This window comes from Tursiops truncatus, chromosome 6, assembly GCF_011762595.2.
Source record: "Tursiops truncatus isolate mTurTru1 chromosome 6, mTurTru1.mat.Y, whole genome shotgun sequence".
Classification (NCBI taxonomy): Eukaryota; Metazoa; Chordata; class Mammalia; order Artiodactyla; family Delphinidae; genus Tursiops; species Tursiops truncatus.
This window is the reverse complement of record NC_047039.1, coordinates 85,660,029-85,732,117: the sequence shown is the minus strand read 5'-3', so window position 1 is coordinate 85,732,117 and position 72,089 is coordinate 85,660,029.

The following is a 72,089-nucleotide window of genomic DNA, read 5'->3' as shown; positions in this document are numbered from 1 at the left end:
ACTGAATTAAGATAAACATAAAAATCAGAAACAAATTAGTCACAGAAAGCAAACCCCAAGTCTACAGTTGCTCCCAAAGTCCACTGCCACAGTTCTGGATGATTTGTTGCCTCTCAGGTGTTCCACAGAGGCAGGGAACATCAAGTTGATTGTGGGGATTTAGTCCACTGCTCCTGAGGCTGCACGGAGAAATTTCCCTTTCTCTTCTTTGTATGCCCAGCTCTTGGGGTGATGTTGCAACAGTCTGGGGTGCACTGTGTGTTCTCCTGGGGAAGTTATCCCTGGATCACAGGACCCTGGCAGTGGCTGGCTTCACAGGTTCCTGGGGTCGGGGGTTGGGCAGTGTGTGTGGATAGTGACCTGTGCTTGCACACAGGATTCTTGGGGGCTGCAGCAGCAGTGTTAGTGTTTCATGCCCATCTCTGGGGTCTGAGCTGATAGCCGCAGCTCGCACCCATCTCTGAAGCTCATTTAGGCGGTGCTCTGAAACCCCCTTCCTCTTGCACCCTGAAACAGTGGTCTCTTCCCTCTTAGGCAGGTCCGACTTTTTCCTGGACTCCCTCCCAGCTAGCTGTGTTGCACTAGCCCCCTTCAGGCTGTGTTCACACAACCTCAGTCCTCTCCCTGGGGTTTGAACTCCAAAGCCCGAGCCTTAGCTCCCAGCCCCCACCTGCCCCGGCAGGTGAGCAGAGAAGCCTCTCAGCCTGGTGAGTACTGGTTGGCACTGATCCTCTGTGCAGAATCTCTCCACTTTGCCCCCTCTACATCCCTGTTGCTACACTGTCCTCTGTGGCTCCGAAGCTTCTCCCCCACCACTCCCATCTCCACCAGTGAAGGGGCTTCCTAGTGTGTGGAAACTTTTCTTCCTTCACAGCTCCCTCCCAGAGGTGCAGGTCCCATCCCTATTCTTTTGTCTCGTTTTTTTTCTTTTGCCCTGCCCAGGTACGTGGGTATTTTCATGCCTTTTGGGAAGGCTGAGGTCTTCTGCCAGCATTCAGTCAGTGTCCTGTAGGAGTTGTCCCACATGTAAATATATTTTTGATGTATTTGTGGGGAGGAAGGTGATCTCCATGTCTTTACTCCTCTGCCATCTTGAAGTTCATTTTTATATTTCCAAATGGATTCACTCTTCCCCCACAATAAGAAACTTTTGTTTCTAACAACATCAATATAGTCACTCGTTTGTGCTCTCTCTATATAGTATATATATAGAGAGAGATAAGACAAAATATATAAGAAAAATGCAAATGTAGCAGAGGTAGATTATACATCTTTATATATATATATAGTTATTTTATATATCATTTCACATATATATATAAATTGCTATACCAATACCACTATCAACAGAAAATCTCCTAAGTATCAAGATATCCTTACATTTTTAAACTTTATTATATGTCTATATTAGATTAACATGGCTCAAAACTAAAAGTTTTATGCAAATATAGATTCAAAAATGTCATTTCCCCTTCTTTATCCCTTTTGCCCAGTTCTCACCTACCAGTTCTATTAGCTTCTGGTTTTCCTTCCTATATGTACTTTTTTAAAAAAAGTATGAATATATTACCTTTTTTCTTCCAAAAAGTTAACATGCTACTTATGCTTATGTTGCAATTTTTTCTCCTCACTTAACAATATATTATCAGTTCATAGGAGTTTAACTCTTATGTTTTTACACCTGCTTAATATTTGCATTGTAGATGTGCTGAAGTTTATTTAACCTATTTCCTAGGTATAGGCATTTAAATTGTTCCAGTATTGTGAAATTACAAATTACCCATCTGATTTTTAAAAGTCCATTGGTATTGGGAAGTATGGCTATTTGGGGTAGAGGTACAATGTTGATGCATAGATATTTTAAAAACATGATTAAATAACATAAAACAACTGAGATAGGTATCCCATTACCTTTTAACATTGTGTTTTTCAATTCTTCTTATTTTACTAATTTTTTCTGTACATTTTGAGTCAATAAACATGGTTTTGTGATTATTCTACTCTGCTTTTTAACTTCAATTATTTAAAATTAAGGAGAGTTTTTATAGTTAAATGCTTCCCACCTAGAATTTTTCCTGAATACTATTTTTATAAAATCTACCTTTGCTACATATGTGTTTTTCTGATATATTTTGTCTCATCTTTCTATTGAAACTCACTAATTTTTTTTAAGTGAAACACTTAGTGATAACATGTATTTGGATTTTGTGGTTTAATCTAATCTTATAAACTATATCTTTTAAAAGGTGAATTTAACCCAACTCAGTTTATTCATATAGCATATATGTATACTTATTTCTACCCCCAAAATAGATCTGGTTCTATTTTCATAAGAGCATCTGCAATTATCACTTCAATATATCATGTGTTTTCACTGCTTAGTCCCAGGTATTTACACCATGAATTTTCTTTTCTGTGGTTTTTGATTTTCTGTTTCTCTCGTTAGGTTAATATGTACTGTTAAATATTTTTATTTTATACTGGCACATACGATATTTTCAGGATTCTTGAATTATGAGAATGTATTTTTGTTCACTATCATATATCATAGACATTTATGTTAGGTATAAAATGTGTCATGTGAACATTTTTTCCTTAAAAATGCTACCATTAGGGCTTCATGGTCTTTCTGAGTTTGTTATTACAGTGAAAACTCTGAAATTAGCACAGTTTTGTTTCCTGGTTAAAAGACTCTGTTTTATTAAATTTGCTTGTTTTTCTGCTTGAAGTCTGGAAAAAAAATTTTTTCTGCTTTTGAGATAAGAAAAACAAAGCTAGAGTATATTTAGTCACAAACCTATTTATTCTGATTTTTCAGAAGGTTGTGACCTTCTTTTTCTTTTTGTATAGTACAGATAATTGTTCTATTTAGATTTATATTTGTATTTCCATTGTATTTTTTCTGATCATGCTTATCAGATCATACACTGAATTTCTGTTCTCTATTATTCCTTCTTTAGACTAATAGTTTTATGTTTTATATTTTTCTTCTGCATTTTAGAGGTGCTTGTCTTTCACCAGTTTCGTTCTAAAAAGCTTTAACATGTTTGCATATTGCACTTGATTGCTTATAAATCGTATTTTAATTGTTGATTTACTTTTTTTGGCTTATGACTTTTTCAACTTATCAATTTCTCTTTTGATTAAATATCCTATATTATTTTAATTTCCTGTGTTTATGTATTATGATTCTTCTGTCCCAAAACAGTATGTTTTTGCAGGATAATGAAAATTTCAAACACTTTATCTTTCTGTGGAAGTATCCCATTCAAGAGTATGGGATTTCTTTGTTCTAGCTGCTTCCTCCTTCACACGCCCAATGTTGTTGTGTTGTTTTACATATCCCTGAGTGGAGCAAAGTCTGTATGAAATTGCTGTCTTCTGTAAAGTGTCTGTGTTCTCTTAAGGTCTACTGTCTTTGCTCTGAACAATTACACAATCCTGTTGTAAGATATACAGATATAGGGTAGGTTGAGACATGTTTGAGTAGTACCATTCCCAGTTTCTAATAGACACCTATAAACTGTGATTTCTCATTCTCTTTTCCTGTATTTTGCATATTCTGAGAAGAGTACTTTAAAAACTATTATTTGTATTTGAATTCTTAGCTGATTCCTTGGTTTATTTTTATACCTGCATACAGTAAATTATTCAGATTATACCTTTCAAAACACACAAAACAGCTGACAGTCCATGCTCCTCCATTATGCCCTTTGGTCTTTAAAGCTATTGCAAGATGTTAGCATTTAAATTATTGTAAGTTGTTAGAATTTGATCTTTTAGTGATTTAGCAGACAATGATGGAGTTTTTCTTTTTGGATTATGTTTTCCATTGTCCTGAAAAGCAATTTAGTTGTTAATTGGGAGAGACTGCTTTGGAATTGGCTAAACAGATTCCATTTCCATTAAGAAGTATAGAGAGCCATTTGAAATTTGCCTTTGAAATATGGCACTAAGGCCTTGTGTGCCAAGTCACAGAGTTAAAGTGTCCATGGAAAGGTCAGCTAAGTCATCCCTCAGCCTGAGCTATTCGAAGTACCATTAAAATAGACTCTTCTCATTCAGAGCATCGGATTCTACTCTTACCCTTAAAAATAATTCTTTCCAAGATCTTATAACTGTTATAGGAGAGACTGTGTCTCTGCTTTATAATCTAATTAGAGCCCTTTTACTCTTGTATCTAGGAAGATGAGATCTGCTCCTCGTCTATTGTTAAGGACCATTTCATATACTCAAGTCTCTTAGTAAATCCAAAAATCATCCGTTCTTCCTCTAGGATGAAGGAGCACATTTCATTTGCTTTATCTCATAGGGGCCGTTGCCCAAACTTTTCATCAAATCTAATTGTTTTCATCTGAAATAACTCTATTTTATACTTCACTGTCATGACCCAAATGATGCCCAGAATGTTTTTAATACAGTTAGAATTCTATGTGTATTCCTAACAGAAGTTCCCCTAATCTCTTCTTATCACCCTTGTTTGTTGCACAAGGGATGAATCAATTAGCTAGGATGATTCTCATTTCTCAGAAACATAAGGTAGCTGCATGTTTCTGCTGACTGTTTGAATATGTTGTGTTTTAATTTCCTGAATATAAATTTAGAATCACTAACTTATTGTCAACAACTCTCATTTGAAATTAATGAGAAAATGTCATTTGTATTTTTCAGTTTGCATCACTCACACCAATTAAAATATATTGAACATCAGATTGCTTGGTATATTTTAAACTCAAGACAAATAATAGTTTTTCAAAAATGTTTTGTATTGTGATGTGCTGGGGAGACCAATATGCTTACAAGCCATTAGAATAGGAATCATTCAGATTATTTCAATTCCATGTTTTAACTTGTTATTTGGAGCAGTTTTGAGATTTTGTTCAGCTTTATTGAGGTATAATTGACATATAAAATGGTAAAGTATTTAAAATGTACATTGTGATGATTTGATATACATTATGAGAAGACTCTTCCCATCTAGTTAATTAACAAATCTATCACTTCACGTATTTATATTTTATGTGTGTATGAGAACATTTATATTCTACCCTCTTAGGAAATTTCAATTATATAATAGTGTTATCAACAGTAGTCACCATCTTATAGAATATATCCTCAGACTTTATTCATTTTATAGTTGAAAATTTGTACCCTTTTACCAATATCTCCCTAATTTCTCTACCCTCAAACTATTGGCAACCACTTTTCTACTCTCTGTTTCTATGAGTTTGACTTTTTTTTAGATTTCACATATAAGTGATAACCACACAGTGTTAGTCTGCATCTGTCTGGCTTATTTCACTTAGCATAATGCCCTCAAGGCCCATTCGTGTTGTCACAAATGGTAAGATTTCCTTCTTTCTCTTGTCTGAACAATATTCCATTTTATGTATATACCACATTTTCTTTATTCATCTCTGGATGGACATTTAGATTTTTGTCACCTTTTCGCTATTGTGAATAATGCTGCAATGAACAAGGGTATGAAGATATCTCTTCAATATCTTATTTTCATTTCCTTTGGATATATACCCAGAAGTGGGATTGCTGGATCGTATGGTAGTTCTATTTGAAATTTTTTGAGGAAACTCCGTACTGTTTTCCATAGGGGCTGCACCAATTTACATTCCCACCAACTTTGCACAATGGTTTCCTTTTCTCCACATCTTTGTCAGCACTTGTTTTCTCTTATTTTTGATAATAGCCATTCTAACAAGTATGAGGTGATATCTCACTGTGGTTTTGATTTGCATTTCCCTGATAATTCGTGATGTTATACACCTTTTTATATACCTGCTCTACTAAAAGCCTTATATAATTTAGTAGGTTTCATTTATCCCCCTTTACAGATGAAAATTCTGAGGTCTTCAGGAGGTGAAAAAGCTTACTGGAGGTCACAGACTTAATAAAAATCAGCTAGGATTTGAACTAACTCAGTTTGACCCCAGAGTACCCACTTTTAACAATCACCTTCTACCAAAATTTTTTTCAAATGATAATTATGTCTCTTGATATTGTGGAACATTAAGCTATGACTTAATGCAAACCATTTCCAGTATGACACATATGTTCAAGGGTCAGCTCCCTTTGCATACTATTCTCCTGGCAAGAGTTAGTATTTTTACATTTTTATTTTAAAATATTGACGTTCCCAATATTATTTATGGATCTGATTTTATAAAACTGCAGATTATTGGGCAGACTCATCAAAACAATGATTATTAACTGGAAGATGATGAAATTTTTCAGTACTATGGATAATTGTTGTAGATTATTATTTTTTATTTATTATGACAAGCACTAAACACTGAAAATGTGGATGGCAACCACATTTGTTACCCAAATATTGCTATTGTAACAACAAAGATTAAATATGGGAAACTGCAGATGAAAAGATTTTATTGATGCTAAATTGACTTCTAGATGAAAAGGAAGCTACTCTTAGGGTAAAACTTTTTTTAATACCAGATAATTTAACTTAAACCAAGTATAAGGCAGTAAAACATATTGAATTAATCGAATTCAATGTCATGAATCTTTTATATGAAGCCACTTTTCGGCTAAAGTTAAAACTTTAAAGCAATCTCTTTGCCGTTCTTAATATCAATAGATTCCTTATTTCTCAAAAATGCTGTGAAGTCATTTCTTCAAAATCTGACTTTTTTTTTACTTGCTTTGTTGCAGACTCTAAAAAATGGATGGTTAAAATTTTCATTGATTCTGTATGACTTTCAGATTTGCATATTATAAATTGCAATAAATACATTTAAATGCAGTACACTGTAAGTGTAATCACTTACTCCCTATCAGTATACACTTCAGTCTTGTTAGATTAACTTAATTTTGTTTACCAGATTACTTTTTTTAATAACAGCTATCAAATTTTTTTTTTTTTTTTTTGCAGTATGCGGGCCTCTCACTGATGTGGCGTCTCCCGTTGCGGAGCACAGGCTCCGGATGCGCAGGCTCAGCGGCCATGGCTCACGGGCCCACCCGCTCCGCAGCATGTGGGATCCTCCCGGACCGGGGCACGAACCTGTGTCCCCTGCATCGGTAGGCGGACTCTCAACCACTGCGCCACCAGGGAAGCCCAACAGCTATCAAATTTTATTCAGGTATCAGGTTTATTGTTGGTTTGCTTTTCTTAAGTGATACTGCTCTGAAGATGAAATGATACTTTCCTAGGAATGAGAAGTATGTTTTCTTTTATTCCAAGGTGACTTAGAAGATGAAAATACAGGTAATATTAATAGACTTACAATAACATATGAGCACTTTTTATAGTCACTACTGTGTAGAATTAGTCCTCCTTTCCTTGGCCCATAAAGCAAGTGTATTTGTTTTTGTTCTTAATTGAACAAAGGAATTACCATCATTTAAAAAAAGAAAGCTATGGAGCTCTTTCTTTTAGTCTATTTAATCATCTGTATATTGAAGTTCTGGGCTAAATGAAATTCTGAAAACTCTACAATCTTTTATATTCTATGAAAAGTGATACCTCTGAGGCTTATGCTGAGATTGGCTTGAGGCTAGTGTACTATAGAGAGTATATAGGAGGACTCATTGTCAATTCCCAGGAGTAGATTTATTCAGAAGTTCTTCACTGACCACGTTGAATTCTGGCATAACAGGAAATGTCAACGGATTTCACCATGACCATAGGACTTATCTACCTTTTTTTCCTCCACTGATATTGCCCAATAATTTTCCTTCCATCCACAACCCGCCTCCTCTCCAAATATGTAGATATCTGCCCTCTCTCATCAAATTGTTTGCTCTACTCCATTATAACTTTCCTTTACATTTCTATATAAGTAAATGTAATCCAGTAAGGACACTTTGCTGTAGAAAAAGTTTCTGGGAAAGTATACGTGCTTTAGATTATTGATCATTATGCTATGCTACTTTAATCCCTGTCCAGCTGTGATAAATTATCCCTTTGGCTCATGTATACATGTTTATTTTCTATGACACAGTCCATTGCCCTTTTAAATACAGCATAAGGGTACCATACTCACACAGGAGAGTTAAAAAAGAAGCCAGTAAATTCCCCTTTTTCCTTAAGCCGTTTTGAATTTGCTTTTTGTCATTGCAATAGGAAAAAGCCCTGAAAAATATAAAAGTCATCTGTGCGTTTAACAGACGTTAAGTTGTCCACAAAATAATAAGGAATACCAAAAAAGATTCTTCAACTTCAAGTTTGAGGATGTTAAATTATGAATAGCAAAGCTCCTGGACAAATTCTTGTCTGTTTTGTCTTTTTTAGCCACTACTGATTTTTCCACTGACACTGGGGCTTTAGGGGACTTGGTAGGAAAAAAATCGGGATATTGGTGCTTATTGCCTTCTTTAATAACATCCTACTAGAAAAAGCTAAATTTTTTTCAAGCTGCACATGTAAAAGATGAGAAGAAAGAAAATACAGTTTTGTTAAGAAGTTCTGTCTCCTTAGAGTCAGCAGTCCAAATGGTTGAGAATCAAATAATTCTGTACTTTGTGCAGTTGGAAAAGTCTCCAAATTAATTGCCCTATATTATCTGTCCTCAAATTAACGTTGGAAGATGAAAAGATAGGGACCTGTAGACAACAGGGGGAATAAAGTATTAGGACCTACCTGAAGCCAGAGAACAGAGTAAAAGCCAGATGCCCTAGGCTCTGTCTAAATGCTTTTCTTCATGTACTAACAAAGGTAATATTTATATCTCTGTAAGACAGTGTGGGATTATAATAATATTAGCTGGGTCTCATGACTATAGACTATCATTTCTGAGGTAAATGCCAGATAGAAGTGGTTTAACTGAGGGCTGAGGGATAAGCAAAATTCTCAGAAATACTGCTGAAGCAGAAAGCCTTAAGGCAGGGTCCAGATTTGGAAACCATAACTAAACTACCTCGGTAGGTTTATTTATTAGATCTTAGATTCAAGAAAATTCATATTTCCCCATATCCATGTTTTAAGAGCTATTTCCAGAAAAATTCCTAGCAGACAAAGACCTGGGTTGGTGAGGAGAGAAAAGGAAAAAAAACCCAAAAAAATTGATACAATTTCCAGGTCCTTGCAACCGTGTCAGATTAAAATTGAGGGCACAGCCCCCAGAAAGAGAGTCTTCTCTGTGCCCAGTGAAGACAAGGGATAAGGGGCATAACCCCTGAAGACAGAACTTGAGTCAAGCAAAGAGGCTAACTGAACTCATGCACATTAGCTGAACCAGACTTGACCAAGGAAAATGCATATCACCCAGAGATCCTATACTCAAAACTAGAAACAGGGAGTGAGCTCTCTCCTTTTATAGAAGGGGTAAATCTTAGCTGTATGGGATAGATACACTGTTAGGGAAAAGCATATTTAAAAAGTATGCATAGAAGGAAAGCCTAATTCTAGGCAATTTTTTTATCTTTCCTTCTTCTTAAGTTACCTCACCACACTTCCTCCTTCTTTTGGTAACATAACACTTTTCTTCTGTCCTTTTCCATCTGATGAAACTGTCAGTCACACAAACTCAATCCTCCACTACAAGTGTTACTGACCAGGGCTCTTGGCCTTCCCCTGAGCAATAGAAATTTACTAGAGGCTAGACAAGAAATTCAGGCGAGGCTTTACTGGGGTCTCTGCTGCAGCAGGGGGGAGTGAGAACAAACAACAGGTTCCCTTGCTTGCTTGCTCCCTGAGGCGGGGGGCAAGCTTGTTCATTATATGGGGCAAGGGTAGAGATGTGTCCAGGGGTCAGACCAGAGGGGTAGATTAGGTGTTTTGCCCATCCCTTAGGTGGTGTTGTGTGCAGGGGGCATGGGCAGTACCCTGCTTTTGCTCCAGGCTCTTCAAAAGTGGCAGTTGGGCTTTTTGGTCTCTTCGTATCTTTATACAGTTTCTTTGTATTTTGCTGCTTAAGGAGAGGTTTGCCCAGGTGCGAGCATTGCAGCACTGCAGCAAAGGGTCCCAGGTCCCAGCCTGTCTCACAAGGGGAGGCTGATAAGGGGTTGACATGATGAAATCAGGATCAATTAAAAGTCTGAGATGCACCAAGCATCATGTAACATGTTCCTGATAAGGACCATCTTTGCTACCACATGAAAAGAGAGGAAGAGCTCTGATTATAGCTTTGGATCGTTTCAAGTTTTTTGGGTTTTTTTTCCTAAGCATCATTTCCTCCTGTTGTAGTACTATGTCCCCAAATGTTGTTTGGAAAATCACTCTTCTACATTCTCAGCCACATGATTTGGGTGGGATTAACTCTAAATCCAGCTCCAAGGGTTGCCCTAATTGACTTAATTCAATCAGTACAACCCACCCCTTGGCCCCAGGGATTGGTTTAGAAATTGACAACTAACCGAGTCAGTACCAAGTCCTTCCAGGAAGAAACAGTGCTTTCACAGGCCCTCTCTCTCTCTCTTTTTAAGGCTACATCGTATTCCATTGTATGTATAGCATACCTTTTGTTTGTTTCTTTTTTATCTTCCGCTTTTATTGAGATATAATTGACATACAGCAGTATGTAAGTTTAAGATGTACAACATAACGATTTGACTTACATACATCATGAAATTATTATCACAATAAGTTTTGTTAACATCCATAATCACATAAAGTTACAAAATTAAAGAAATAGAAAAAATATTTTAAAAAGATTTTATTTTCTTGTGATGAGAATTCTTAGGATTTGTTCTCCTAACAACTTTTATATAAAACATACAGCAGTGTTAATTATATTTATCATGTTGTATATTACATCCCTACTACTTATTTATATTATAACTAGAAGTGTGTAGCTTTCGACTGCCTTCATCCAATTTCCCTTCCCACCTTCCCCTGTCTCTGGTAACCATACTTCTGATCTCTTTATGAGTTTGTCTGTTTGTTTTTGAAGTATAATTGACCTACAACACTATGTTAGTTCATGTTACACAGCATAGTAATTCAATATTTCTATGCATTTCAAAATGATCACCACATTAAGTCTAGTTACAATCTGTCTCAAAGAAAGATACTGTGGAGTTATTGGCTATATTCCCCACATGGTACATTTCATACCATTGACTCATTTATTTTGCAGCTGGAAGTTTGTACCTCTTAAATTCCCTCACCTGTTTCTTTCTTCCCCCCACATCCCTCCCATCTGGCAAGGACCTGTTCTCTGTATCTATAACCCTGTTTCTGCTTTGCTATGTTTGTTCGGTTGTTTTCTTTTTTAGATTCCACATATAACTGAAATTATACAGTATTTGTCTTTCTCAGTCTGACTTCTTTCACTTAGCATAATACACTCTAGGTCCATCAATGTTGTAGCAAATGGCAATATTTCATTTTTTTGTGGCTGAGTAAAATTCCATTTTTTTGGTGTGTGTCTATATATATACCACATCTTCTTTATCTATTCATATACTGATGTGCACTTAAGTTGCTTCCATATCCTGGCTATTGTCAGTAATGCTGCAATGAAGATAGAGGTTAATATACCTTTATTAATTAGTGTTTTTGTTTTCCTCAGATAAATACCCAGGAGTGGAATTGCTGGATCATATGGTAGTTCTATTTTTAATTTTTGGAGAAATCTCCATACTGTTTTCCAGAGTGGCTGAACTAATTTACATTCCCCACAACAGTGCACGAGGGTTCCATTTTCTCCACATCCTCACCAACACTTTTTATTTCTTCTTTTTTTTTTAACATCTTCATTGGAGTATAATTGCTTTACAATGGTGTGTTAGTTTCTGCTTTATAACAAAGTGAATCAGCTACACATATACATATATCCCCGTATCTCTTCCCTCTTACATCTCCCTCCCTCGACCCTCCCTATCCCACCCCTCTAGGTGGTCACAAAGCATCCAGCTGATCTGCCTGTGCTATGCAGCTGCTTCCCACTAGCTATCTATTTTACATTTGGTAGTGTATATATGTCAGTGTCCATGCCACTCTCTCACTTTGTCCCAGCTTACACTTACCCCTCCCCATATCCTCAAGTCCATTCTCTAGGAGGTCTGCATCTTTATTCCTGTCCGGCCCTAGGTTCTTCATAACCATTTTTTTTTGTACATTCCATATATATGTGTTAGCATACAGTATTTGTTTTTCTCTTTCTGACTTACTTCAATCTGTACAGACTCTAGGTCCACCCACCTCACTACAATTAACTCAATTTCGTTTCTTTTTATGGCTGAGTAATATTCCATTGTATATATGTGCCACATCTTCTTTATCCATTCATCTGTCGATGGACACTTAGGTTGCTTCCATGTCCTAGCTATTGTAAATAGAGCTGCAAAGAACATTGTGGTACATGACTCTTTTTGAATTATGGTTTTCTTAGGGTATATGCCCAGAAGTGGGATTGCTGGGTCATATGGTAGTTCTATTATTAGTATTTTAAGGAACCTCCATACTTATCTCCATAGTGGCTGTATCAATTTACATTTCCACCAACAGTGCAAGAGGGTTCCCTTTTCTCCACACGCTCTCTAGCAGTTACTTTTTGTAGAGTTTTTGATGATGGCCATTCTGACTGGTGTGAAGTGATACCTCAGTGTAGTTTTGATTTGCATTTCTATAATGATTAGTGATGTTGAGCATTCTTTCTTGTGTTTGTTGGCAATCTGTATATCTTCTTTGGAGAAATGTCTATTTAGGTATTCTGCCCATTTTGGGATTGGGTTGTTTCTTTTTTTAATATTGAGCTGCATGAACTGCTTGTATATTTTGGAGATTAATCCTTTGTCAGCTGCTTCATTTGCAAATATTTTCTCCCATTCTCAGGGTTGTCTTTTGGTCTTGTTTATGGTTTCCTTTGCTGTGCAAAAGCTTTTAAGTTCATTAGGTCCCATTTGTTTATTTTTGTTTTTATCTCCATTTCTCTAGGAGGTGGGTCAAAAAGGACCTTGCTGTGATTTATGTCATAGAATGATCTGCCTATGTTTTCCTCTAAGAGTTTTATAGTGTCTGGCCTTACATTTAGGTCTTTAATCCATTTTGAGTTTATTTTTGTGTATGGTGTTAGGGAGTGTTCTAATTTAATTCTTTTCCATGTAGCTGTCCAGTTTTCCCAGTTCCACTTACTGAAGAGGCTGTCTTTTCTCCACTATATATTGTTACCTCCTTTATCAAAAATAAGGTGACCATATGTCCGTGGGTTTATCTCTTGTCTTTCTTTACAGTTCCACTGATCTATATTTCTGTTTTTGTGCCAGTAACATACTGTCTTGATTACTGTAGCTTTGTAATATAGTCTGAAGTCAGGGAGCCTGATTTCTCCAGCTCTGATTTTCTTTCTCAAGATTGCTTTGGCTCTTTGGGGTCTTTTGTGTTTCCATACAAATTGTGAATTTTTTTTGTTTTAGTTCTGTGGAAAATGCCATTGGTAGTTTGATAGGGATTGCATTGAATCTGTAGATTGCTTTGGGTGGTATAGTCATTTTCACAATATTGATTCTTCAATTTCAAGAACATGATATATCTCTCCATCTGTTGGTATCATCTTTAATTTCTTTCATCATTGTCTTATAGTTTTCTGCATACAGGTCTTTTGTCTCCTTAGGTAGGTTTATTACTAGGTAATTTATTCTTTTCGTTGCAATGGTAAGTAAATGGGAGTGTTTCCTTAATTTCTCTTTCAGATTTTTTCATTATTAGTGTATAGGAATGCAAGAGATTTCCGTGCATTAATTTTGTGTCCTGCTACTTTACAAAATTCATTGTTTAGGTCTAGTAGTTTTCTGGTAGCATCTTTAGGATTCTCTTGGTATAGTATTATGTCATCTGCAAACAGTGACAGTTTTACTTCTTCTTTTCCGATTTGGATTCCTTTTATTTCTTTTCCTTCTCTGATTGCTGTGGCTAAAACTTCCAAAACTATGTTGAATAATAGTGGTGAGAGTGGACAACCTTGTCTTGTTCCTGATCTTAGAGGAAATGGTTTCAGTTTTTCACCATTGAGAACGATGTTGGCTGTGGGTTTGTCATATATGGCGTTTATCATGTTCAGGTAAGCTCCCTCTATGCCTACTTTCTGGAGGGTTTTTTCATAAATGGGTGTTGAATTTTATCAAAAGCTTTTTCTCCATGTATTGAGATGATCATATGGTTTTTCTCCTTCAATTTGTTAATATGGTGTATCACTTTGATTTGCGTATATTGAAAAATCCTTGCATTTTGGGGATAAACCCCACTTGACTAAGGTGTATGATCCTTTTAATGTGCTGTTGTATACTGTTTGCTAGTATTTTGTTGAGGATTTTTGCATCTATGTTCATCAGTGATGTTAGCCTGTAGTTTTCTTTCTTTGTGACATCTTTGTCTGGTTTTGGTATCAGGATGATGGTGGCCTCATAGAATGAGTTTGGGAGTGTTCCTCTTTCTACTATATTTTTGAAGAGTTTGAGAAGGATAGGTGTTAGCCCTTCTCTAAATGTTTGATAGAGTCCACCTCTGGATCCATCTCGCCCTGGGCTTTTGTTTGTTGGAAGATTTTTTTTTTTTTTTTTTTGCGGTACACAGGCCTCTCACTGTTGTGGCCTCGCCCGTTGTGGAGCACAGGCTCCGGACGCGCAGGCTCAGTGGCCATGGCTCACAGGCCTAGCCACTCCGCGGCATGTAGGATCTTCCCGGACCGGGGCCCGAACCCATGTCCCCTGCATCAGCAGGCGGACTCTCAACCACTGCGCCACCAGAGAAGCCCTGTTGGAAGATTTTTAATCACAGTTACAATTTCAGTTGCTTGTGATTGGTCTGTTTATATTTTCTATAAACAGAAAATATTTAGTGCTTCAGTGTGCTTTAGTGCTTCAGTGTGTCCTGATAATTCCCTCAAAACTATTTGATACTATTTTTGACTTTGTTCATTTGTCTGAAAGGTGGATCTGTAGCTCTGATCAGTCTCAAAGGAGTCCATGAGCCAGCCCCTTACAGGATAGGAAATATTGGGGTAAAAAGATAAGCATTCAGGCTTCCCTGGTGGCGCAGTGGTTGAGAGTCTGCCTGCCGATGCAGGGGACACGGGTTCATGTCCCGGTCCGGGAAGATCCCACATGCCGTAGAGTGGCTGGGCCCATGAGCCATGGCCGCTGAGCCTGCGCGTCCGGAGCCTGTGCTCCGCAACGGGAGAGGCCACAACAGCGAGAGGCCAGCATACCGAAAAAAAAAAAAAAGACAAGCATTCTGAGAATGTTACACTTTTAGTCTTTTAAATGATCAGATTTTTATCAGATTTTATAGGTACTCAAATGGAAAGAATTTCTCCCGGGTCTAATAAGTATTAAATACATTTATTATCTAATTGTTATTTGCATTTATTTGGGGGGAAAATAATTCTTTCTAGTGTTTCCTAGGGTCTGTTGACAATGTAGGTCATGTTACAGCCAAACATATTCCAGTTGACCTCTGTTTACTGGTTGCAGAAGGAATGACTTATTGCCTAGGCTAAGAGACTCAACTGATAGCATTGTTGGGGCAATTATTAATTAATAGGAGACGCAAAAGATAATTGCTTCTAGAAATCACTATACTATGCTTAAATGACTTAGGACTTAATGGAGAAAAAGCTATGAAAATAAGGAGATAATTTAGATAGCTATGTTAATTGAAACATTTTTCTAGATTTCAAACTAGATATATAACTAACAATTCTTTCTATTTCTAATGTCAGTTCCCATTTATAAAGCTATTGTTTTTTTCTGAATTTAGGGCATGTAACACATGACTTTAGGCTAAAACCCATTAAGTGAATTTGAATTATATAATGTATTGTGCTTGTGAATAACTTGAGATAGCTTAAAACATATGATAGGTTTTTTTAAAAATAAATTTTAAAATTTTATTTATTTATTTTTGGCTGCGTTGGGTGTTTGTTGCTGTAAGCAGGCTTTCTCTAGTTACAGCGAGCAGGGGCTACTCTTCATTGCAGTGTGTGGGCTTCTCATTGCGGTGGCTTCTCTTGTTGCAGAGCATGGGCTCTAGGTGCAAGGGCTTCAGTAGTTGTGGCGCACGGGCTCAGTTGTTGTGGCTCACGGGCTCTAGAGCACAGGCTCAGTAGTTGTGGCACACGGGCTTAGTTGCTCCTCAGCATGTGGGATCTTCCTGGACCAGGGATCGAACCTGTGTCCCCTGCATTGGCGGTGGATTCTCAACCACTGCACCACAAGGGAAGCCCACATATGATAGTTTTATTCTAGAAATATAACTAGAGTAAATTAATCATAATCAACTTAGTCTTATAAATCACATAACATGAAAAGTAAATAATTCATCATAGTTATACACCATTAATTTCTGGGAAAAAAGACACAGAGTTAAAATAGAAAAATAATTATTATTCAGATTAAGGGGGGCCGTAAGTGTTAGGATAAGGTGAATGTTATTTTCTTATCATTGTAACTCTATCAAAAGTTTTGAGCAAAGAATGGACACTTTTTTATAAAATGGACTTTGGGAAGGTTTCTGTAGCTGTTTTATCTTGAATTTACTTGAATGGGGTTCGGGTATGACAACAGAAAGGCCAGATTAGTAAAAAGCTATTGCAGCAATAAGAGAGAAGATTAGTCTTGACTTAGGGGTATATCAGTGGAAATGGAAAGAAGAGGACACACATGAAAGACGTTGAGGCAAGGATATCAGTCAGTTTCATTAATATTTCTCTTTACTGCAGACTTTAATAATCAGCTAGAAGATACTTTCAATATGGCTTCTCAATGATCCCCATACATTTAAGATTTTAATCAGGCAGTTACTGTCTGGTAATAAAATGATATTTAATGTTATAATGATGGGCCTTTCAAAGAGCTCTCATCAGTGATTGAGTTGATGCTCAGTAATGAGTTGATCTGTATTAATACACTGTGCTTAGTTTAATGAACTTAAATTTAATTTTTGCCAGAGCTGAGAGCCTTAAATCAAAGCCATGGCATTGTGTCCTCACTAGAAAAGTTTTAAAATTTTCCATAAATGTACGTGGCAGAATTATTCTTCAGTGGGCACTTGGAGAATATTTCTGAGCTCTTCTAAATGCTATACTTTCCTTGTTTAAGCACTATTTAAATTATCAGTTGTTCATCAAATACTTCACAAGACTTTACAGTTAGAGCAGATAAAACATATTGTCTCCAAATCTCTAGGTTAATGAAGGATGACTTACTAAACAGAATATTAAAAAACTGAGATTAAAAATGTTTTCTCCATGTTATTTAAATACAACAGTAATTTTTTCTGATAAAATTCAATGGAAAAGGAAATTAGATAACTCAGACAGTTAAGAGATATTTGGATTACACTCCTTCCCAGCTCTATCTATCTATCCATCTATTTATCGCTGGACAGGTATTTATATATTTGTTTGCAAGTTAATAATTTCAACAAGATACTGATTTTTATCCATTAAGTCATTCCTGACAGATGCCTCTCGAGCAACTAATAACAAGTAGGAGAGAGAATTATTTTAAGATTCCCACTATTTATATGTATTTTCTTTATATAATAGGACATAACAAAAACTACAGTAACATTCATGAAACTGTTCATAAGAGAAGGGAACAAGTTACCTGCCATTCAAATTGTTTTCATTTGACCATGTTCTCTTATTATCCAAACGAACATACAAGTTTTAGTTATAAATTTACTGTGAGTATAAATTTATAATATTCTTTCTCTTAGTATTTCTCTTTTAGTATTTTCTTTGTTGCAATATTACCTCAATATGTGTACATTTTACTAGATGTTCAATATTCCATTTTAAGTATTTTCTTATTATACTTCATTCTACCCTCTTAGCATGTATAATAGTGAAAAAATGGCAATTGGATATCCTGTAGTAAACATACTTATGCAGAGAGATTAATTTTTTCCTTTGGAGTATTTTAAAATACTCTTTCAGAATCCTTTTATTATAAAACAGTGGCATGATACTTAACATACCTGTCTAATCTGTTTGGTAGCATAGAGAATTTGGGGCCAAATCTTTTCCCCATATAGCCAAAGCTCAAGATATATATTTTATAAGTTATTTTCTGAGTAATTTCAGAAATACTAGATTTTTCAAAGAAAAGAATGTCCCACTCAGACTTCTTAACAATTTTTAAGAGAACTGCTGTATCTTGATGTATGACTTCATGTTAACCAATCTTTTGGGTTAAATATTCTAGACCTATAGAGACCATTTCTACTGACCAAAGACTTAAACATAAACTATTTGTCCAAGAAAATGAAGCTTTTAATAAGGAACCTAAAATAAAACTGTGTTCTCATTTCTTTTGGCACTTGAGGGGAAACTGAAGAACAGCTCAGAGATTTAACTATAAAAAATAGCTTCTGTGAAAAAGCAGCCACTACTTTTCATGAAGATAATGTGACATTTTAAAAGCAGCCCAATATATAGGCTACAGAAGAAAGGGTCCCCATGGAAAAACTATAATTGTCTTGTAAACTAAATATTTCCTAAATGTAATTCATTTCTCTTCCTACTAATAAAAGTAGGAACTGCTTTAAAGTATAGGTCCATTTCATAAATTACAACAATATTAAAGAAGGCCTTTGTAGTCCACTGAACCAAGGATTATTTGGGGTTAAAGGAATTATAACTTTGTCAACAGAACTTACAGAGATGTGCAATCTACTGAAATATTTTGCTTTATTTGATTAGGCAGCTTCTCAAGATCACTCATACCCCAAAGAAGATGCTAGGCTCCAATAAATGATTTTACCTTTCTACCATTGTAAATTTACTGAATAATGGTCAGTATTTTTCTTCACCTTATGGCTGAGAAATCTATCCGCATTCCAGGTATCTGCATACACTTTTCAAGTTAGATTTCTGTTTTCAAAGCTATTACACATGAACCTTTAACAACCATTAAGACTACAGTTAGTGTTACCTCCCACGCTGCTGGCTAAGATTCAGCAGCTCACATTAGCCTTGGTAGCTTGGCCTGAGTGTCAAAGCTATTCCCTGTTTAACTACAGAACTAAAACTTTACTGTAAAAGCTCATCTAAGGGGCTTCCCTGGTTAAGAATCCACCTGCCAATGCAGGGGACACGGGTTTGATCCCTGGCCTGGGAAGATCCCACATGCTGTGGAGCCTGCGAGCCAAAACGACTGAGCCCACGTGCCACAACTACTGAAGCCCAGGTGCCTAGAGCCCATGCTCTGCAACAAGAGAAGCCACGACAATGTGTTCAGCGCACCGCAATGAAGAGTAGCCCCCACTCACTGCAACTAGAGAAAGCCCACGCACAGCAATGAAGACCCAAAGCAGCCAAAAATAAATTAAAAAAACAAACAAATAAAAAAAAATCATTTAAGGGAGCTAATCAAGCTCGGATACATATCAGTAATGAGCTTAAAACTCAGTGCTTCCTGAAATAAGTGGGAAATTTATACTGGTACACATCTGACATCATGTAGGACCTCTTTGACTTTAAATTGGGCAGGAGAGCCATCATTTCCACATTTCCCAGTCAGGAGCCAGCCTCCTACTAAAAACTGAGTAGGTAGGCTATCATCCAGGTAGACACTGTTATTCACATCTGAAAAACTAACCCTGGACCTTCTTGCACTGCTAAGGAAGAAGTTAACTACATAAATCACAAATTTATTCCTCTGAAAATACCCTAACTATATAACTGTATAACTACAACCCATGGTGTGATGGGTAAGAATGAGTGAAAAGATGCTTCTAGGCTTGAATTTTTACTTTGAATTTTGAAGGAATCCTTGAGATACACAGACATGTTCTTATTTCTGCATCAACAAGTCTACCAGCTCAGACTCTTAAACTATGGATTTTCTAGGTCAGTTCCTCATAAAAAAAGGGGAATGGAATCAGGTCTAATAGCAATGATAACAAAATAGAATCACCATCCTATAGTTTGGAAACCAAACTCTTTCATTTCTTAAACTGAATTTTTTTCTCATCTTTTTTCTCCCTCTTTCCCTTCTAAAATTATTTTTCACAAAGTTTAAATGCCAGGGCCCTGTATGCCTCTCCCATTGCGGAGCACAGGCCCCGGGCGCGCAGGCCCAGCAGCCATGGCTCACGGGCCCAGCCGCTCCGCAGCACGCGGGATCCTCCTGGACCGGGGCACGAACCCGTGTGCCCTGCATCGGCAGGCAGACTCCCAACCACTGCGCCACCAGGGAAGCCCAGCCCTGTATTCTTAATACCTGAATACAAACTCCACTTTCACTACCCTTTAGCTCTTTGACTTTGGTCAGTTGTATAAGCCCTATCTTAACGATAGCCGTAATAAGTATACTCACTTCACAGGACTGCTGTGAGAATTAAATGAGTTAATGTACACAAATAACTTAAAATAGTTTATATACTTGGGCATATAACAGTATCATACAACAAGCCCAATAAATGTGGCTGTTATTATTAAATACTTAGCATTTTTTCAGTAAAGTTCCATTTGTAGCTTTCCTTTTACTTAGCACTAGAAAGCATATTAAAATTTAACTCGTGGAAGATTTCTAAAATGGAAGAATTTCTAGTCCCTGGAATGCTGGTTATGGAGGTATTCTGGAAGAAATATTATAAAGAAAGGGTCTTCCCTGTTAAAGTACAAATCCTTTGAAGGGTTGAGTTGAGCAAAATCCAGAAATAACATTTTTACAGCTAAAGAAGAAGTAACTAGTTAAATTACTAAATTCTTCCTCCCAGAATACCCTAACTGTATAGGTATTACATTAAACCTACTAGCAGAATTTCTGTACTTCAGGAGGGACATTAACTGTGTTCATTTTCAGATTGCTTTTTGACAGGACATTTTAACTGAACGGTGACATGTCACAGAGATTTTTATCTTGTGTTCCTGGTCCTTTGTTGAACCACTGTCCTCTCAAAAGTAAATCACCAAATTTTTCTCAGTGTGAAAAATATTGGAGAGGATAAGAGGATAACGAATTATGTGCATACCTGAACATGTGTGTGTGTGTGTGATGGAAATATCAGGCACTGAGCAGAACAGCATATAATTTGCTAGTAGTAAAAGGTGTGGAGGTGCTGAAACTGTAAGCCTGTTGCAGAAACCATGTTTTTTTTTTTTTTTTAGAGCAGGCAAGAACACTGTCTTTTGAATATATATATATATATATATATATATATATATATATAAAGACTTCACCTTCCAATGCAGGGGGTGAGAGTTAATTCCCTGGTCGGGGAGCTAAGATCCCACATGCCTCATGGTCAAAAACCCAAAACATAAAACAGAAGCAGTATTGTAACTATATATATATATATATATATATATATATATATATATAGGCAGTTAACAGTTCCATTCAAATGCAGCATGGTGCTAAAAGGCCACAGAGAGAGTACTAAGTAAACGCAGATGCTTTTAAAGACAGTCCAAAACACATTTTACTGTAGTTGTTATCACCTGGCAATTTTGCTGACTTGTTTAATGTTGCTTTCAGTCTTTTTAAAAAAATTCCTTCAAGTACACAGGGGAATGTTCCAGTGTTCAAAGAGTGCTGCAACACAAAAGGGTCAAAAATTCCTGCTATAGCAGGAATACACATACACACACACACGTACACACATTAAACTTTAAGTCAGAAGACTTTTCTTCCAACTGTAAATAACCAATTTTGCATCGCCTGTCATGGTACTGGATCTCCCTAAGCTGAGGCATGACAATCAGTAAGATAAGTCTGATAATACCTCCCAGACAGCAAGATCTTTGTGGAATAAAATAAATGAGACACTGCATGTAAAAGAGCTTTGTAGATAATAAACACATTTAAAAAGAAGAGATTTCCCAGAGATCTTAAAAGAGAACTCTTTGGGAGTGGGGCATAAAACAGACAGTTATATAGTTATAGAAGAATAAGGAGAGATGTACAGACTGTAGGGCTTGAATTGTAAAGGGCAGGTAGCAGCAGGAGCCTACTCAACTGGCGTGTTCTGAGCTAACAGGGACCAGTCTTGGAAACCAAGTAGAAGGAGTTATATGTGTCTCAGTTTTGTCAAAAGCTGACTGCCAACTGCTCCATCGCATGGGCTATTGCAACTTCAGGGGAAATGTTGTATTTGCTTTAAGTTCCATGGCTCCACGTCCCCTCTGGAGAAGTATAAGCAATTACATCAAAAGCCAGATGCTTGGCCAACCTCCTACTTATAACAAAATTTCTTTTTTTTTCCAAAATTTCTTAAAACTTAATTAATTGGAATACTTGACCAGAATAGGTAACAGATGGATTATTTACTTGAATGTTTGGAGAATTTATGGTATAGATCAACTCCAGCTATTTTTTTATCAATGTTTATTCTATTCCTAAGGGTATCCACAGAGTATATGCAAAAATCCTGAGGCAAAAAGTTATGTTGTTTCATTTTAGCTTCCAGGATGGAAATATTAGCACTTTTATAATCTTTAGAATACATGAGAGTAGAAATCTGTAACCCACAGAAGAAAAATAATAAAAAGCACTGATTAGAAGCTTTTAATTTTTGTTTCCAGTCCCTTTCACTTTGTTATTCTTGACCACCCCCACTAGAGATGGAAAAAAGGTTGTAATATTTAGAATTGTGACATTTTTGTGAATGATATTGTGCAGTTAAGTATTCTTTATCACAAAATAATCTTTATATCTCAAAATATATTATTAAATTATTTCAGTAGAGTCTTTCAGGCTGATATAAAAGAACACTAGGCAGTAAGTCAAATCCACAAGAAGAAATATAGAGCACCAGTAAAGGCAACTACGGGGATAAATATTAAAACATTATAAATATATTTATTTATAAAATTTCTCTGACTTGATTTAAAAGAAAACTGCATAAACAAATGTTCATAAAACTGCTCATGGGTTTATAAAATATAAAGCTGTAATTGATATGACAATAATAGCACAAAGTAGGGAGAATGAAGCTATGTTGGAGCAAAGTTTCTGTACTGAAAAAAATGATATCGGGACTTCCCTGGCCGTCCAGTGGTTAAGACTTCACCTTCCAATGCAGGGGGTGCAAGTTAATTCCCTGGTCGGGGAGCTAAGATCCCACATGCCTCGTGGTCAAAAACCCAAAACATAAAACAGAAGCAGTATTGTAACAAATTCAATAAAGACTTTAAAAATATTCCACGTGAAAAAAAAAATTAACCTGAACTAGATTGTCTGAAGTTAAGATGTTAATTGCAATCCCCAGGGCAACCAGTATGAAAATAACTCAAAAATATATAAAAGAAAAAATAAGAGAATTAAAATGGTGCACAGAAAATACGTTTTTAGCAAAAGGAAGGAATTGAGAATAGAGAAAGAAAGATAGAAAATAGGAAAATCGCAGGCAAATCCTACCTTATCAGTAACTATGTTCTATATAAATGGATCAGACATTCAGAAATTCCAATAAAAGGCAGAGATTGGCAGAATGAATTATTTTCTTAAAAGTAATACCAATATGTTCTATATAGGAACTACATTTTAAATTCAATGACAAAAGAGTTTGAAATAAAAGGATCAGAAAAGATAAACCAGGGAAACAGTGAACAAAGGAGAGCTGGAGTGGCTGTACTAATATGAGACCCAAAAAAAGACAAAAATTGTTACTAGAGACATTTCCTCAGGATATCCATTCAATGGGGAGAAATCATTGTCAAATCTGAAGTTAAACTGGAGACATGACAGATGCTTATGCAGCATCTCTCTCATTTCCAGGCTCAGATTCAGTCAGTCCAGAGTCCACCACAGCAGTAATTCCCAAACTCACCCTCACTCAATGCCCAACCTTCTCTGTCTTCATCCCCCACTGGAAACTTGTTCTAGGATCTGTTCCCCATTCTGAGGTGGGGATTGGTAGGGGAGATATGGCCCATCAGTGGCCAAATATTTTGTATCTTCCTTTAAATTAAGTTCTGTTGCAGTAGCTGGAGTGTGACCTGAGTATTTCCTGTTGATATATTAAGATTCCTTATTCAAAGCTATAAATAGCATGTGTTCCATCCCTTCCCAGTTTTTCTAATAAGAGCCTTTTCCGTTCTCCCTTTTCTTGGCCTCTGCTTGTCAGGAAGAGGAAAAGGAGTAAATAATACTCTTTACCCTCCCTACGCCCATGCTAGGTCTATGGAGTACAAAAGCCAGCTAACCAAGGTTACTCTACATATAGTCACATAGCTGTACCACTCACACTAGGTCTTTGTGCCCTCTTTGGGGTTAGGAGTGGAAAGGAAGTTTGTGAACACACTTCTGTTGAGTCAGGTGAGTAAAGAAGAGCCATATTATCCTCACTACCTGCTCCATGCTGACTCACCACAGATCTGGATGTACTCTGTCCCCTACTATTCTAGAGTATATGAGGATAGATAAAGGGCAACCTGCTGGACCTCTGTAAAACTCCTTTAAGGCTACACTGAGAGCAGAGAAACAGTAAGTCTCCACAGCCTCCAGCAGGATGGTAAAATGCTCTTGGGGACTGCTGTTCCTCACAAGTGGATTGTTGTCTCCCCTCTTGAGAATGTAGAGTCCAGCCACTCCCAAATTCCACTTCCAAATTTTTTGAAATATGAAGTTTCTTGTATCTTAACCATTCTGGGAGCCGTGTGGGGAATTTTCAGCTATCTTAGGCCTCTGTAATCCTGGTATCTCCTTTTCTCCCTGCACCCGTAAACACATCTGTATAAAGTCAAAGGTGAGGGAGCAGGGGAAAGTCTGGTTTATCCAGTCCTTTTCACAGTAGGAAAACCCTCTGAATAGTTGAAGGTATTTTTGTTATGTTTTTCCTTAAAGTGAATATATAATTTAAGAAAGAGGAATATTTAAGCAATTGGACCTCTGAGAAGGTACACTGCAGAAATCTAGAATTAAGTATGTGTGCAATGCCACTGTCACCCTTCTTCCTCACTCCTTGTCACTTTTGAGAATCCAAAAGAGAAAGATGTCTTTTAGTGACGGAGAAAGATGTCCCCTTCCAGGATATCCCAAAGTTACGCGATATTCTGAACAGGTAAAAGACACAGATAAAAGACGGCACATGGCTGTTCGAAGAAATAATTATATGAGGGAATGGTAAAAATCCGTGATCATGATAAAAAGAGGCCATCCTCTTCAGATGATGACTAGTATCATGATTATTAGATAAATCTAAGTGTATGCAGATTTCCTTAGAGTTTTTCAAGATTTTTAATCCACTTCCAAGCTCATTTAGATGGCAGTCCCCATTTCCCTGCTGTCTGTCAGCTGGGGCTACTCTGTGCTCTATCACACAACCCCCTCCATCCATCTTCAAACCAGCAATGGCACTTTGAGTCCTGTTCACACTTTGAGTCCTGTTCAGACTTTGAATCTTTCTGACTTCCTGTTTTGCTACCAGTTGAGACAAATTCTGTTTTTAAATGACTGTTGTGGTTAGATTGAGCCCACCTACATCATTTCCCTTCTCGTTATCACAAAGTCAATTGATTAGTAATCTAAATTGTACCTGTAAAAATCCTTTTTTTCCATGGAATTTAACATAATTATGAGTATGATACCTCATAATAATCACAGTCCTGGGAACTATGGTAGGAAATCATTTTATCTTCAGCAAAATTTCTATACACATTCACATCTATTTACCATATTAATAAGAGTCTGCATCATGGCATTATTCAATGAAAACAACCAATTTATGCACCATATTGTAACCATAAAACCTTGATTAATTAGATAACAGTAAATACAATGATGAATGCTAAGATTTGAAAAGAACATCAATGAATTTGACTTCCATAAATACATGTATGATCCCTGAACTCATTTATTTGTGCATTTTATTGGCTTTATTAGTGAGTTCAAAATTACTAAAACAGTTATATCCATGTTGCAAAGCACTTAGCAGATAAGAGTTTTGTATTGAGGGAAATGAATTATTCAGAGTGAGGAGTAATAGGAAGCATGTAACTTTGCATATAAATGTATAAAGTATTTACTAATAAGGAAGGAAAGAGATCCAGGAGTGTAAAGCCATCTTTCCTTTCCTTTTTTTTTTTTCTTCAAAGAAAGGGACTACAGTGTTTAGAAAGGGAATTAAGAATTTGTGTTTTTGTTTAATTTGTTTTTATTTTTGAATGACTTTTCTATTGTTTATATAGTTGTGTGTTTGCTTGTACTTAGCATGATATCATTATATGAACCCCTAGTAAATTAAAGGGCCTCAAGATTAATTGGAGATCTTTAAGCATGCCTCTCTTAACTATTCTGGACAAATACCTTTCACCACATTGGCCAACTGCCCTCTCATTTAAAACAAAGCAAAACAAAGCCCTAAAACTGCAATAATCTATTTGAAGAACTATGAACAAAAAGAAAACCAAAGGATTTCATGGTTACTATATAAAAGTATCAGTAATCTGTAATATTTTGAAAAATTGTTGCTAAATGTGGCTCACAATGGACAGGATTTAAGGGAATAACTGAAGATGGACTCATTATCCACTCAGAAAGTGACATTTAATAATTATAAATTGAGTGAAGGTCTCTGATATTAACAAAAATAAAAGTAGGGAGTTGGATGGAGAGAGATGGGTTGTTGGTCTGTTGTTTATTAATAGTTTGGGTGATTGGTGTATTAGTTATTTGCTGCATAACAAATTGGCACAGATCTCAAAGGCTTAAAACAAAAAATTTTTCTATTACTGACCTGCGGTTACTGAGTTGGCCAAAAAGTGCCTTTGGTCTTTAAGTAAAAATAAAAGACACATTTTTCATTTTCACCAAGAACTTTATTGAATAACGTATTCACCCTTTTGTTCCACTACCTTCTGCCATTTTTCAGGCAACTTCGTAATTCCTTCTTCCCAAAACTTTGTATCTTTTTGAGCAAAGAACTATCCCAGGTACCTTTTATAGTCTTCCAGGGAATTGAAATTTTTTCCATTAAGAGAATTTTGTAAAGACCTAAATAAATGGAAATCCGAAGGTGCAGTGTCTGATGCATACAGCGGATGAATCAGAACTTCCCAGCCAAGCTGTAACAGCTTTTGCCTGGTCATCAAAGAAACATGCTGTCTTGCTTTACCCTGATGGAAGATTATACATTCTCTGTTGACTAATTCTGGACGCTTTTTGTCGAGTACTGCTTTCAGTTGGTCTAACTGGGAGCAGGACTTGTTGGAATCAATTGTTTGGTTTTCCAGAAGGAGCTCATGATAGAGGGTTCCCTTCCAATCCCACCATATACACATCACCTTCTTTGGGTGAAGACCAGCCTTTGGTGTGGTTGGTGGTGGTTCATTTCACTTGCCCCACAATCTCTTCCATTCCACATTACTGTACAGTATCCACTTTTCATTGCCCATCACAATTTGTTTTAAAAACATTTTCGGACTTCCCTGGTGGTGCAGTGGTTATGAATCTGCCTGCCAATGCAGGGGACACAGGTTCAAGCCCTGGTCTGGGAAGATCCCACATGCCACGGAGCCACAACTACTGAGCCTGCGCGTCTGGATCCTGTGCTCCGCAAAGGGAGAGGCCATGGCGGTGAGAACCCCGTGCACCGCGACGAAGAGTGGCCCCCGCTCGCCGCAACTGGAGAAAGCCCTCGCACAGAAAGGAAGACCCAACACAGCCAAAAATAAATAAATAAATTAATTAAAAAAACCCCGGAAAGCAAACAGAACGTTTTCATTCCATTTCAGTAGAGAATCACATGTGGAAATACGGTCAAGAATGTTTTTTTCGCTTAACTTATGTGGAACCCAAACATCAAAGCGATTAACATAACCAAGCTGGTGCAAATGATTTTCAGCGCTTGATTAGGATATTTTGAGTATGTCGGCTATCACCTGCGTGGTATAATGTTGATTGTTCTCAATGAATGTCTTGATTTGATCGCTATCAACTTCAACTGGTCTACCCGACCGTGGAGCATCATCCAGCAAGAAATCTGCAGCATGAAACTTCGCAAACCACTTTTGACACGTTCAATCAGTCACAGCACCTCCCCCATACACTACAGAAATCTTTTTTTGCATTTCGGTTGCATTTTTACCTTTCTTAAAATAATAAAGCATAATATGCCAAAAATGTTGCTTTTTTCCTTCCATCTTCTATATTAAGATGGCTACACAAAAATTCACCAATTTTGATGTCTTTTTTTAAATGCATGCTGATATGACAGCTGTCACATACAGTCTAACAAAATTGTTTCAAATGAAGTTAAAGACAACTAAGTGCTACGAGAGCCATCTTACGGAAAAAAACCGAACGAACCTTTTGGCCAACCCAGTACTTTCCAGAGGCATTGCCACATTCTCTAGAAGCAAACCTTGATGCTACAGGTTTTCCTCCTTTGAGGTTATGGAGGATGAATTTCTGACTTACTTAAAAAGTTTTCCCCCCAAAAAAGCCTGACCCAGTGGGAAAAGCAGCCAGAGGAATCTAGTTTCATTGTTCCAAACTTGAGGACCTTGTCTCCTGACAGAAGTGAATCAAAGGGTTTAGGGGAGGGAAATGAATCTGTCAGATGACTGATCATTGAATATGACAGTTTTCCAAGGACATCTCTCAGGGTTTCCAAAGCTCCTGTCCCTGCTGGGACTACACTGACTCTCAGAACCTGTGTTGTGATTGTTGATGGTTATGTGATGATGCACTTTTGCCTTTGCTTTCATCTGGGTTGGAGGGAGCCATGTCGACCCAGTAATTTCCATCTAAAAAAATTCCAGGGACTGGTGTTCCTCCTCCTGTCTCTCCAGGCATGCTGGACATCTCCCTATATCACTCTTCTAGGATCATGCCTAAGACTTGCATGTGGCCCTGCTTCAGCATTCTCAGTCCATAACATCAGCCCCAACTACATCTGGATGTGGACTTAATACAGGGGCTGATATTGATTTGTCTATTTATAGTGGATCTTCCTACTTCTTGCCTTTTTTCTGGGAACAAAACCACTAAAACGGCTTTTGTTCTCGTTCCTTTTTGGAAAGAACTTGTGTGTTCTTGGCAATATTCGTGGGGTCTTACTACCAAGGATCTCAGATAATTTACTGATCTGGGCAGGGTGATTCTCCTCTCTGACTTGGGTATACTACAGTCTTGTCTGCCCACTGCCATGCTCTCCTACTTTGGGGCAAGTAGCATCCTCTTTCTCAGCCACTGAAACTACATTATTTGTTTTGCTTCTTCCTTAGAGCCTGCAGTTTAGGTATCTCACTGGCACAGGCTGCTTCCTCTGACTTCTCAGTTGCCACCCAGAACCTAGAAAGCTGCTGGGTCCCCAGCAGGTCCACTCTGTGGATGAGACTTAGAGAGCCAAGAAACCATTTGGAGGCTAGGTGCAGTGCAGTGGACTGGTCTGAGGCTGCCGCAGGGCTGGAGCTCTGTGTCCAAATGAAGATGTGTGTTATCAGGAAGCTGCTCTTTAAAGCATGGCTGTCCTATATCTTGGGCAATCAGCATGCTTAGTGATGTGTAGCATTCCTTGCTGAAGCCTGTGGACTACACAGATATCCATTTAACTCATTGTGATTTCCCAAGTTACTAGTTACTACCAAATCTCTCAATTATTGTTAAGGAGACCCAGGGTATTTGCCCTCAAGTTTTTCCCAGGATGCTTTGACCATAGTAGAAACACCTAATACCATCCCCACTAACTCCTTCCTGATGTACAAACTGTGCTTAAAGATGTCCCCCTTCTTTGATGAGGCTTTACTGGGCAAACCTGAGTGCTTGGTATCTGCTTGAGAGAGAAGAGATCAGCCAGGAGGGATTGTTTGCAGTTGACTTCAGCAGGATTGAAACTGACTGTAGAGTGGAAGTGGAGACTGGTACTGGTACTGGTACTGGTAGTGGTGGTGGTGGTAGTGTAGGGAGAGTAAGTGATGGTGTATAACAGTCAAAGGAATCACTGGGATTCATGGGATGGGCTCTGAATGGTGTACTATTTATGTCCTAAGAGAGGGTGTAGTCAGGGAAAAAGATGAAGTCCAGAGACATAGTGAGGTCTGGAAGGGTAAGTAAGAGTCCAGGATCTCAGTGTGTTCTGGTGGAAGAGAAGAAAAAGCAAGTGGTGGGGGTGAAAGTCCATTGCAAATGTGAAATTCAGTAGCAAAAATTACAGTGCTGAAAGAGAATACCCAGAGGTAAGGGTGAGATCAAGGAAAGTGGTCGGGTTCAGAGGCAAAAAATGCTCAGGTAACAGAGAGGAACCCAGAGTTGAGGGTGAGAGAAGGGGAGAATGGAGGGAGTCAGGGTCTAATATGGCTAAGAAGACTCTCAGGGCAAAGATGAGACAGCTGGTGGAAGGGGCAATAAAAGATAGCTAAAAATGAAAAGAGCTGCACAGCAAGGGGTACCCCCCAGGGCAGAGAAGTTGAGGCTCTCAGTGAGAGTAGGAAAAAAAGGGCATCAGAATGCAGAGGGCAAATGTCAGTGAGGCCTCTGATGGTAGGGACAAGGCCAGTGATAGAGGTGAAAGCCATGATGTAGGGGTGGAGGCCAAAGCATAATAAAGGTAGAAAGAGAAAAAGTGAGAACATGAGGGAGAAGAGGACAGAGCCAAGATGGAATGCAGTGAGGGACAATGGGCCTCTGTAGGTACCATCTGCCAGAAGTTTTCAAATAAAATAATGTTAGGGCAGCCACAGAGAGACAGGTAATTGAGCCCCATTGGGAAACAGTGAGAAAGCAGAGACAACTTCTAGAGACATCTCAGTTACAGGAACTGCTAACTAGTGTCTCAGAGGATCTGGAGATAGGCTAGAGGCCAGATATGAACATGACACAGTCACAGAATCTCTGGAGGGAGAGAGGACATAGAGGGAGAAGCATCTTCACAGGTCCTCCTGCAGCTCATCCTTGGCAGCTGGAAATGCATACAACTCACAGTAGGTGTCTTGACAATATCTAGCCTTTCCAGGGTGCTTATACAGGGTGCTGCAGGAGACAGAAAATAGAAGCTACAGTCAGAGGTAAAGGGGAGGAAAATCCCTGAAAAGCCTGGCAGGCATAGTAGCACCTAATGCATAATATCCCAACACGTTCCCCTGCATCCTTGACTTTACAGTAGACATTTCACTCTCACTCGATGGCTTTTTTAAGCATTCTTTACCTATGTGTTCTCCACTCTCATCCACCCTAGACTCCTCAGGGATCCTGGAATGGCATAGACCATGCTAAAAAGGATGAAGAATAAAGAAGTAAAAGAGGTGAATTACCTTTTCTGAACGGTAGGCATGTTCATTGTCAACACAGTTACTCCCTGGCAAACTCTCCAAGCTGGGAAACCAGGAGACTGTGTTGCATATGGTAGAGGTAGGAGTCAAAACATCTTCTATGAGCTGCATATAACAGCCCTTTGGGAAAGACTATCAAGTGACTAGATTCTAAGAGCTCCAAGAATGAGTACACAATGTCAAGTAACCAATGGAAATAAATGAAAACTCTCACACATGTATGTTTTCTTGATGTCATTTACCAAGGGCCTTTACACAAATTATCTCATGTGATTTCTACAAACACCAAGCTGAACAAATAATATTTCAAAGGATGAATCTCAGGTTTAGTGCAATTAAACTACTGTCCATAGCAGAGTCTAGAATTCCTGCCTCCAAAACCAACCAAGATTCTTTCTTTCACACGTGCTTCATTCTCAGTTCCTTCATTCTTTCATTCCCCATGTGGGAGAAGAGCCCTAATAAGAGACGTGTCCCTTTTGGGGTCACTGCTCTCTTAGGGGCACTTACTCTAGCAACTGACACTTACAGGTGCAGGTGGTACATGCCCTCCAGTGTTGGTGAGACTGTATTGCCTTGGGACAGGCATGTTGAAAAAGCAGAACCTTCTGTAGCAATGCACTCTTTTCTTTATCTTCTTGTCTCTGCAGTCATGCTGAAAATCAAGAAAGGAAGGGGCACAGGGCCCAGTTCTTCATCCCCTCTTTCTAGCCTACCTGTAGAGCTTCATTTTTATGAATAATGAATTCTTTGTCCTTTGCCTTTTATTAATTTTTAAAGTCATAAATTACTTTCTGTTGTTTTAATGATTGAATAATGCAAGCAAATAGCTTTCTGGAGGGGGCACTCAATTGATTTTCGATCACCAGTCCTCTTTTGAATAGGGCACAGAATCTCATTCCTATAGGTACAGGTATGTTCTGTCTAATAGGATGCTACTCCCTGAGATCAGAGCTTAGATGATAGCCTTTAAAAGGTTCACCATTACTCTCCAGATCAGGCCTAAGAGAAAGAAAAGGCTTGACCCAGAGCTGCTTGATATGAGAAAGGGGCCAGTGAACAAGTGTTGACAAACTCTCTCCTCCTGTGGGTATCCTGAATTTCCTAGATATGCTAGTACATAGCCAGTGGATCATTGTGTTCAGAATTTTATTCTGGAGCCCTCTGACCCACATAGATGGTCTGTGAGATTTAAACATTACACTAATGTCTGCTTTGCCCAGCCTATTCCCATATGTTATGATCTTTTCTTTCCTGAGAGTTTATCCAAAAGGTACTTCTCTGGGCCAACAAAGACCAGAAAATTAGGAGTTAGAACAAAAGAAAATAGTGAATTTCTACTCTAAGCTGGTCCTAGGGGTCTCTTACCTCATTGCTGTCCACATGTCGCATAATAATAATTAATACCATTTAATTGGATATATATAGAGAAGAAATAGAGGGAAGGGGGAAGAAGCAATGTTTATATACTAAGAACTTTCCAGACTGATTTTAAAAATTATCGTTAGTTTTAAGAGGCACAATGAATTAAAAAAAAATTCTATTGCTAGACCATTATAGTGGAACCAAAGCACAGGAAAGCAAAGGAAAAAACTGTAAAGCAGCTGTAACAGGGGAAACCAGAGACAGTGTGTAATCTCTTCAAAAAACGAAAAGTGGTTTTTCAATTAAAATCATTTAACAATCAAAACTACCTTTCAAGAATGAAGGGTGAATTCTGGAAAACTGACAGTAATGGTGGCAGAGTTTATGAATCCCCACATAAAATAAAGAGAGGTGAATCTGATTTTAAAAACAGTCGTAATTGCATGACAGCATTCCTCACCAACAGAGGTGACAAAGCATTATGATGAGTTCCCAAATACAAGAAATAGGACAAAGTACCAAGAGCCATGAGCTTACACGTGCTATCCATGCCTGTACTAGAAGAAGCAGAGGGAAGCTGCCGAGCCTCTGATAGTCCCGAGAACAAGTAAAACACAAGTCAACAAGTATTCACTGGAAAGCAAAGCAACTGCTTACAGTGATAGGAAACTGATCTAATCCAAGTGACAGGCAGTGGAAGTTTATAAAAGTAAAGGTAAATAGTATTACTATGAATAGATAGAACTTATCCAACAAAAGGGTAACTGATTTTTGTCTAAGTGGAAAATTTAATAAATAAATGACATATGAAAAACATGATCCATGGAAATTTTCCTGAATGAGAACAAAAGACAAACTTACAGATCAAATGGTGCCTGTATATAAGGAAAATTGTGAAGGAATAACTACCATTTAGGCAGAAGTGATTTCATTACTGAACTTGATTAATTAAGAAGTAACTTTTCAGGCAACCAGGCAAAAGAACAACTAGCTTATTAGGGGAAAATCAGAAATCCAATCACCAACACTTAACTAGAGCCAGACTTTAAAATTTCTCAGGAAAGTGTGTCTTAATACTATTATTCTCAATCAAGTTGTTATTCTAGTGTGAAGACAAAGAGCAAGCATTTAGATAAAATAACTAAGAACTATAACTTTGTGTTCTTATCTTTTAAAAAATACGCTGGAATGTGAAATTCAGCTAAAAAAGTGTTTTACCAAGTCACATACCCCAGAAAAAGAATATCTATGATGAAAAAATAGGAATGATTAAGGAGCATGCAATATTGTAAAGATATTGCCAAATACTTCTGTAAATTCAATGTAATCTCAACCAAATTTCCATCAGGTTGTGTATGTGCATTCACAGCAGCATTATTCACAATAGTCAAAAATAACTAAATACTGAAACAATCAGTTGATGAATGGATAAAGAAAAAGTGGTATTTCTTTACAATGATACATTATTCAGCAATAAAAAGTAATGAAGTGCCGAGGCATGCCACAACATGGCTGAACCTTGAGCACATTATGCTAAGTGAAAGAAGCCATTCACAAAAGATCAAGATCAACTTAAAAGACCAACTTAAAAGATTAAGTTCAAAAGATCACATAGTATATGATTTCACTTAAATGAAATGCCCGGAGTATGCAAATCCATAGAAACAGAAAGTAGATTAGTGGTTGCCTAGGGCTAAAGGTGATGGGAGGATGGGGTGTCATTGCTAAAATATACAGAGATTTCCTTTTGGAGTGATGAAAATGTTTTGAAATTCTATAGTGGTACTATTTTAATGACCTGTGACTATACCAAAACAAAAACCTTAATTGTTTACTTTAAAAGGTGAATTTTATGGTATGTGAATTATATCTCAATTTTTAAAATGTTGAGAAAACATACTCATTACAAGTATATGTGAAAAAGTGGGATGGGATAGATAATAAAGTTGGCTGGCTACTCTTGATTTTTTTGCCTAATTTCATATTTTTTTTTAAAGCACAAGTTAAAATAGAGTAAATGTCCTAATAATAATTTCTGTTTCCTGGACCTTATAAAGAGCTCAATAAGCGGAAGAAGGAAAATATTCTGCAATTTATTGAATTCAAAGTTTTTTATAGTATTGGTAAATCTCTATAAATATTACTTTATGCTTCAACAAAAAGTAACACCTGGAAAGACTTTGAAGGCTATTTTCAAATAATATTTTTTCTGTTGTTTATTTGTTAGTCAAGACATTTTAGAGAATTCTCTGATGGTCCAGTCGTTAGGACTCTGTGCTCTCACTGCCGAGGGCACGAGTTCAATCCCTGGTCGGGGAACTAAGATTCCATAAGCTGCGTGGCACAGCCAAAAGAAACAAAAAACAAAAAAAAAGACACAAAAATTCTATATGAGTCATAGGTCCAGTAAAAGATACTATAGTAAAGAGACTACATATGGACAGTAACTACAGTCAGAATAACCACCAGATTAAGTTCAAAGAAAATATATATATATATATTTTATTGATAGTTATGTTTAAAATTTTCATTATTTCTTCCCTTTAAAATTCCTATATTGATACCATTATTATTCCCTACTTAAAGAAAGTGATATTAATTCTCTAAGCAAATATGAAAATTCAAAAAGAGTACAAAGGGCAAAATAAAAATAAACCATCAAAACAATAGAAAACAGAAACCAATGTTACTTCTTACTACACAAAGAAATATATATATATATATATATATATATATATATATATATATATATATAGTGCTATGTAGAAATTTCAGATAGTTTAGTAACTGGCTTTTTTACGTATCAGTTTAGAATATCAATATTCTTCTACAACCCAGTCGTTAATGGCTGAATAGGGTCCAATAGCAATGCTTTTGCCAAAGGCATTGGGACTGCTTTTAATCTTCTAATACTATAAATATTTGTGCAGAGTAAATCTTTGCACATTTATCCTTGTGCACATATCTTATTTTCTTAAGATACATTCCATAAGAGAAATTTCTATATTAAAGGACATATATATTGGCAGGTCATTTTATAAATATTTTCAAATAAACAACTCCAAGTTATATAGTCATGGAAATAGTTTATTAGTTTGTCAGTTTCTGGAATTCTTGAAAACTTAGTTAATTACCATGTTTTTAAAATAAATATTCTCATGTAAATTACTGTATCTTCATCATAAATTAAATACAGATCTCATTTTGTATTTATGTAATAACATAATATTTAACAACATATATTATTATGTAACTATTTCTCTTCTTGCTAATTGCCTGCTTACATATTTTGTTTGATTTTTATTGGTGTTTTTCTTATAGAATATTAGAACTAGAAGGAAACTTAGATACATTTACTTCATCATCTTTCATGGATTCACAGAGAAAGTTATTCTCTTTCAATTATAAATAAGAATTCATTACTAAATAAATAATTTAATATTTCAATAACCTTAACTCACCATTTTGAAACTTTATGGAATAAATCTTTACTCTTTATCAAAAAGTTGTGCTCCCCCAAAATCTTCTAGCCTCCTGCAGTTAGCTGGGGCCATATGTTTAATTCTGGCCAGTGTACTGAGGGGAGAAGTGATGACTCCAGTTTAAAGCATGTTAGAGCCAGTGCACAACCCTCTAGTTTTTATTTCCCCTGTTGTGGGAAAATGGTAGTCTCTTGTTGGTGAAAGGTAGAAACCTGGATTGCTGAGCAATAACATCGAAAACTTGATCTACGAGAGTTTCTCACTTCTTTTTGAATGTTTAGCCTGAATACAAAGTAAATTTTTATTGTATTACATCAATACTGTTTTGTGGTTGGTGGTTGCCACAGTGCAGTCTGATCTAACCTAATCTCTCTAAATTAAGAGAGTATTTCCTAATGATTTTGGCTAATAAATCACAATGACCATGCATACCATTTTAGCTTGAATAATGTGACCATTGAGAGCAAATCATTGTAGCCTGGGCTAGCTGCCATTCCAATGGGCCAGATATTGGATATGTACCTTGTCTTGTGGAGGTGAAGGTAATCACCTAATAGAGCCTAGAATGGTTCCTCCCAGGAGAGAACAGTCTTGTTATTAGAAGGAGAATGGTCTAATACTGATAATGAATAGGCAGTAACGGCAAATGATTACTGTTTATATTCTCTAAATACTCTTCCCCATTGTTAGGGGCTGAATTGTGCCCCTGAAAATTTATATGTTGTAGTCCTAACCCACAGCACCTCAGAATGTGACTGTATTTGAGGACAGGGTCTTTAAAGAGATGATTAAGTTAACATGAACCCATATTAGGATGGGCCTTAATCCAAACTTACAGGTGTCCCTATGAGAAGAGGAAATTTGGACACACCAAGAGACAACAGGAATGTGCTCACACAGAGAAAGGGTCATGTGAGGACACAGTGAGAAGACAGTCATTTGCAAGCCAGAGAGAGGCCTCAGGAGAACCCAAATCTGCAGACACCTTGACTTTGGACCTCTAGCCTCCAGAAGTATGAAAAAATAAACTTCTGTTGTTCAAGCCACCCAATTGGGGGAATTTTGCTATGGCAGCCTGAGCAGACTAATACACTCATACTTACAAATAAAATTTCCCTAAATAACCTAATGCTCCTTTCCCAAAATACAACCCAAAACACACTACGCCCTCTTCAAAGTAGGAACTCAAATATCATCCATTCATTGGAACAGTTCCAAGTCAGGAACTCTAGTTAACATGTATTTCTCTGATCAGTTTCAAGTGCTACCTCCTTAGGATCCAGAACCTATAGCTAACTTGTAAGATTTACAGGGAAATTCTAATAATCACTAATCAGCATTAACAAACAGCATTGCTTTGAAATACATAAAGCAAAATACCTTTAGCATATATAAATAAATTCACTGACATGCAATAGTTATGGGAACCTTTTTTTTTTTAAATCAGTTTACTGTTTATTTATTTATTTATTGGTTGTGTTGGGTCTTTGTTGCTGTGTACGGGCTTCTTCTAGTTGCGGCCAGCAGGGGCTACTCTCCGTTGCGGTGCACGGGCTTCTCATTGTGGTGCCTTCTCTTGCTGCAGAGCACAGGCTCTAGGCATGCAGGCTTCAGTAGTTGCAGCACATGGGCTCAGTAGTTGTGGCACACGGGCTTAGTTGCTCTGCAGCATGTGCGATCTTCCAGACCAGGGATCAAACTCGTGTCCCCTGAGTTGGCAGGCGGATTCTTAACCACTGCACCACCAGGGAAGTCCAGCTATGGGAATTTTTAACGCATCTCTTTGAAGAATAAAATAGGCAGAAGTGTAGGTGATTATAAATTACATAATCTGTATTATATATGTTACAATATATGTATTAAGACATATTTAATTTGGGATGACATAATTAAGAGATATGTAAGACATGTACTAAATTATGAACATTTCCAGTACAATGTATTTCAGGAATTGATCACTCATTAAAACAGAGCTTGCCAGTCCTTCAGATGGGTTACAGATGTGTTCAAATATTGATTCCCTCAGCCCACTGTGCAGGTTGGTGAATAGCTTCATCTCTATTAATCTTTATGTGGCATACAATCATTGGAATTTACTATATATGCCACAACATGAAAATTATTGCAAAAGAATACATAGAAAACCTCAGTAAATTCCAAATGAGTAATTGTTCAGGTTGCATTATCTAACTGGGGTATAATAAAAATTGAAATGGCCATATTTTCTCAATCCTTAAGTCTATACATTTTCACATTTTAAATTTTCTGAAATTACAGTCGCTTTTAAGAAGTTGAAGCTGCTGGGCAGAGAGTAAGTTTTAATCTAGTGGACAGTTCTTGTGTATCTGTGAATTAGACATAGCTTGGAAATAAATTTAACATGGTTATCTTTTCAATTTAGGTATCTGTAATAGTAATATAACTGGATGTTAAAATGTGACTTCATCTCAGTTTCACTTATGCCTCCAAGAAAAAAATACACCAACTTTTCTAAGAATTCCAAAGTGAGGTACATGGTCACCAAATCAGGGATAATAATGAAGATTCTGAAAAACTAGTTTGGGGAGACTTAAGTAGTCACCAATATCTAGCTTATGAAATACATGGAGAAGCTGAGATGGGGCTTTTTGAAGGACTGCCAGAGTACAAACAATGCCTACGGACTAGGATGGGAAATGCTTTTCACTTACCGCAAAGTCAGAGAAAAGGTGTTCAGAGAGATCACTCTAAGAACATAATATGTTTATGTTGAAGCATGGGGTAGAGGTATGAGGGTCTAAAAGAACTGAATTCTGATTTAAGTCTGAGAAATGTAAAGAGCTGGTGACTCCATTTGGTTAGCCTACGGCAAGGGGATATGTAAGTCTGTAATGGGGAAGCTTGACAGTCAAGAGTTCGTTGGGGCAAAGGAGGCATGGGTGTTTCCCATTGGCCAGATCTAAGCCATGTAAGGGAGAGAATTATACTGAATGTCTTAGATAATATCCAGTAGAACCCCTTAGAGGGATGAGGCTGCCTCAGCAGCAAGAAACTGGAGATGAACTATCAATGCCTAGGGGCTGAGAAAATGGCTTAGGCAACCAATTGGAGATGGGTTCACCTCATGGTGAGTGGAGGATGGACAGAGTGCTAAAGAATCCATCACCCAACATAGATCGAGTTGACTTTAAACATCTGCTAAACTCAGAGAAGCCAATGCTAAACCACCTCAACAAAACTGGAAGAGTAAGACCCTATCTATTGTTACCTCCTCCTCTTAGGCCAAATTCAACCTTAAAAGAGCCACCAGAGTAGATGACATGATATGAGTCCACTATATCCCTTTTCATTTCCAGGGGTCTGTCTGTTTTGTTTTGTTTGTTTGTTTGTTTACTATTCAAAACTGCTTTGTAGGTTTACATATTATTAGTAGGCACGAGGCAGGATGTAAAGGTTGGTAGTTCTTTTCTTTTTCTTTTTTTGGTTGTGCTGCACGGCATGCAGGGATCTTAGTGCCCTGACCAGGGATTGAACCTGTGTCTCCTGCAGTGGAAGCACAGAGTCTTAACCATTGCACCACCAGGGAAGTCCCTCAAGGGGTCTGTTTTAAGCATGCTTCAGGAGGGGGATGAAATAAACTTTAAATTAATTTTAAATGTGGATAAAATTGGAATGGGTGTTATTTTTAAAATTTACTTTGTTGAAGTATAATTGATTTATGATGTTGTACAGCAAAGTGATTCAGCTATACATAAACATTCTTTTTCATATTCTTTTTCATTATGGTTTATCACATATTAAATATAGTTCCCTGTGCTATATAGTAGGACCTTCTTGTTTATCCATTCTATATATGATAGTTTGCATCTGCTAATCCCAGACTCCCAATCCATTCCCCCCCCCACCCCCTTGGCAATCACAAAGCTATTCTCTATGTCTCCAAGTCTGTTTTGTAGATAAGTTCATTTGTGTCATATTTTATATTCCTCATATAAGTGATATCATATGGTATTTGTCTTTTTCTGACATAGTTCACTTAGTATGATAATCTCTAGGTCCATCCATGTTGCTGCAAATGACATTATTTCATTCTTTTTTATGGCTGAGTAGTATTGTATTTTATATAGGTACCACATCTTCTTTATCCACTCATCTGTCGATAGACATTTAGTTTGTTTCCATGTCTTGGCTATTGTGAATAGAACTGCTATGAACATAGGGTATATGTATCTTTTTGAATTATAGTTTTGTGCAGATATATGCCCAGGAGTGGGATTGCTGGATCATATGGTAACTCTATTTTTAGTTTTTTAAGGAACCTCCATACTGTTTTCCATAGAGGCTGCACCAATTTAAATTCCCACCAACAACAGTGTAGGAGGTTTCCTTTTTCTCCACACCCTCTCCAGCATTTGTTATTTGTAAACTTTTAATGATGGTCATTCTGACCGGTGTGAGGTGATACCTCATTGTAGTTTTGACTTGCATTTCTCTAATAATTAGTGGTGTTGAGCATCTTTTTCATGTGCCTTTTGGCATCTGTATTTCTTTAGAGAAATGTCCATTTAGGTTTTCTGCCCATCTTTCAATTGGGTTGTTTGGTTTTTTTCTTATTGAGTTGTATGACCTGTTTGCATATTTTGGAAATTAATCCCTGTCAGTCACATCATTTGCAAATATTTTCTCCCAGTCCATAGATTGTCTTTTCATTTTGTTTATGGTTTCCTTTGCTGCACAAAAGCTTGTAAGTGTGATTGGGTCCCATTTGTTTATTTTTGCTTTAATTTCTATTGCCTTGGGAGATTGACCTAAGAAAACTTTGGTACAATTTGTGTCAGAGAATGTTTTGCTTATGTTCTCTTCTAGGACTTTTAAGGTGTCATGTCTTATATTAAATCTTTAAGCCATTTTGAGTTTATTTTTGTGTATGGTGTGAGGGTGTGTTCTAACTTCATTGATTTACATGCAGCTGTCCAACTTCCCCAACACCACTTGCTGAAGGGACTATCTTTTCTCCATTGTATATTCTTGCCTCCTTTGTCGAAGACTAACTGACTAAAATACTGATGTGTGGGTTTATTTTGGGGCTCTCTATTCTGTTCCATTAAACTATATATCTGTTTTTGTGCCAGTACCATGCTGCTTTGATTACTGTAGCTTTGTAGTATTGTCTGCAGTCTGGGAGAGTTATACCTCCTGCTTTGTTCTTTTTCCTCAGGGTTGCTTTGGAAAGTCTGGGTCTTTTATGGTTCCATATATATTTTAGGATTATTTGTTCTAGTTCTGGATAATTTGAGAGGGATCATATTAAATCTGTAGATTGCTTTGAGTACTAAGGCTATTTTAACAATATTAATTCTTCCAATCCAAGAGCGTGGAATATCTTCCCATTTCTTTGAATCATCTTCAATTTCCTTTATTAATGTTTTATAGTTCCCAGCTTATGTCTTTCACCTCCTTGGTCAGGTTTATTCCTAAGTATTTTTTAATGTAATTTTAAAAGGGATTGTTTTATTTACATTCCCTTTCTGATATTTCATTGTTAGTATAAAGAAATGGAACTGATTTCTGTATGTTAATCTTGTATTCTGCTACCTTGCTGAATTTGTTTATCAGTTCTAGAAGTTTTTGTGTGGAGGGTTTTCTGTATAGAGTATCATGTCATCTGTATATAATGACAGGGTTTTCTATATAGAGTATAGAAAGGGTTTTCTATATAGAGTATAGAAAGGTTTTCTATATATAGAGAGTATAGGGTTTTCTATATAGAGTATCATGTCATCTATATATAATGACAATTTTATCTCTTCAGAATGATTTTTTTTGAACTAAGCATTTTGTCAATAGAACTATCTTTAATTGCCTAAAAGTAGATTTAAAAGGCATGGGGCTTGCCTTAGATTTTATTGAAGAGGTAGGGTATAATACTCCTCTAGAGGATGATTTGAAAAGGTGAAAGGGATGCATAAAAATAAAATTGTTTTGACTGTACCCTTGAGTACACTGGCTCTTCCAATGTAGTAGATACATTTCTGATGTTAAATTAGCAATACATGCATGTGGATTTAAAACCACTTAAATTTGAATACCTTAATTTCACTTTAAAATGTCTTTTGAAATATTATACTAATATAGCATTGAAATGAAGAAAATATTTTGTGTAAAGAAGATTGCCTGTTCAATGTCATGATTTAGGGAAATCTGCTTATGTGATAATATGCATAGCCCTGATAAAAATCTCATAAAGGACTCAAAAGACTCTTCAGTCAGGGAATGTAAGAAGAATTAGATTCAAACCTAGATTATGAATCACATTATCAATATTTTTCCTACAAAATATTCATAATTAAATTGATAGTGCATCTTACAATTATTGACATTTGAGAACAGATGAAATATGTTGGTGAAAACTTTTTTTTAAAAAAAGTATACCACTTGTAAATAAGTTTCATTAAACAGTAAATCAAAAGTACACAGATTATTAGAAATCAGTAATAATAAAAATCAGTAATAATAACAACAATAAATACCAAAACAGGAAGATTGTAGCTGTAGAGGATGCTTTTATTATTAATAAGAAAGAAAAAAGAACTTGAATTTCAGCATACAGTTTAAGGTATTAAGAAGGGGAAAATAAAACAAGCAAAAAGTAAGTTAAAAATAAAAGAAGTTAAATAAAGATAAAAAGAAGTTAAAGAATAAAAAGAACTATAGTGGATACAGTTAGCTAAGAGTTCTTCTACCTTCAAGAAAACCAGTAGCATAGGGTAGCCTCTCACCTGTTTAATCTATCAAAGATGATAAGAAAAAAAAAACCCACAAAAATTCAAAATTAGGAATGAGCGTAGCAGTTTAACTAGAGATTTGGTAGCTATTTAAAAGTAAGAGAATATAAATAACTCCATACTAATAAACATGAACATATTCAACTACTTGTAGAAAAAAAAATTGATTACCAAATCAGATTCATAACTTAAAAAACAAAACTGGTTAGTAATCAATGGAAGAATTTTAAAGTGTGTCAAATTATTATCTTCAAATTAGGGACAAAGCATATTTGATCATAAATATGGTCTTTAGGTCACTTCTGTTTCCAGCCATAATGGAGTAACAATGACTCTTCTAAAAAAAAATAGACAAAATATGGGGAACCATAATGTTCAGACAACTGCACACAAGGCAGTGCAGAACAGTGACTCCTGTGAGAAAGACACAAATCAGGTGAGCCCCATCACTGCCTCAGCTTACTTCCTGGAGAGTTTCTGGCATGCAGTGCAGGGAAAAGGAACCCAGATAGAACCTGGCAGTCTCCTTGACAGGAGAAAAGTGTTAAAAATTCGGGGTGGACGAAATGGCCTCAGTTTGCTTGGCAGAGTAACAGAAAGGACAGAACTACTTGTAGAAAAAAGAACTGAACAGAAAAGAGTGAGCGGAGAGTTTCCCATGAATCTTCATCTATATGAATACATCACTGTGAGGAAACTAACCAAAAGCCAGGAGGAAATAAACACTGGAAAGGCAATTTAAGGGGGTAAGGAAAAATGGCATTGGAACAATCGAATAGCCACATGTGGGGGAGAAAAGGAGGTTCCTCAATCCATACCGTATCATATACAAAAATGAATTTTTTGATGGATCAAATCAAAAGCTAAAATGATAAAACATCTAGAAGAAAACAGGAAAAATGTTACTGACCATAGTTTTGGCAGAGGATGTATGATGCAAAAGCACAAACTATAAAATAGAAATTTAAATAAATTGGACTTAATAAAAACAAGCAAACAAACAACAAGTTTTGCTCTTCAAAAAAACAGTTAGAAAGATAAGGCAAGCCAAGGACTGGGAGAAAATACTTGTGAAACATATATCCAACAAAGGACTTATATTTAAAATATATCTTCAACTCAATTTTTTTTTAAATGGGCACAAAAAGTTGAACAAATAATTTCCTATGAAAGATACAGGGATGGCCAATAAGTCTATGAAAAACGCTCAACTTCATCACTATTTGGGAAAGGCAAAATTAAAACCGAAATGAAATGCCACTACCCATACACTACATATATCTTACAAGTGTTAGCAAGGACCTGACACAACTGGAATGCTCACATACTGCTGCTGGGAATCTAAAGCAGTATAATCAGTTTGGAAAACAGTTTGGCAGTTTATTTAGAAGCTATTATTTAGAAGCTTCAGTAGTACAAACAAATTGTGATATTCATACAATAGAATATCATTATTCAGCAATAGAAAACAAAGTATGAACAACATGAATGAATCTCAAAATTACTATCTGTGTTAAAGAAACTAGACAGAAAATAAATAATACATAATTTCATTTATATAAAACTCTAGAAAATGCAAAGTAATCCATAATAACAGAAAACAAAGTGTTTGTTACCTGGAGAGGAGAGGGAGGGGAAGAAAACAAGAATTGCAGATGAACAGGGTGAAGCTTTTAGAGATGGTGTATGGTTATTATCTTAATTGTGGTGATGATTTCACATGTGTATACATATGTTTATGCTAAGTAAAATATATATCTAGAGTTATTTTTAATTTTCCCCCCAGCTTTATTGATATAAGTGACAAATTAAAATTATATATATTTAAGGTACACAATATGGTGTTTTGATATACATATACATTGTGAAATGATTACCACAGTCAAGCCAATTAATCTATCCATCACCTCACATACTTATACATTTTTGTGATAAGAACATTTAAGATCTGTTCTCTTAGCACGTTTCAAGTATACAATGTACTATTACTAACTACAGCCATCATTCTATACATTAGATCACCAGAACTCATTCATCCTGAACAACTGAACCTTTGTACCCATTCTTGCCCTCACAAATGATTTTTGTATATTGATCTTGGATCCTGCAACCTTGCTGAACGTGTTCATTAGCTCTAGTCGTGTTTTTGTTTATTCCGTAGGATTTTCTATATATAAGGTCACATCATCTCCCTTTCAATCTGGATGTCTTTTATTTCTTTTTCTGGCCTGATTGCCCTGGCCAGAAACTCTCTTCCTGACCATAGCCATCTGATAAGCTTCATTAATTGCATCTGATTGCTCTGTCACCTCAACAATGTCCTGGGGCATCAGTTGCTTCACAGACTGGTCCAATTAAAACTGGGCTTTTTTGCAGGGATCTTCTTTTGTTTTGTTTTGGTTTTGGTTTTTTTAAACATCTTTATTGGAGTATAATTGCTTTACAATGTTAGTTTCTGCTTTATAACAAAGTGAATCAGTTATACATATACATATGTTCCCATATCTCTTCCCTCTTGCGTCTCCCTCCCTCCCACCCTCCCTATCCCACCCCTCTAGGTGGTCACAAAGCACCGAGCTGATCTCCCTGTGCTATGCGGCTGCTTCCCACTAGCTTTTTTACGTTTGGTAGTGTATATGTCCATGCCACTCTCTCACTTTGTCACAGCTTACCCTTCCCCCTCCCCATGTCCTCAAGTCCATTCTCTACCTCTGCGTCTTTATTCCTGTCCTACCCCTAGGTTCATCAGAACCATTTTTTTTTTTTTAGATTCCATATATATGTGTTAGCATATGGTATTTGTCTTTCTCTTTCTGACTTACTTCACTCTGTATGACAGACTCTAGGTCCATCCACCTCACCTCACTACAAATAACTCAATTTCGTTTCTTTTTATGGCTAATATTCCATTATATATATATGTGCCACATCTTCTTTATCCATTCATCCAATGATGGACACTTAGGTTGCTTCCATCTCCTGGCTATTGTAAATAGAGCTGCAATGAACATTTTGGTACATGACTCTTTTTGAATTATGGTTTTCTCAGGGTATATGCCCAGTAGTGGGATTGCTGGGTCATATGGTAGTTCTATTTGTAGTTTTTTAAGGAACCTCCATACTGTTCTCCATAGTGCCCGTACCAATTCACATTCCCACCAGCAGTGCAAGAGCGTTCCCTTTTCTCCACACCCTCTCCAGCATTTATTGTTTCTAGATTTTTTGATGATGGCCATTCTGACTGGTGTGAGATGACATCTCATTGTAGTTTTGACTTGCATTTCTCTAATGATGAATGATGTTGAGCATTCTTTCATGTGTTTGTTGGCAATCTGTATACCTTCTTTGGAGAAATGTCTAGTTAGGTCTTCTGCCCATTTTTGGATTGGGTTGTTTGTTTTTTTGTTATTGAGCTGCATAAGCTGCTTGTAAATTTTGGAGATTAATCCTTTGTCAGTTGCTTCATTTGCAAATATCTTCTCCCATTCTGAGGGTTGTCTTTTGGTCTTGTTTATGGTTTCCTTTCCTGTGTAAAAGCTTTTAAGTTTCATTAGGTCCTAGAGTTTATTTTTATTGAAGTATAATTGACTTACAATATTATATTAATTTCAGGCATACCACATAGCGATTCAATATTTTTGTACATTATGGAATGATCACAATAAGTCTAGTAACCATACAAAGTTGTTATAATATTATTGACTGTATTTCTATGATGTACATTATATCTCCATGACTTGTTTATTTTATAACTGGAAGTTTGTACCTGTTAATCCTCTTCCCCTGTTTCACCCATTCCACCCCTCCCTGCTGGTAACCACCAGGTGGTTCTCTGTATCTATGAGTCTGTTTCTGTTTTGTTTGTCTAATTGTTTTGTTTTTTAGATTACACATGTAAGTGAAATCATACAGTGTTTGTCTTTCTGTGACTTATTTCACTTCGAATAATACCCTCTGGGTCCCTCCATGTTGTCAGAAATGGCAATATTTTATTTTTCATGGCTGAGTAATATTCTATTGTATATATTCATACCACATCTCCTTTATCCATTCATCTATCAATGGACAGTTAGGTTTCTTCCATATCTTAGCTGCTGTAAATAATGCTGCAGTGAACACTGGGGTGTATATATCTTTTCAAATTAGTGTTTTCATTTTATTCAGAAAAATACCCAGAAATGTAATTGCTGGATCATATGGTAGTGTTTTGAGGAAGCTCCATAGTGTTTACTATAGTGGTTGGACAAATTTACATTCCCACCAACAGTACAGGAAAGTTCCTTTTTCTCCACGTTGTCACCAAACTTGTTATTTTCTGTCTTTTTGAAAATGACCATTCTGACGGGTGTGAGGTGATATATCACTGTGGGTTTGGCTTGCATTTCCCTGATGATTATGATATTGAACATCTTTTCATGTGCTTGTTGGCCATCTGTATGTCTCCTTGGGAAAAATGTCTATTCAAGGCTTCTGCCATTTTTTAATCAGGTTTTTTTTTGATATTGAGTTATTTGAGTTCTTTATATATTTTGGATATTAACCCCTTATTGGACATATCATTTGCAAATATCTTGCTTTCAATAGGTTGCTTCTTCATTGTGTTGATCATTCTTTTGCTATGTGAAAGCTTTTTATTTTTTGTTTTTCTCAAATTTATTTTTATTGAAGTATAGTTGATTTACAGTGTGTTAGTTTCAGGTGTAAATCAAAGTGATTCAGTTATGCATATATATATATATTTCATATTCTTTTCCCTTATAGGTTATTAATTAGTATAGTTCCCTGTGCTATACAGTAGGTCCTTGTTGGTTATCTATTTTATATATATAGTAGTATGTATATGTTAATCTCAAACTTCTAATTTATTGCCCCCCCTTTCCCCTTTGGGAAACTTGGTAACAATAAGTTTGTTTTGAGGTCTATTTCTGTTTTGTAAATAAGTTCATTTGTATATTTTTAGATTCCACATAAAAGTGATATCATATGATATTTGTCTTTGTTTGGCTTACTTAGTACGATAATCTCTAGGTCCATCCATGTTGCTGCAAATGGCATTATTTCATTCTTTTATATGCCCGAGTAATATTCCATTGTGTAAATATACCACATCTTCTTTATCCATTCATCTGTCGATGGACATCTAGGTTGCTTCCATATCTTGGCTGTTGTAAATAGTGCTGCAAAGAACATTGGGGTGCATGTAACTTTTCAAATTATGGTTTTCTCTGGATATATACCCAGGATTGGGATTGTAGGATCATATGGTAGCTCTATTTTTTAGTTTTTTGCAGGAACCTCCATACTGTTCTCCATAGTGGCTGCACCAAGTTACAGTCCCACCAACAGTGTAGGAGGGTTCCCTTTTCTCCACATCCTCTCCAGCATTTATTATTTGTAGACTTTTTGATGATGGCCATTCTGACTGGTGCGAGGTGATACCTCCTTGTAGTTCTGATTTGCACTTCTCTAATAATTAGAGATGTTGAGCATCTTTTCATGTGCCTGTTGACCATCTGTATGTTTTTGGAGAAATGTCTGTTTAGATCTTCTGCCCATTTTTTTTTGGTATTGAGTTTTATCAGCTGTTTGTTTGTATATTGTGGAGATTAATCCCTTACTGGTCACATCATTTGCAGATATTTTCTCCCATTCTGTAAGTTGTCTTTTCATTTTGTTTATGGTTTCCTTTGATGTGCAAAAGCATTTAAGTTCAGTTAGGCTTGGCTTGATGTCATCCCATTTGTTTACTTTTGCTTTTTTCCACTTGCCTAAGGAGACAGATCCACAAAAATGTTGCTAAGACCAATGTCAAAGAGCATACTGCCTATGTTTTCCTCTAGTAGTTTTATGTTTTTAAGTCTTTAAACCATTCTGAGTTTATTTTTGTCTATGGTGTAAGAAAGTGGTCTAGATTCATTCATTTGCATGTAGCTGTCCAGTTTTCCCAACACCATTCATTGAAGAAACTCTTTTCTCTTGTATATTCTTGCCTCCTTTGTCATCAACTTATTGATTATGTAAGTGTGCATTTATTTATGGGCTGTTACGTTCCATTGATCTATGTGTATGTTTTTGTACCATACTGTTGTGATTACTATTGCTTTGTAGTATAGTTTGAAATCAGAGAATGTGATACCTCCAGCTTTGTTCTTCTTTCTGAAGATTTCTTTGGATATTTGGTGTCTTTTGTGGTTACATTCAAATTTTAGAATTATTTGTCCTAGTTCTGTGAAAAATGTCATGGGTATTTTGATAGAGATTGCACTGAATCTGTAGATTGCCTTGAATAATATGGTTATTTTAACAATATTAATTCTTCCAGTCCATGAGCACAGTGTATCTTTCTGTTTGTTTGTGTCATCTTCAGTTTCTTTGATCAGTGTCTTACAGTTTTCCAAGTACAAGTCTTTTACCTCCTTGGTTAGATTTATTCCTAGGCATTTTATTCTATTTATTTCATGTGATTGATTGTAAATGGGATTGTTTCTTGCTTGCTCCTTCTGGTAATACATTATTTTGTAGAAATGCAACAGATTTTTGTATATTAATTTTCTATCCTGTAACTTTACTGAATTCATTTATTAGTTCTAATAGTTTTTTGGTGGAGTCTTGAGGATTTTCTATATATAGCATCATGTCATCTTCAAATAGTGACAGTTTGATGACTTCCTTTCCAATATGGATGCCTTTTATTTATTTTTCTTTTCTGATTACTGTGGCTAGGACTTCCAGTACTGTGTTGAATAAAAGTGGCCAGAGTGCTCATCCTTGTCTTGTTCCTGATCTTAAAGGAAAAGCTTTAAGCTTTTCACCATTGAGTATGGTGTATGTGGAGTTTATTGTACATGATTTATACCTCATTAAAACAGAAAAAAAACCCAGTACTTTAAACTTTCCAAGGAATTAATAATTTCATTTCTATATAAACTTTTTTAAAGGATGGACAAATGGGCAATTCTACTAGTCATTTTTAAGCTAAACAAATATATAGATGCAAACAATCCAAAATACAATAGTAGCACTTAATCTGTTATTTAAGAATAATAAATGCATTTTCATCAAGTAGAATTTACTTCAGGAATACCAGAATGTTTCAGTAAAGCAGTACTTTAATAAAGAAAAAAGTAAATAGGTATAATGATTGATAGATGCTTAGAAGACATTAGGAAAAGTAAGATGCTAAGAAGACATTAGGAAAAGTAAAGTTCTCATATTCTTAGACAATTTTAAGAAAAACAAATTCCGTTCTTAAACTAAAAATCCAACAGTCATTTAAAGCCAAAATATAAAGTCCAGATCAAGATAAAAATACCAGTTATTCAGTCACATGATCCCATAATTTACTGACACTGCATTATTTTAAAAATTTATTATTTCATTCTTAAGGAAAAAAATATGTAAAGTCACTTTTAGGATGACTTTGAACTATTATTTACTTTAAAAAGCAAATGCCTTCATTATTTACTTTAAAAAAACAAGTTAATCTAATTTTTTAATTATCTAGTTTCTTTAGAAGTAATAGGGAAGTTTAATAATACAGTTTTATACAAATTACATTTATAAAAATTAATAACTATGGTCTCTTGCATCTATATGAGAGTAAGTGGTACCAGACTAGCTTTCCCAACATAAACAACTAGACAGTTGGATTAAATACATGAAACATTTGTTTTAAGACATTAGATTACAGGCAGGACTGTGGACATGAGAAAGCAAATGAACAAAATATGCCTGTGATCTCTCAGGCTTTGTACCTGAAGATACTTTCCAGATACAGTATAGTGAGGACAAACAGAATTGCAGGAGAGACAGACATTGGAATTTGGGGAGAGTTGCTAAGGATGCAGAGGGGAAATTTTAGAGAGGAGCTTCAGAAATCTGCACATGATCTCTACTGATACACTCATCTGACATGTCTTTACAATGGGTACATCTTATTGAAGATAAATTATAACTCAATAAAGTTTAGTTTTAAAATGTAAAACTTTCTTATATACCAACCATACTCTACTCTGTTAAACTCCCTAATAGAGAAATTATAATAACCAAAAAAATCAAAATTCTAGGAATCAATTCTAGATGTGCAATATAGAATCTCTTTGATGAAATATACCAAAGAGTTTTGTAGAATATAAAAGATGATTTGAATAAATGAAAACATATACCATTTTTTTCTAATCTCAATGTACATAACCAATAGAACTTATGTAAAAAATACAGTATTTGTTCCACTTTAAGTAAGAACTGATTTCGTATATGAAAGACGTCTTCTTATTTTCAGGTTGTTTTGCAAATTTACATTAACCAATACCCGCTACAGACAAATTACCTTTCCAAAATATACCTAAAAGGGCTCTTTACAGGGTTTGTCTTTTGTAATAGAGTTTAGGAAATTAACTGAACATGATACTATAATTAAAAATGAACACTGATAAGGCGAAGGCTTAGAAATCACAAAATTTTCGACAGTTCATGGAAATTGAGTGTATAATTTCATATTTTAATCATTATGTAGCTTATAAATTATATTATTCAGAAGTTTAATAAAAAGGCTAAGAGACTAATAAAAGCTAAGAAACAAAAATGATGTACATTATGGCAAATTGTTTATAATATATAAGTACTGCTACTCCTACCCCCTTTCCTTATTTGACATCAATCCCTTGCCTTAAACTCAGCTTGGGTTTAGTCTTTTGAGTGAGCCTTTCACAAATACCTGCATCTTAAATTTCATCAAGCCAATAATTAATAGTAAATCTTCTAAAATAGTTCTAGTTTCATAGCTCAAATGTGTTTCTAATTTGAAATTTCAAGCAGAGAACAGAAATAATGTATTGATCTCTGGTCCCATGCAGGTGTTTCATAGCTAATAGTAAGACTGCATTAAAAGAAGTAACCTTAATATTTTATTATTCAAAGTTAAGTGAAAACAAATATTAAATTTTTGGTGCATTACAGGTATCCCTCTTTATCACATATCAATGCTGTGTCTATATGAGGGGTCAGCACCAAAATGAGACAGTTGAACTGCTTCCTAAGAGAAGTGACAGAGTATTAAGATCTAGCAAATGAGGCAGAGAGAGATGAGGTCTGTGGTGAGACATTGGGAGACTTCAACTCCTATCAAGGAGAAGTAAAAACATAGCTAATTTCAAGATAAAAAATGGGGGATAATCAAAAAAGAACAAATAGACTGGTTCTAGGTCAATGTACCCAGACCAGAAAGAAAAATTTCCAATGGCATAATTTTGTTAAGGCTTTTAGAAGGCCCAAAACTTCCTTCTTTGAATAATTCCACCCTACATAAATAAACCACCCTTTGAACACACTTCTAACTAGGTTATTATTTGCTTGTGTCTCTATCCTATTGGAATAACTGTAAACATGAGATAGTAAAAAAGGAAAACAATTCGTAACTCAAAGATCAATTCCAATGTTTTGTCAGTGCTGGTTTCTTAAAGGGGTGTAGGTATTACTTAAATAAAAATCTGGAATGAGAAATTAAGAGTGTTCATAAGCTATGATAGAAAATACCACATTTAGTCCTCAGGAATTGGGAAACTTTATTCGTATGCATAGAAGCTTTTGTTTTATAGAAGGATTCAGGTGGTGCTTTCAGTGGGCAATTTCATCTGTGGGCAATAAAAGAGGATGATATAAGAAGTGATATGGCATTTATTTGCATATCTGCCATATGTACTGAGCTTGAACCCTCTTGGTTGAGGGTCAAAAATTATTAGAACTAATCAAAAGTTCTGCATTTGCGATCTAGGGCACAATTATTCTACCACATTTCTCAGGATTCAGTGAATGACCGAGTTGTTGAGTAGGCACTTATATCTATCTCTATATGGAACCCAGGTTGGGCACCAGGAAGAAAGGAAGCTTTGAAAACATGGAGAGCAAAAACAAGAATCATTGATGAGAAAGGAAGATGATGAAGACTTCTCTGAATGGCCTTTCACGTATAAGATACAGAAGAGTAGGAGCTACAGCAGGAGAGAAAATATCGCTCCTGAGGTATAAAATAGCTTAGTGCATCAAGGAACTGAAAGAACCATTTTGGCTGGAGCAGAGTGAGGACATAAATTCCATGAAATGAGACATAAGAGGTGGGCAGGAGTCAGATTATGCAGGCCTTGTGGAAATTGTTGAGGGTAGGTGCAATGCACAATAATGAAGAATTATTTACAGAAGTCTGAGGCTTACAGATATAAGCAGGAAAAAAACATTATTTTCCTTTGTATCTTCTGCACTATATGTACACACCTAATGGAAATGCTTATTCATCTTGCTCAATTACATACTTTGCTCTTCTGAAAAGTATAATAGTTGAGGACTTCTTAATTAAATAAACTCTATTATATTTGCCTTATTTTAGATATTGCCTGATATACCTATAGGGCATTCAGAATTATCAATGTAGGTATAATTTTACCACACTTCAAATTAAAGAAGTAAAGCTCTCACTGTTTGCAGATGACATGATACTATACATAGAGAATCCTAAAGATGTTACCAGAAAACTACTAGAGCTAATCAATGAATTTGGTAAAGTAGCAGGATACAAAATGAATGCACAGAAATCTCTGGCATTCCTATACACTAATGATGAAAAATCTGAAAGAGAAATTAAGGAAACACTCCCATTTACCACTGCAACCAGAAGAATAAAATACCTAGGAATAAACCTACCTAAGGAGACAAAAGACCTGTATGCAGAGAACTATGAGACACTGATGAAAGAAATTAAAGATGATACAAACAGATGGAGAGATATACCATGTTCTTGGATTGGAAGAGTCAACATTGTGGAAATGACTCTACTACCCAAAGCAATCTACAGATTCAATGCAATCCCTATCAAACTACCAATGGCATTTTTCACAGAACTAGAACAAAAAATTTCGTAATTTGTATGGAAACACAAAAGACCCCAAATAGCCAAAGCAATCTTGAGAAGGAAAAACGGAGCTAGAGGAATCAGGCACCCTGACTTCAGACTATACTACAAAGTTACCGTAATCAAGACAGTTTGGTACTGGCACAAAAACAGAAATATAGATCAATGGAACAGGATAGAAAGCCCAGAGGTAAACCCACGCACATATGGTCGCCTTATCTTTGCTAAAGAGGCAAGAATATACAATGGAGAAAAGACAGCCTCTTCAATAAGTGGTGCTGAGAAAACTGGACAGCTACATGTAACAGAATGAAATTAGAACACTCCCAAACACAATACACAAAAATAAACTCAAAATGGATTAAAGTCCTAAATGTAACACCAGACAGTATAAAACTCTTAGAGGAAAACAGAGGCAGAACACTCTATGACATAAATCACAGCAAGATCCTTTTTGACCCACCTGCTAGAGAAATGGAAATAAAAACAAAAATAAACAAATGGGACCTAATGAACTTAAAAGCTTTTGCACAGCAAAGGAAACCATAAGCAAGATGAAAAGACAACCCTCAGAATGGGAGAAAATATTTGCAAATGAAGCAACTGACAAAGGATTAATCTCCAAAATTTACAAGCAGTTCATGCAGCTCAATATCAAAAAAAGAAACAACCCAATCCAAAAATGGGCAGAAGACCTAAACAGACATTTCTCCAAAGAAGATATACAGATTGCCAACAAACACATGAAAAGCTGCTCAACATCACTAATCATTAGAGAAATGCAAATCAAAATTACAATGAAGTATCACTTCACACCAGTCAGAATGGCCATCATCAAAAACTCTACAAACAATAACTGCTAGAGAGCGTGTGGAGAAAAGTGAACCCTCTTGCGCTGTTGGTGGGAATGTAAATTGATACAGCCACTATGGAGAACAGTATGGAGGTTCCTTAAAAAACTACAAATAGAACTACCATACGACCCAGCCATCCCACTTCTGGGCATATACCCTGAGAAAACCATAATTCAAAAAGAGTCATGTACCACAATGTTCTTTGCAGCTCTATTTACAATAGCCAGGACATGGAAGCAACCTAAGTGTCCATCAACAGATGAATGGATAAAGAAGATGTGGCACATATATACAATGGAATATTATTCAGCCATAAAAAGAAATGAAATTGAGTTATTTGTAATGAGGTGGGTGGACCTAGAGTCTGTCATACAGAGTGAAGTATGTCAGAAAGAGAAAAACAAATACCATAAGCTAACACATATATATGGAATCTAAAAGAAAGGAAAAAAAGGTTATGAAGAACCTAGGGACAGGATGGGAATAAAGACACAGACCTACTAGAGACTGGACTTGAGGTCACGGGCAGGGGGAAGGGTAAGCTGGGACAAAGTGAGAGAGTGGTATGGACATATATACACTACCAGATGTAAAATCAATAGCTAGTGGGAAGCAGCCGCAAAGCACAGGGAGATCAGCTTGGTGCTTTGTGACCACCTAGAGGGGTGGGATAGGGAGGGTCGGAGGGAGACACAAGAGGGAAGAGATATGAGGATATATGTATACGTATAGCTGATTCACTTTGTTATAAAGCAGAAACTAACACACCATTGTAAAGCAATTATACTCCAATAAAGATGTTAAGAAAAACAAACACAAAAAACAAAACAAAAAAAATTTAAAGATAAAATAAAAATTAAAAAAATAATTTTTGAGGAAAATAAAATAAAAATAAATTTTACCATAATTTTAATTAAATATCAAATATATAAATATCTATATTGTAACTTCTATCAAATGTTATTTCTCCTTATAATCATTCAAATTCCAATGGGCCTTTTGTGTTTTATGATTTAATAAACCATACTAAAATGTGTATCCTAGTTATACACTTTACCTAATTCATCAGTGCACAAAGTACAAGTGCTCCTTCAATAGTTAGACAATTATACCACAGTCTCAAATTTATAGCCAAATATCTACAATTTAAGGAAAGCAGTCCTTGTAATGTTAATCATGCATGAGAATGCTTACAGAGGGCTGAACTATTAAAATTTGTTTCATGTCAGCCCATTAAATGTGTTTCCTTGGTTGAATAGGCAAAGCAACCCATAGAAGAGAACAAAACAGAATAAGGAAATAAAACATCTTGAAATAATTGTTATTCTTTGACAATAATCTTATAGTATTAACTTCTGTGCTCTACAATGTGATTTTTGTTGTCATATTTTTCTGTAGTCTATCACTAGAGGAAATGTTATGAATTACAATTTTATAGTACTGTTTCAAGTTTATAGAATATCTGCAGGATATGTACTTCATAAGCGTAAGTAGTATATTTTTCTTAAACAGATAAATGTGTTTAAATATATACATTTTACTACATTCAAACACATACAAACCTAAATATACAATTCAAAATTAATGATTGTTTTGCTTAGTTTTTCTAATACTCTCTTAGGATGGTAGAACATTCATAATTGAAGTAATTTAAGAAATTAATCCAATGCTCACATTTTATCAATTAATAAACTATAATCCATAGAAATTAAATAATTTGTCTAATATTATATATTAATCAACTTGCCTATCCTGTGTGAAACACCCAGTTATTTTTTATTTTATGGTTTTCTGCACATACCCCATTCTTCCCCACCCACTTTTCTTTCCTCTCTGCTCTTTACACAGTGAAGTACATAGCAAAAAGAAATGTCTTAAAAGATAAATGTGATACAAATATTTCTTGCCATAGTCAAGATATTTAAGACATTAAATATTTAAGACATTTGATTTTAGAAAGGAATATGGAGGTAGTTCTATAAGTATATCATCCAAATATATAGGTAATTTGAAATTGCGAATATTTGCCAAGAAACCATATTTTCATTATTTATCAAAAAATTAAGATGCGCTTAATGTGAGAGGCACTATGTATTTTTCTGGGGATATAAAGGGCAACAAGATAGACATGTTCACTACAGAGTTTATATTAAATGAAGCAGACAAAATAAGTTAAAATTCACTTAAAATTCTGTATTGTAGTCAATACTGTTTGTGGGCACGGGGTGGTGGAAAGGTTTGTGGATACTGACTTAGAAAATTAGGAACAATTGGCGAGGCCTTCTTTCTACAGGCTGCTCAGAGAAGCTCTCTCCAAAAGGTGTGTTTTAATGTGAGGCTGAGGACAAATGAACCATGTGAAATGGGGTCAAGAGCGATTTAAGCAGAGGGAAGGGCTTGAGTTACAGACAGGGGGAAGCCTTGGACATGTTTGATGACCTACTATTGTCCAGTGCATTTGAAAAGTAGGAAGCAGAAGAGACAGCATCAATGGAAGAGGTACAGAGAACTCATATCAGTACCAGTGGTTTCCTCAAACACCCCATTTTTTTCTTTCCTCAGGCTTATGTTAGGGTAGCCTCCCTAATTCCTCAGAGAGGACCAGAAATAGGAGCCACCACTGTCAATTACTCTTACTATGACTAAGTTGTTTAAATTTTATGCAACTTAAAATTTAAATTGTGTAATTGTTTACAATTTAAAATATGTGGAACATTTGCAATTTTATTTGATCCTCATATCAACTTTCAGAGGCAGCCAGATCAGGACTTCAAAGTGGCATTTACATACAGTTAGCTCAAGTTTAGGGTGCAAATTTTATCATTATGTATTTTTGTTGTCCATTTAATAACACTGGTCTGGTCAGCCCCTTGTGTTTTTGTATTCTGTTTTCATTTTTTAGTTTAAAATCCCCTTGATTGTAGTGTACAGAGATTTCTACCTTGGGGAGAATCCCTGGTGTCATCAAATATCCTTTGGGTATACAGTTTTCAATTGTCATATATGTTTATGTCAGCTGTTTTGGGGACTTTTCCTGACTCTCACATGAAAAATCATTTTTATCTCAGATAAACTCTTCAGATTCTATAAAATTCCCTTGGTTTTACTTTGGAAAGAAAATTCGTGAAATATTCAGTCATATTCTTAGCTGTTCTCTTAGACTCTTCAGGGTGTATGTCCAGAGGGACTCCCCCAGCACAGAGGAATTACTCATTTGGGACCAATGAATGGTGAAGCCCATGATTTTCAGCCTGGCACTATGCAGGGGATTCTGTGCTAACACTAGATTCTTCGTTATAATATCTCGCCAAGAATTTACAAAATAGCAAAGTCCAGGAATTACCCTAGTATTTCATAAGTTCTTATATTAATATGAAAAGTAAACAGATAACAATAGTAGAGTCATGTAAGAAAACAAGAACCTTTTGACCTTCCCCATGGTGTTATAATATACCTGGATTTGCTAAGTAGAAGAAGGTTATTTTCCTTTATGTTTTTATTCCTACAATTCTGTTTTCCATCAGATGTAAGTAGAACCCTGGAATACATACATACATTTGCTGTCTAGATAAGGCCAGTTTATACACATTGATTTATTAATTTAAACTCTTTTGTGCACCTTCTATTGTGAGTACTATTCTAGGTGCTGGGATTACAAAGAAAGATTTATAAAGAAGACAGATCAGAGAATTTGTGCTAGAGGAAAAGATAGATAATTAAAACATGCAAGTAATATAGCCAAATAAGCAACTCTTAAATTAGAATACAGTAAATGCTGCAATGGTCGTATGCACAGGGTAATCTTGAATCACACAAGAGGTGCCCTTGACTAGACTCTAAGTTAAATCCTGACGTATGAGTGCAGTGGACTGAATTGAATATTTGTGTCCCCCCCCCAGAATTCATATGTTAAAATCTTAATCCCCAATGTTACAGTATTTGAAGGTGGAGGCTTTCTGAGCTAATTAGGTGTGAGGGTGGAGCCCTCCTGAATAGGATTAGTGTCTCCATAAACGGGGCCCCAGAGAGCTCTCTGACCCTCTTTCTGCCAATGTGAAGATACAGTAGAATCACAGTCTATATTCCAGAAGAGGGGTCTTACTGGAACGCAACCATGCTGTCACCCTGATCTTGGACTACCAGCCTCCAAAACTGAGAAATAAATTTCTGTTGTTTACAAGCCTCCTAGTCTATGGCACTGTGTTGTAGCAGCCCAAACTAAGACAACAAGTAATAGGTTAAAATTAAGTCTCAGAAATTAAAGCACTTGTTAGATTTTATATTAGGAAATCGTATTAATAAACCAGAGATATTATATAAGCAGTAAAATTTCAGGAATTAGATTATCCAAGGACAATTTAATAACATACAACTATTATCTCAGCATCAGTTACTGTCAAAAACAATACGATGTTGTATCCTTGCTCTATTACAGACTTTCAGTTATAAAAAAGAAACTTGTCTACATTGGTATGCAAGCATCTCTTATCAAACTTTATAGTAAAACAACTTTTACGTTTTATTCTCTCAAAGATGCACAGAATAGGTCTCTCTTTTTGTAGTCTTAAAAAAAAAAAAAAGATAAGGTAACCTGAACTTGCTGCTGTATTAATTTTCTAAATTTGACTTTGAAGGCAAAACCCAGAATGTGGCTTTTTGTCTCCAAAGTGCTCAAGGTCCAATTACCCTCTCTCTCTCACCCCATAAACCTGTATCTCTCTGTGTTATTTTCCAAGACAGCTCTAGAGATCACAGTATGTATCTTCAACCTATCACAGGCCAAATACTTAGAGTTAATAGTCTCCTACAGCACACAAAATGTAAGAACATTGCAAGTCTGTCTTTTATGCTATTATTGTCATATCTATTACATCTACATAAGTTATATGCCACACAATGTTGCACTAATATTTCTTTATACATTATATTTACCAAAATACTTACTAGTTCTGGTAACTTCAATACTGTCCTATAGATCTGGTGGTATTTCTCTTTAGCCTGAATGGAAATATTCCTTTTCTTCCTGCCTCCATTGTCACTGGTGAGAAGTCAGCATCACCTATATTGTTGTCTCCCTGTATGTAATGTGTTGCTATTAAGCACATCCAGTCCATTTTTTATTTCAGTTATTAGAATTTCAGTGCTAGAATTATGACTTTGGTTTTTTAATTCTATTTTTTCTTCTGAGAATTCTATTTATATTTATGAATTATACATATAATTTTAAATTCCTTGAATATATTTATAATAATGGCTACCTGGGTACCCTCTGTTTTGATTTCTATTGACTGCCCTTTTTTCCTAGAATATAGGTCACTTTTTATTTTTCTTTGCATGTCTGAGAACTGAACATTATGAGTGATATCTGTAAGGAATCTGTATTCTATTCTGTTCCTACGGAGTGAATTTTGTTTTCTCAGGCAGTTAACTTGGCCTGTACCCATATTCCAATCTCTGTCTTTTTATACTAGACAGCAGCTAAAGTTTCTGCACAGTTTTTTCAGCTTCTAGTTGCTACATTTTTCTAACCTTCGGGGTTCCCCTCAAGCATTTACAGATTAGCAGACAGCCACAGAGCTGTGTGAATTTTGAATGGAGATATGGGGGCTGGTCCTGTTTGTGACTTCCTCTTTAGCTTTCCCTCCTAGCTTTCTCCTCCTCTTCTAGCCACTAACTCAGTCCTCTGCCCTCAAACCAGTGAGCCTACAGCTTTCTGCCCTCAGAGCTGAACTTGATTAGGGAGACTCTGACAAAAAGTCACGAACAGAATACCTGCAGCATTTCATCACTGAATGGTAGACGCCTCTCCAGTTTCTGCCTGCAATCTGCATTTGCCAGTAGTTTCAAATTTCAAATAGGTTTGTTTTTATGATTTTATTTCCCCCTGTGAGAATGCTGGTACTAACAAGCTATTCTGCCATTACCCTAGAGACTCTTTTTATAAATTGTATTATTTTTCAGATAATTGTATATTTTTCAGATAATTAATTGAATGATGTGAATTTATTAATGATGAATCTGTTTTATTTATATAATCAGTTAATATTTATCTAGTCTTATTTTTTGTTGTTGTTTGCCTGTGCCTTTCTGGGTGCTGTTAGCATCTTTTGCTCAGTGTTTCAGATTAATAGCTATTTGATGTAAATGTAACTACCAGTTTAGTTATTTGGCTTCTCTACTATAGTTAGGAGAGAAACTAAAGTTATAAGTAATCTCAGCAGTAAACTTTATATGTGTGCCTTTTGTGTATGTGTACATTTTTACCTGGGCCAAGGTTGCTGTGTTCAGCTCTCTGCATAGATTAGTCTATAATAAAGAAACACGTAGTAACCCCAGCTTCCTCCCTAGAGCTGGCATCCATCATATCAGGAATAAACTCCCCCTGCCCTGCTGACTTCCTGCTTGGATTAGCTATATTTTCATCACCTACAAGATTTCCTCATGTCAGCATAACAGTCAATCCTCAGTCCCATGCCCCAGTTCAAAGAAAACACTGATCTGATATCTGTCTCTATAGTTTTGAGTTTTCTAGGAATTACATTTAAATAAAACTGTACAATATGTGATCTTGTGTCTAGATTCTTTCACTTAAACTATTTTTGACACTCATTCATGCTGTTGGATGGGTCAGTTGTCTCATCCTTTTTATTCCTGGGTAGTATTCCATAATACGTATATACTACATTCAGTAGTTAATGGATATTTGGAGTTTTCCGGTTCTTTTTTTGTTTGTTTTTTGGTTTGTTTTTAGTATATTGTTCATGTTTTTAAATGTTGTATATTCACGGTGGTAAAAAGATGCCCGTGCTGTATTTGCGGTATGATACATTATCTTCCTTTACCTCCCCAAATTATAAGGATTTGTGTGTGATTTTAATTTTTTTCTACTTATTTCCCAGTAGTAATACAAACTCTGAAGAGATTTAATAGTATAAGTATATTCAATTTCTGTAGGAATCATTTCCCCTCAAGAAGAATTATTATAAGATTACTTGTTTGTATGTTTGTTTTAATATTTCAATACTTCCACCCTTTAGACTTTGTGACAAGAGGAAGCTACTATGCTGCTGTTTCTTGGAAATCCTTAGTTTAGGTTTCCCCCAAATTTGATTGCAAAAACTCTGCGTATCAATATCTTAGTTTTCTATAAAAGTATATAGCTCACAGTCTAAGTCTTTTACAATAACACAAAAAACATGACATTCAAATAATTAATTACTATCACTAACACATTATGCCTGAAAGGTCTAGCTTACACTACTGGCCATTAACTTGGTACTACATACCTTCTTTCATCTGTCAAACAAACAATGGTTTGCTGATGAAAAGGTACATCAAAGTGGAGGTCAGCAGTTCCAGGAAACCTTCTCATCCAATTTTCCAGCTTTGGAGGAGCAACTCTAGAAGCCACTTTTTATCTCATTTTCATATTTTCTAGCTCAAAGGGCCAGAGATAATTAACATTTGAATAGAATTGCCCCAGATGGAAACCACTATAAAGAACACAAACAGAACTATTCCTTTATGTTGATCATCAAAATTTAAAATAAGTCACTTACATATTAATTAAATGACACACAAATTGAAGGAACATAGAGCCTAGATTTTTTTATGATTCAAGACCCACTTATAATGAGTTTGTGGGCTTCACCTATGTTTTGATTTTAAAATAATCTCTGAAATCACTGTAACATTCAATAACATATAAAACTTATAATTTGTGTACATTTATTTATTAAAGTACCATTTCTTGGGATAGCCAAAGCTCTAGTCAGTTATACTAATTCATTCCAAGACTCAATTCTGTATCACAAAACAAAACCATATACAAAAGATGTTGTACGTATATTATATAAATTATATATATTGTACATATATATAGTACATATACATATATTTTATATATATATAAGAGAGGCGACTGCAGGTGGGATTTTGCAATTGAAACATATACCCTACTTACAATATTATGTAAAATTTTCTCTAGAAGCAGGATGTAATTAAAGTGTGAAATGTTAGTAAGGTCCAATAACTTATGTGTTTTCTTTTACCCCACCTGATCCTATTTGATGTAGAGACCTGACCATAGTGTTCTTCTTTTAGGGTTCTAAAAAGAGGTTGCCAGTACTTTTCTTATATTTAAAAGTTACTATAAGTAATATGTCTTTGCATAGTAGTCTTTCAACAGAAAAACTAAAACATTCTCAAATACAATCTTACTATTGTATTGTAGCACTGAAAACAAAATGAAATATCATTTACACTCAGTTACATACAGTAGCATAGTTCCTGCTTCTCAAAATTCCTCCCTGCAACCCAAAACAGTTTAGACCACACAAATCATCCTATTTGTCCCATTGTGCCTAGTTTTTGCAGTTATTCTGCTCTGGCAAATAATTTTTTAATGTTTTTCAATCTCAAGTGTTTATTTGACCCTTAAAGAAAATGTAAGTAAAGGTAGAGGGAAATATACTAGTCATATCATTTAGATATAGTGAGGATGAATAAGGACTTTTAAGTAGTTTCCTCCTTTTTCTTATACTGAGAAATAACTGATGAGTATGAGAAAGTAAGAGGAATACATTATTCTGGCAATAGGTAGAATTTAAGGTGTGCAAAAACATTTTTTGCCTCATTTTACTTTACCCCACACCTCAGCCTAAGCTCATGCAACCCCACAGATCATTCTACCCCATATTCCCCCTGTTTTTTTCAGTAACTGTGGAAGATATTCAAAACTGCTTACTCATTTCCAACCCCTTGCAATATTTCCCCCTGCAAGTTAGAGGCTAGAAAATTAAAGCTGCCTTTTCTATAATCCCTCACAGCTTATCACCTGCAGGTGGCCTACCTTCCACCAAACAAATGATCATCCGTGAGCTTGTGCAGGAGTAAGGGAAAGTTGAGGGGTGTGCCGTGAGTAGGTTTGTAAAGCCTTGGCATAGAAGTGCACACATTCCTTCCACTTATATTTATTTTATTAGCCCACATTTTATTAGCCAAAGCAAGTCACATGCCTGCCTTAATTAGTTGCATGAAGTATAATTGCACCAAGGCGGGGGAGCAAATATGGAGAACAATGATATAGTACTTTAGCAGGGGAATGGCATGATCTTCTTATTTATATTAGGGAATGGATTGTAGGGAGGCAAGAATGGAAGAATGAAACCAGGAGATTTTTTCAGATGTCCATGCAAGATATGATTGTGACTTATATAGAGCAGATGGAGATGGAGAGAATTTAACACATTTGGGTGTTTGTTTTGGTGGTAGCATCAACCTGACTTGCTGATGGATTAGATGTGAAAGACCAAGGAAAAGGATAATTCAAAGATGTGACCCCTAAATTTTTATTTCATCAACTATTATTAGCAGTAACCCAAGAAAAGGTGGAATCCAGGAAAGATGATTCACTATGGAAGAGAATTAAATGAAATGTGATAGGAGCAGATGAGTCTACAAATGTCTTCCAAAGCACTAAGGAATATATAAGACCTATGCTGTATAAAGTGAACCACGGCCAAAAATATGAAGATTTTACAAAGATATTATAATGCTGATAACAAAACTTAAAGAAGAAAACATAAAAGGGGGAATATAACTATAACTTGAGGCAGATTTATTTGAAAAATCTAAATTTCTACTAGCAGATTCCAAAGGACTTTAAAATAATAATGTACAATGACCTAATACTGTCTAATCCAAGAATGCAGGCGTGGTTCAAAGTTTAGGAAATCTCTAATACAATAATCACATAAGTAGGTCAAGAGAGAATATAAATCATATCAGGTCTTAACTCTCTTTGTCCTATAAGTTTACCAAGGCTTTTTTCCTTGGAATTTTTCCCCCCAATTTTGCCTGATAAGGCTGTTAGAAAAATGAAATTCAATAACTTTTCACTCAATTTTCTCCAAAGTCTCTAGTGAGTAGTTTATATCTCAGTGATCTCCAATCTAATTGTCTCTCAGCTTAATGGGCCCCAAATTTCTCCATGCAGGATTAATTGCTTCCACAGACAAGGCAGTAAGTGTTTTTAGGTTGTTTCACTTAACATTTCTAACGTCTTTATTCGCTATCAATAGTGGATGAAAAACCTGGAGATAAATACATATTGTAAACATGGAAGGCATACGTGCATATGCCTATGTACATACAACTAATTGAAGCTATTTATTTTTCATTTATTCACACATTCATTCACTCCCATTTACTTATTCACACACTCAACAAATAGTTATGGTGTTCCTAATATGTTCCAAACACTGTGATAGGTTCTAGGAGTGAAATTTCTTTCTGGGAGTGAAGAATATCTTAAAATCTATACATCTGAACATAGGAAGATATATTTAATTTTTTTAAAGGCTCAAATTAACTGGAAACAAACAAATCATAAGACATTGTGATTCATAGGTAGATCAATAGAGCAAAAGAATATGGGATGTTATAAGTTAGCCAAGTGTTTGGCTGATAAATTGTTATGTGGACCACATAAGCACAATATGGATATATTATACTATAGTAGAAAACAGACAACAGACAACTTGTCTAATTTATCTTTGTATCAATTGGGGCTCCATCAAGAAATAGATGGCTCAAACTTCAATTACATTAATTCATGGAGGGACTAATAAAGGGACTAATTTTAAAGATATAAGAAGGATATACGGAAAACACAAGCTATACTGTAGTCCCTCTTGACCTAGGGACAGCATGGTTGTTACCAGCCCTAGATCCAAGAGATACAGACAGAGGACTCTTAGAATAGTCTTGAAGAAAGGACTGCAGAGGGAAGCAGCCATCCTAAGACAACCCAACAGGGAGGAGCTCTGGGGAAAAAATACCCATATTTCACTTTCATTTTACTCCTCACCAACCTCCCGCTGGGCTCCCCATTAGCCAAACTAGTTAGCTGCTAGAACAAAAGTCGATATAGTCACTAGAGATTAGTTATCCTAAGGCAGAGAAGAAGAGGGAGTAGGCCTGGAGGGGGTGAAATGTGGCGAAAGGAGGGGGGAAGAATTTCCACCAAGGTCTTCTCAGATATGATATAAATTTATAAAAATTAAACTTATAACTAAATACTATGATTATATTATCACAGTCATGAGTTATACAGTTGAAAACTCCTAGAGTTTTTATGTTATACTAAACTAATAACTCCCCAACCAGAACTTACATGGCATTCTACTGTAATTAGAGTATTCTGTTCCCTCACACCTCCCAATCAATAGTGGGAGGTACCTCACTATAGAGTCCACATCTCTGTCAGCAAACAATTACCTTGACAGCTCTAAGAATTCGAGAGTGAATACTTTTCCCAGTCATCTTTGCTTCTACCTTTCCTTGAGACAGGAATGGTTCTTACCTGCCACAGAATCAGCAGCCATGCAAACAACCTAGAGACCTTTTTTATGAAAGCAATTGACAGAGAGAAAAGTTGCCTCAGAGAAGCAGCCCTGTCTCTGCTGCTAATGCTAAAGAAAGTAAACGCCTAGGCTGTCTATGCAACATGCTAGGACTGAGCGACCTGTTCTACTTGTTGCCATTAGCTTAACTGTAGATCCTGCCCAGGTTGGAATGATTCTTCAAAGTGCCGAGGAGATAACCATCCACAGCCTGTGCTCTCCAGCCAAGAATGTCACCCACAAAAAATGATTGAGGTTCATATCACAGCTCATTTTTATTCCTTTTCAGATCCATTAACATTTAACTCATTGATTGACATTGTTGGATTTCTCCACCATTTTATAGTTTGTTTTATGTTTATTAGACTTCTCTTTTGAAAACAATAATAGCTACTTTATTTGAAGGATTTAGTATTGCTCTAGAGACTTGCCAAATGTAACCTGAAGAGTCAAAAATCCTGTCTCTCATTGTCTCCTTATTCATGCATTTGCTTACAAGAGTTATGCATTATGCTTTTGCTTTACGCCAAGCACTGAGATCTTAGAATACTAAGAAAGGCAGACTTACAGAGAGAAACAAACAAAAACCTCTAATAGAGGTTTACCTCACTTATTACTAACATGCCAGTGGTATCCCTGGTTAGCCTGGCGAGAAGTGAAGGAGAAGAAGTATGTCCATGGAGTTTTCACTTTGAAAATGACAGATTAATTGAATCCTGAAGTATAACATAAAAAGAATCAGAGATGGAAAGGGGAAAAGTAGAAGGTAGTGGACTTCTTAGGCAGGACAGTAGATCATGAAGGACCCCTTATGTCATTAATATTGAACACTTTAAATTTTATTGATTGTTGTAAATGCATTAATGAAAATAATGGAAACATTATAAAGTATTGAAGGTTGCAAGATATATTATCAAACCATTCCAGATGGATAAAATAGTAATTTTATGTGCTACAAATGGGAAAATGCTAATAAGAGCAACTGAATTTCCTTGAGCCAAATCATTAATAAAGCTCTGCAAGCAAGATTTAAATATATTGTTCTAATGATGCTGATTAGCTTTAGCTTTGTAGGAAAATCTGAGACGTAAACAGTCTAAATAAATTGCCCAAAGTACTTTAGTTTGCTCTTGTTAGAGCCCTGACCCAAAGCTATATATTTCTGCTTTCTAAGGCCAACATGAGGAAAAAACTTGGGATAAACTCACTTTTCCTTTATGTATGGTGACCTATTTCATGTTTTGTAAAATATAGTAAGCTGCTAAATTAGGGAAAAAATTAAAAGCTAATGCTGAATTCTGTTAATGGGAAATAATTTATTCTTCCCTCTTAATAAATCAATTTTTACTCTGAAGCATGAAAGTTAATCAGGTTTATCATGGTATGCCTATATGGGCTGTTATTAACAGTCGTAAAATTATCAGGACACAGCCCTTGACTTGATAACCTGGCGTGAACAAATTTCCAAAGGTTGATTTTTATGGTGCATACATTAGTATTCCCATTCATTTGTTCTCAGTTGGTTGACTGCTAATTCCAAGCAAAGGAGAAAAAAGAAATTCTTAAAGCTACTTTTTTTTCCTAAAATAATATAGCTTTTGGTAACATTACGTTAGGATGATGGAAGTATCTGTGGTAATTTATACATTCCATAAACATTGTTTGGATTCAAAGCAATTTTTATCACCAGTTAAAGATATTGTTTAATGGAAAGATGAATTAATTGCTTATTTTGACTTGCTTTTTAGAATCAAAATAAACCTTTCCTATTTCTGAACATAAAAAATTTGCTTCCCAAAATCTACAAACAATAAATTCTGGAGATGGTGTAGAGGAAAGGGAACCCTCCTACACTGTTGGTGGGAATGTAAATTGGTGCAGCCACTGTGGAGAACAGTATGGAGGTTCCTTAAAAAACTAAAAATAGAGCTACCATATGACCCAGCAAGCCCACTTCTAGGCATATATCCAGAGAAAACCATAATTCAATAGGATGCATGTGCCCTGATGTTCATTGAAGCACTGTTTACAATAGCCAGGACATGGAAGCAACCTAAATGTCTATCAACAGAGGAATGGATAAAGAAGATGTGGTATATATATATATATATATATACACACACACACACAGTGAAATATTACTCAGCCATAAAAAGGAATGAAATAGTGCCATTTGCAGAATGTGGATAGACCTAGAGATTGTCATATATAGTAAAATAAGTCAGAAAGAGAAAAGCAAATATCATATAATATCGCTTATATGTGGAATCTAGAAAAATGTACAGATGAACTTATTGGCAAAGCAGAAATCAAGTCACAGATGTCGAGAACAAACTTATGGGGGAAAGATGGGGGTGGGACGAATTGGGAGATTGGGATTGACATATATACACTACTATGTATAAAATAGATAACTAATGAGAACCTACTGTATAACACAGGGAACCCTACTCAATGATCTGTGATGACCTAAATGGGAAGGAAATCTAAAAAAGAGTGGATATACATATACATATAACTGATTCACTTTGCTGTACAGCAGAAACTAACACAACATTGTAAAGTAACTATACTCCAATAAAATTTTTTTAAAAAAGTTGCTTCCCCAACATAACTTACTTTTTTAATAGATACAAATTCAATACCTCTCAGCAAAAAAAAAAAAAGTTTAAGGTTTTAAAATAAAACCAAAAAACAAAGCATACAGATAAACATAGATAATCCTGAGAAAATGAAAATGATATATATATGGGGTGTGGGGAGAAAAACAACTAAATCTTACCTATTGATATTATGTTACAGAAGATAGGCTGTAGAGATATATTTTTCTTGCCACATAGACTAATGAAAGCATTTCATTTGAAGAAATATTGTAGAAAGAATTATCAACTATTTCTCTGCCACAGCAAAAGTCAGAATTTTTTTAAAAGTGAATTTTTCTGCTATCAGTGGTCTTTTTAAAAGGTCATCATAATGCTCTTTGCTTATTGTGTATAAATACCCTAGACGTACAACATATTTTACAATATATTTGCAACACTAATAAAGTGGTAAACTTTGGGCAAATTCTTTTAATGCTCTACATATGTGTAATGGGACATACATACTTTAAATACATGAGACTGTGGATAACAACAGATTTCAGAAAATGATCAGAAAACAGAACCAGAAGAATAAACATTAAGGTTGGGAATAAAAGTTAAGGGCCAGGCATGGAAAGGATCATAGCCTACTGGTTTTCCCTTCCTTTCCATGCATCCCATATCCCACGACCTGTAATCCTGCCAGTACCCTCAACTCTCTTGCCACATACCCTCTGCAGAAAACCAGTGAACACTCCAGCCACTGCCCTGCTTTATTTTACAATTCTTGTCACCGCTATAGATACTCACATACTTGTTTCAATACGTCTCTCTTTAAATTCATGACATTAAATTTTAGCTAAATCCCATGATATGTCTTAAAAATTCTATTTTTGCTTGACTGTCTAGTAATTTCCAACGGCCATTTTCCCTGAGTGATATCTTTGAACTTCCAGTGCTTTCTTCAAACTATTTCTCCAGTTCCTTACATGTTCAGGGTGACTTGCACTCCAATAATTTAACTAGCATTTGAGTGCATCCAGTAAGATGTTCTGTTTTCTTGCCAACAAACCTATTTGTATAATCATATCTTTACATATTTCCCCTGATTTCATCACTTCTGCCAAGGCCTATGAATAACAATGACTGCATCCCTTCCTGGGCTTGAACATTCATACTTATTTACTACTGCTAGGAGGCTTGAGTTGTCTTCATGCAGAAAGCAGCCCTGTGAGAGGTAAGAAATGATCTACAATTCTGACCACCAACACATAACAAAACAAACAAACAAACACATAGAGCGTCAAGAATCGTATACCTACAACTCCCTCAGGAACAGAGATCTTAGTGTCTCCTGAAAATGCACATCACTTCTCCAATTTTTTCCAGGAACTGCAGTGATGGAAGCAGTGACTCTAATAGCACAAGTGGCACCTGAGTCAAATAGGTTCAGATACAAAGTATTGTTTTTTGGTTTTTTTTCCATTGACATTTAAATTGCATTTCAACCTATGGCCCCAACGCAGGGACAAGTGAGTATCCCTAAAACTATGAATCTAGTAATGGATTTTGAACAATGGTAATGAATTCTAAACACCCTCCAGGGCAAATAGGGGTCTGATATGAGGGAGAGGAATGAGATTGGTCCATGGGCAATAAAGCATAGATCCACTATCATCTAGTGGAAAAACCAGGATTAAAGAAAATAAATTGCTACTGAAGAATCTGAAAGTTCTGGGCACTGAGGCAGAAATTAGAAATGAAGAAATAGGGAGGAAACTACATACATGAAGCCAATGTTAAAAGGTGTTGAAATTAAGGTAACAGAAGAGGCCTGGTGAGATTTCTTGTGGTGCTGGATCATAAGCACAGGTGATTTTTCAGGGGGCCTATGACTTCACACTTGCAGGAAGAGAGATCAGTTGACCTATTTGAAAGTGACCAACTTAATTTCTGCCTTCCTTTTACATTTAAAATCCTTGAAAATGGCTTAAATGTGTCAGACTTTCAATTATGTTAGCATCCTTTCTGATATAAAGAGAAGTTGAGAGATAGATGGCCATTGTCTTAATCCCTAATTAGTTTCTTATTGATGCCACAGAACTCATCAATAATCCAAGGGTATGTTCCCCTCAAATCCATACAGTTTATTACTACAGGTATTGGCCAGCATACTTTGTGTATCCTCTTAAGTCCAGCCTACTGGGCTGGACTACCTGAGTTATGGGATAGCCTTTGTCTCTCTGACCTAAGTCCTATATTTATTAATTCAACAATTATTTATTGAGTACCTATATTTTGCTAGGAATTTTCTATGCTCAGGGTTACAAATATAAAGAAAATAGGCATAATTCCTGATTTCATTAAGCTCACAGACAAGCAGGGAAGAGAGACAGTTAATTTTATAGATACATTAGCTAACTCATATATAACAGTACGACCAGAATGAAAATAAATTAATCCAAGTGGAGGAGCAACCTAGTGACAGTTTTTGGTGATGCCCTGAGATCTTAAGTGGGATTAGAAATACCCATATGGTCCTAATCACAATAATCTAGAGGTGCGGAGTAGAGACCAGTGGGAGAAATGATCTTCTCCATATGTGGAATTGAATTATATTGTCTCCAGTGATAACTAGCACTAGTTTTTATATGGTATGCTTACTACACAGGTGAATCACATGGAACCAAGCCTTCCTGTGATTCTAAATGGTTAGGTCTACTGATCTGTCCGGGACCCAGATGCAACAGAGCCCCATGTTCCCAGGAACCTGTGAGTTGGAGAAAAAGGAAATGTCAATGCTCATCCAGGTGAAGCCCAGGAAACAGCTTTCTTTCCTAGAAGATAGGAAGAAACCAAAAAATGGAACCTCTTCCTGTAGAAAGGGTAGTTTTTCCTGAGAGGGGGAAATGGATTGCCACCTGAAAGGGGGTTATAATGGAAAAGGTGAAGGGCACCTGAGGAGAAAATAATCAGATCAGGAGTAGAAATATTCCACAGAGGATCTTTTTTGTTAGGGCTAAATCTGAAAGCACTTACCCTTGAGTTTTTATTGATATGCTTTTCTATCCTCTATTCCCACTTCTCTGGTAATAGCATGCTGGAATTTCTTAAGAGAAACACGCAATCTAATTGTTAGATAGAATTCTCCTATCAGAGCTTTTTCCATTTCTTGTCTCCAAGGAATAAGGGAATACAATAAGGGAGATGTATAAATTAGCCAAAATGTCAACCTTTGTTCTTTATACCCTCTAATGTCCTTCTAGAAATATCCAATCTTTGGGATTATCTAAATAAACAAATAGATTCTATTGATGTGGTAGAGGTTTGGGGTCAGGATGGTGAAAGGAGGGATGGGTATGTTCTCCTCAATTTTCCCTTCAGACACTGGAAGAGAAGCTGGATAAAGGAGCAGGCAGCTTTTGTGGATGATGATACAAGTTCCCTGGAGATTACTGGTGTGAGAAAAATCCATGACTCAGGAAGTACACATGAAATTCCAGGCATAGGAAATTATGTCTAAGTTTTATGAATTCTTTGTAATTGCATACCACCTTTTGAGAAGATAAAGAGCTGAGTAAAACTCAGACAAAAAGGT